Source organism: Dermochelys coriacea, chromosome 16 (assembly GCF_009764565.3).
Source record: "Dermochelys coriacea isolate rDerCor1 chromosome 16, rDerCor1.pri.v4, whole genome shotgun sequence".
Classification (NCBI taxonomy): Eukaryota; Metazoa; Chordata; order Testudines; family Dermochelyidae; genus Dermochelys; species Dermochelys coriacea.
The window spans coordinates 13,764,035-13,835,909 of NC_050083.1; the positions used below are offsets into that span (position 1 = coordinate 13,764,035).

General features: G+C 47.9%; 1 long non-coding RNA gene across 1 annotated transcript; it reads left to right on the plus strand.

Annotated features, from left to right (window-relative positions):
- The first annotated feature begins 24,102 nt into the window (after positions 1 to 24,102).
- Positions 24,103 to 37,445, plus strand: LOC122456927. The gene is made up of 3 exons (XR_006276104.1): positions 24,103 to 24,113; positions 28,974 to 28,976; positions 37,273 to 37,445. It is a non-coding gene; the product is annotated as an uncharacterized LOC122456927 (long non-coding RNA).
- Positions 37,446 to 71,875: the final 34,430 nt, after the last annotated feature.

Here is a 71,875-nt window from a genome sequence, read left to right on the forward strand (position 1 = left end):
GGCCTCAGTTTTCCCATCTGTAAAAAGGGGTTAAAACTACCTACTACCTGTCTGTTAAGAGTGCTGTGAGGCCCTCAGATGAAAGACCACCACAGTGCCCAGTGTTGCTGTTCTTCGTCTCCCTGGTGGGTTGCGTGGAGCCTCAGGTTGCCATAAGGACACCAGGGCTGAGTTTGGCCAGACCACTGGGATTGTTGCTGGGAAGAAGCTGACCTGGCCTTTGTTCTCAGGTGGCCATGGTTCTGAGCCTCCCCTGCTCTCGCCCTGCCCTGTGCCCAACACAGCACATCGGCATCAGTCCCCTTCTCCACTGCCTCTGCACACCTCCTCCCTTAGCCCCCAGTATTGCCACTGCTCCAACTGGTTCACCCGCCGCTGCGGCTGGCTAGGGGGAATTACAGGGAAATGGCTTAACACTGCCCTGGCAAATGGGGCTTTACCCTACACTCCTGGACAGCCCCCCCCCCTTTTTCAGCCCAGCCCAGCAATCACCTTGGTCGGGCTGCAAGCTCGTCTGCGTATGCTCTACTGTCTACTGCGTATTTTGCTTGCCCACTCCATGGGGTAAGTTGTGCTGGTATTTGCCTGGAGGGCTGGGGGAGGCGGAGGGTGGCTGAGAGAGACCCTAGCGCTGGAAAGAGACTAGCTCTTTGCTGGTAGGGTATTTTTTCTTTCGTTTTTTTCTCTCTTTGTTAAGCTCCCTTTCAGCTGCAATGGCAATGCCTGGGTGTTCTGAGCTGACAATAATTGCTGCAGTCTAGACAGTGTCTGGTATGAGGCACACGGAATCAAAGAGGCCCCTTCTCTCGCTGTGACTTTCACACATGCTCCCTTGGTTGGTCTCCTTCTTTCTCGCATGTTTCCTTGGTTCTCTCTCTGTTGTTTTTGTTTTTGCCCCCCTCTATCTGCCTCTCACATAGGCAGAGGACAGAATGCAGCAGTGTCTATTGCCCTCCCCCCTCTGTCTGTCTCTCCTGTGTTCCCTTCTTTTTGTCCTCTTGCACGTTCTCTCTTTCTCGTATACCCTCCTCTCTCTCTTTCCTCCACCCTTTGCTTCACATTCTTCACTCCCAAACCTAGGTGGAGAAGCTGATTCACTCTGTAGGAGGACAAGAGTAAGCGGGTCACGCTCTCCCTTTTGGAAGGGATGTAACTCTTTCTTTGCCTGCTCAATTTTCACTCTCTTTATCCTCCACTGCCTGACTCCGCTGACTTGAGCCTGAGCACAATTTGTTTCTTGGCACAATTGTCCAAAAGCTGCCAAGTCCATTATTTGCAACAGGCAGAGGCAGCACTCAGTGCACAAGACCTGGCCATTAAGCTCTCCACTCTGCCAGCTCCCTCCGGGGCTGGGTTATTCTCTCTTCCTTCAGACCAGAGGTTCCCACCTGGTATTGCTATTGGAATAAGACTGTGGGAGGAGATAGAGCCATCCAGGGACCTGCAGGGTGCCCAAAAAAATGGCAAATCATGCCCAAAGCTAATCAGCTGCAGGGGTTATATCTGTTGAATTCAAATGACTAGTGGGTTCTGTAGGTCCAGGCAAATCTTAGCACCAGGTGTATTTATCTTTGTTAGAAACACTGATGACCATGTAGCTGCATGTTCGGAGTGGCTGTGACACCCTGCCAAGTGGCCAATGAGGACCTCGTCACCACAAATATTGGGCACCCCCAGCTTAATCGGGATGGCCACCCATCCTGTATTCAAGAGACGTTCCTCATTTGGTGCCTAATGTTCCATGACCCTATCGGACAAACAAAGTATATTCCCAAGCAGCAATCGTACACAGATCATATGATGTGCCATTGTGGGGCGCTGTCCCTGAGAAATAAACTTTGCCCTGTCTTTTTTGTATCCTTATTCTTCATCTCCTTGACACATAGGTGGTTACCCAAGGCCTATTGGATACCCATCTGTGGTTCCCAGTACCTGGGATTCTACTCAGATCCCTACCTGCTCTTCTAAATGAACCTGGAGTTCCCACAGATTGCTACAGGGTGGCTCCTGATATTGGTGTCGGGCCATTGGTGTTTTACCTTTCTGGCTTCAGTGAGGATATTACAAGCTAAGTAGCAAAGATTAAGAGAGTCTATTTGCTGCCTCCCCTTCAGATGCACATGACTGCTGCAGGTTGTCTTCTTGACAGAGCCCTTGGTTAAAGAGAATAAACACTCCTGAACAGTTTGACATCCATTCCCAGACTGCAGCTGGCTCGGGACAGGACCGCTCACGCTCCAGCACGCTTGCCTCACGGCAGCACTTCCCTTCTCCAAGCCCACCCTGCATGGGCCACAGCAATCATTATGCAGCATCTTTTGGAGCTCAGTGCACAATCCCAGCCAAGCATGCAGCTCCTCTGCTAAAAAGCCTGTCATGAGCCTGCTGACTAAATGTTGATCATATACTACAAAAAGCAAATCTCTTTCTGGGGTGTATTTACTGGCGTGTCGTGTATAGGACACGAGAAGTAATTGTCCCACTCTAGTTGGCAGTGGGGAGGGCTCAAGTGAAGCACTCCATCCAATTCTGGGTGCTGCACTTTGGGAAAGATGTGGACAAATTGGAGAAAGTCCAGAGGAGAGCACCAAAAATGATAAACGATTTAGAATACCTGACCTATGAGAAGAGGTTAAAGAAACGGAGCATGTTTAGTCAAGATTGAGGGGAGACCTGAGGACAATCTTCCAATATATTAGGGGGTGTTATAAAAAGTCTAGTGATCAATTGCTCTCTGGAGCCATTAAAGGTAGGACAAGAAGTAATGAGCTTAATTTGCAACATGGGAAATTTAGGTTAGATATTAGGAGAAACTTTTGAACTCTAAGGATAGTTAAGCTCTGGAATAGGTTTCCAAGGGTAGGTGTGGAATCCCCCTTATTAAGGGTTTTTAACACCCGTCAGGGATGATCTAGGTTTACATGGTCCTGCCTCAGCACAGGAGCTTGGAGAGGTGACCTCTCAAGGTCCCTTCCAGCCCTACTATTTCTATGACTCGATCCCACATTAGGAATTGAATGTGGGGGAAACACCTCCCTAGCGTTCATATAATCCACCCTCTAAAGGTTTCACTCAGGGACTCTGTTCGTCCATTCCAGCTTTCTAGCCAATCAGAAGAACTATAATTCCCTGGCCATCCACCCGCTGACATGTTTGGGCTTTGCGCCAGGGCGCTGTGGCACACGTGACTCTCGTGAAAGGGTTAATTTGTATGAGGCAGCTGCTTGCATAAGCAGCCTACCCTGTGTCCTAGGGGCTAAGATCAGCCAGTTAGAATGTGATCCGATGAAGTAATGCTTGTAACTTGAGATCCTGCGGGGGCCAGTCGGTAGGTGGAGTTACTGTGGAACCCAATAGAACTGGAATTCGCCCTCTGCAGCCTGCTTGGGCAGTTTCAATGAAGCTCAGTGGAATTTGACTCTCTCATTCAATGCAATCAGCTGATGTTTTCCTAGCTTGACAGTGGACTTCTAATAGCCGCTGATCTCTGGCCAAAAGGCCCTTTCCCCATAAGACTCTAATGATAATTAATAGCTCTTCTATAGTGCGTTTCAGACTGACCAAAATCCTGGTACATCACGGAGACCTGCGTTGATGAACAAAACACTCCTGACTCCCAATTTAATAACATTATCTGCTGTAACAGCAGTACTTCTTCTCCTGCTCGGCCCCAGCCACTCCAATCCCTTTCTCGGGTCTCTCTTGCTTTGGATTGGGAGAGATCAATATGCTCTGTGGTCTATGGGTTGGCATGGTGTGCTAGTCCTGCCCCCAGATGCAGCGGGCAGGCATGGGCATATATTGACCCCTGGGGCTCACTCACTCACACACTGCTGTGGCTGAGTGGGGGAAGAGTATGTTGACAGAGTCCATGGTGGTTCCAGGCATCTCTGTAGCTCTGTCGCTCTAGGCTGGGAGCATGGCTGCCGAGCACATCCAGCAGAGACGCATCAGGGAGGTGGTGGCATGTGCCCGTGACCGACCCCAGAGCTCCCGGAAATGAATTGGAACATGTCGGTAACTATGGCGCTTTCCACCAGTACATTGCAAAGTGCTTGGCCAAGGGCATCAGTATAGTTATCCCCGTCATACAGGTGAGGGATGCAGAGGCCCAGGGAGGTGAAACGACTTGCCCAAGATCGCCCAGCAAGGCTGCAGCAGAACTAGGACTACAACCTAGGTCTTCTGAGTCCCAACCCAGTGCTCTGTCCACTCAACCAGTTTGCTTCCCCCACGCCCCTTGTTTCTAGGGAAACAAGGATTTGAGTGGGGTGTAATGCCCCTGGGGGCTCTCAAAGGGGGATCACACCTTCGTACAGCGAGTGTTTCCTGGACGTCTCCCTTCCCATTCATGATCATGCAGAGCATCTCGTGATGCTCTAGCCCACCATGCCATCACATAATGTCCTTTTGGCAACTGTAGCACTGGCTTATACACATTAGTCACATTAGGAAGGTATGTGATGTATTTTAATTGTAAGGCAATTTAGCAGCTGGAAACAAGGAGGAAAGCCAGCTCCATGTGACCTGCTAGTTCTCCATAGACACGGCTGGGTACTGGGAATTCTCTTTCTCAAGGGCATGGCTGGTGGGCCTTGCTCATTGCTCCGGGTCTAACTGATTGCCATGTATGGGATGATCCGGGGAGGCGGGGTTCATCTCCCTCTGCAGCATGGAGTGCGGGGTCACTTGCTACGATCACTTGATATCTCCGACCATTTCCTGCCATTGCATTGGCCTCGAGCACTGGTGCACCTCCGTCCCTCCTGTTCTCTGCCTGTGACATGCAGTAGTTTAGTGTCCTCAGGTCTGTAACACTTGGTCTAATTCTGGTTGTTGACTTTGTTTGGAGGTGGCCGGGTGGTATTTGGTGGCCTATGATATATAGGAGGTCTGATTATATGATCTGGTGGCATGGGCGGCAGGTGAACCTTCACTTCGGAGAGCTGGCCTGCTGGCCCTGTCCCTTCTGCCTGCTGGCCCCAGACACCGGAGCCCCGAAACCCAGCCCCCATAACAGGAGGAGCCCTGAGTCTCCCCCCGCCGCAACCAAAGGAACCCAGGCTCACTCCCCCAAGCCCCTCCCGGGCTAGCCCCCCCAGCCGCTGTGCTGGGCTGAGTTGAACCTCCCCCTGAGCACTGGACCGAGCCACTCCTGCCCAAGTACCCCACCTGAGCTCTGAGCGGAGCCACTCCTCCCCGGTTGAGTGCCAGGCAGAGCCGGCGGCCCCAGTGCCCGGCCAAGTTACCTCACTCCCCCACCAGACCCCCATGCCCACAGCATCCTTTCTCACTCGCCTGCCTCCGAGGAGAAGTGACGTGTCGAGCAGCAGGGACCAGAGCTGGAGATGGAGTGCAGGTAGGCACTGGCAGGCGGCAGCAGAAGGCAATAGGTGGGTGGGGCCTCGGAAGGGGCGGGGCCACCACGGCCCAGATGTCCCTTGTGGGCGGCTGCGCCAGGGAAGGCTCTACCCTTCCTGGCCGATTATACCAGCCGCCCATTTCTGGTGGTCCCTTCTTTGTCTCTGACTCTGTTACATTGATATGATTGGAGACCTCGAGCTGCGAGAGTGCAGCAAACAGCCTTGTATCCGAGACAGCTTTATAACAGACACTGTATGAAGTAAAAGAACAACAGTCCTTGACTGGATCACAGAAATAGGGCTAAAGAACCCAGCAGTGTCAGACATGACAAAATCACCCCCTAAGGCCATTGCATTACTTATACCTGTAAATACCTCTTATGAAAATCTGCCCCCGTGGCTACATTTTGAAAGGCGGGCACCTGCTGTGCCTGCAAACACCTCACTCTGCACACAAAATGGGCAACTGTGCACCTAAGATCTCACTGGCAAGTGCATTTTCCCAGTCTATGCATTGGAAAATCTGTTTCCACATGCAGCTGCAGGGTGGTGGATGGGATGGATGTGGGTGCAAATTTTGCCAGCCCAAGCAAATGTAGCTGGTAACATTTCACCACGGTGAGAGATGCAACCAGCAGCCCCTCGCTTGAATTTTTCTTGTGCTCCTCAGCCATTTCCAGAGAGCCAATCATCGCTTCTATTGGAGCCCTTGAAGTTAGAGATTGTCATCATCATGTGCTCATCCCAGATCCTAAGTGCTGAACTGAATCTCTCCTTCTATGAGCCAACGGTTGAAATGGGTGGCAGAGGACAGAGGGATGCCTAAGATATGCTAATAGTTACCTGGGATTTCATACCCACAATTCTTATTTAATGCACTTCTGGGAGCTGCTCAGATACTGTAGTGAGTAGATTTCTGGGGCATGGGCTCATCTTGCTGTTAAGGATCCCTCCTGCAAGACCCTGAATTTGTGGTTCACTGAGAGGGTATTGCAGGTGAAATCACTGGGTATTGTTTCCTTTGTGAGTTGCATAGAGTTCAGCTGGATTTACCCATGTAAACACCATGTTGTTGGCACTTTACTACAATAACTGCTTAGCTGGCAATTTGCATCTCCTTACCCAATATGCTTTGCATCCCAGTTCTGCTCTGCATGATTAGTTCTTGAGAACAGCCTGATTTACTGAATATTCTGTGCCAGGATTGTTGCTAACGGGAGAGATCCAAGATGAGAAGCTTCAGGGTGAGAGAAATCCAGTGATCAAAATGTAATAAAAACAGGGTTCTATGTGCTCTGAAAAATTCTCCATTTTGTGGGGAGCCATACAGTCCAATCAAAGATGTAAGTAAATGTAGATGGTCATAAATGTATTATTCTGCATTTCTCTGTGGTGGCTAGCACACGAAGAAGGTAACAGCATACTACTGCTGTCTTGGAATTACTCCTTCAGTTCAAGTGGCAGAGGACTAGCTGGCCATTTGGGCTAAGCCTGACCAAACAAAATAGGTCCTTCCTGGCATGTTGGTGCAATATGTGCTTGTTTCACGGGAGACATTAAACCCAAGGGCTGACAACTTACCATCATCACAGCTCTCATGGTACTTCTCCAGGAGATTAGGGAATGTTGACCCAGGTATCTAAATTGCACTGGGCTGTTCAGGGTTTTTTCTTCACTTGGTGGCCTAACCCACTGTATTGTGCAGCTGTGCAGCTCTTAAACAGCTGTCGTGTCTCGCCCCAGAGTTGCCTGCCTTTCAGAGATGGGATGCAATGATCCTTACATCTCCCCGGTCTACTTCACAAGGATTGTTGTGTGACTTCTATCTTGTAATGTGCTTTGAGATCCTTGGGGGAGGAAGTGGAAATTTTTGCAATTTTGAGTTATTTTATTTTTGTATTGCCATATCGATGGGGGCAGGAGATCTTAACATTCAATTTCCGGTAGCATGCCGTTAAAATAACCCAGTCCTAATGGGGATTCTTCACGGTGATCAGGCTGAGCTTGCTAGGAAAGTGGGATTGGGTGGGGGGTTTTCATGCGTGCTTAGAACATCTGGAGTAATCTCGGGAAAATCGGCTGCAATCGGGTTTCAGCTCTGTCCCTCCTGTCACTCCACCATGTCCTCTAGGTCTAGGGAAAATTTGAAGGGGGAAAAAAAAAAGTCTAATCAGCCCCATCTCAGGGAAAAAACCCTCTGGGGGAAGGTGTCTGAGCTACTTTTTTTTTTTTAACAGCTAAGTGTTGGGGCGGGAAGCAGAACACCGGAAGTTTATATATTCAGCACTTTGTGCACATGCTATGCAAACAGAACAGTGCATCTCTAGTTCCCAGCAGCAGCAGACAGCTCAGCTTCTTGTAAATCAGCTGCTGAGTGAAGCAGCAGTGGTCCTGGAGTTTCTAGGGGGCAAGGAGCAGGACTGGGACCTGGCAGTGCCGTGCTTTCTCTGCAGACAACTATTGAACTGGTTGGATGCTCAGGCTTGCTGTTATTGCCTTCCCTTTCCTGTTTACTTCTCCCCCACACCTCCCCCCATGTTGGGCTGCTTTAGTGTGAACTCCCAACAGAATATGGCCTCCACTGTATTTTGGTGTTTGCTAACTGAGGGAGTGGCGGGGTTATTGATGTCTCGGGGATGCAGATCTCCCTCTCCCTCTGCAGCTCTGTCAGCTGGTGGAATCACTGCTCTGCGTGCATTGGTGGGACTTGGTTCCAGGTTGCACCAGGTGTTCGCCCAGAGCCATTCCATCCCTGGGGTTAGGCAGGCCAGGCCCCTGAGGCGCTGCTGCGTTTGTGCTTGCATATAAATGAGAATGATGGGGCTGGAGAGCCCAGTGCACTCACTGCTGTTCTGAGAGCCGTTGCTGCTTTCATTGCCGAGTCCACTGCTTACTTTCCCTTGTCTTTTTGTGTTCGCATGGCAGTTAAGGCAGACCCTCCCTCCAAATGGGACCTGCCAGACGGCTTGTCTGGCTGCGGCCTGGTGCTGTCCGGTGCTCTGACTACTTGGCAACAAGGGCTGGCTTGGCGAAGGCCAGTCAGCTAAGCTAGTCCTCATTTCCCTAACATACACCCTGTGCATTGCAGGTCGTTGGCTAGGTGTGGAACGGCTCCATCCGAGCTCCAGGAAGCAAGGTTTTGAGCTTAAAGCAGGACACTGGGAGCCAGGATTCCTGGTTTCTGTCTCTGGCACTGACTTGCCCTGTAACCTGGTACAAGTCACTTTTAAAAGTATTGGTATTTGGAAAAGGTTGTTTTTAAGACTATAATGGGGCAAAGTCAACCTTGGTGACTCCAGTGGAGTGAGACCAGGGATAAATTTGGCCCAGTATTATACATATTATTATTAATTTGTATGATGGTAGCACTTAGAGGCCCTAAATGAAATCAGGGTCCTGTTGTGTTCGGTGTTGTACAGACACACAGTAAAGGGCACAGTGCCTAGCACAATGTGCCCCTAATCTCTAGGTGTTACCGCAATACAAATAAATAACAATACTTAATAAAGAGCTAATCTAAATAGACAAGCCAGACAAAGGGTTGGAGGGGAAATGGGCAAAGAGAGGGGACGTGAGTTGCCCAAGGTCACCCTGCAGCTCGGTGGCAGAGCCAGGAACAGAACCCAGGTGTCTGGAGTCCTAGTCCAATGCCTGAGATGCATAGTGATTTCCATCCATTACTAAAAATAGTTGTTCTGTGGCTCTTAATGTATCTTATGTGACCTTCTACAAAACACTGATTCGTCCAGTTCTTTCTATACATTCCTGATAAACATGGGAAATTACTGAACAAAAGCGCAGCTCAAAGGAATACTAGTAACTAAGCCTTGGTCTACACTGGGGAGGGCGGGGGCGATCAATCTAAGTTACGCAACATCAGTTACATGAATAACATAGCTGAAGTCGACGTACTTAGATCGACTTACCGTGGTGCCTTCACCACAGTGAGTTGACTGCTGCCGCTCCCCCATTGACTCTGCCTGCACCTCTCGCTGAGCTGGAGTGCAGGAGTCGATGGGACAGCGCTCGGGGGTCGATTTTATCATGTCAAGACTAGACATGATAAATCGATCCCCGCTGGATCAATTGCTACCTGCCGATCTAGCAGGTAGTGTAGACATACCCTTAGGGACTAGACTTTCTTTGCTGGCTCCACTTCCCTGCCACAGGTTGTGGGTACTGAGTTAATACCCCACCACATGACAGGAGTCACTCCACACTCTATTTGTTATTATTTTATGTGAGCTTCTTTATCACCTAAAATGAAAATCAAAATATCCAAAACTCACAGGCAAATCCTGATGTTTGACTTGGACTTTCCAAGATGCAAGTCTGAGTTCAGCTATCCACTTGTCCTACATACAGGCCTGGCTTCTCACTCTTCCTCTCTGATTCTATGATCATTGTCCCCGTGGTACCTGAGCGCCTCACAGCCAGTGCTGGATTTATCCTCACAGCTCCCCTTGAGGCAGGGCAGTGCTGATATCCCCACTGTATAGATGGGAACCTGAGGTACTTAATAGATCAAGGGTAACATTTCCAATGCGCCTATTTGATTTGGGGCCTGAAATCCCATCGACTTTAGGCTCCTAAGTTACTTAAGTGCTTTTGAAAACGTTACCCTAATTCCCATTGACAATGAAGCAAGCAGAGATACAAGAGTAGGAAAAAGCCAAAGACAGCAAGTTGATAAATTTGAGTTGGAAGTGGAGAGGGGTCCAATGGAGGTTTCAAAGAGGGGCTCGGAGCAGCGAGCAAAGAAGGTGGTTTTGGTAGCAGGGATCTGGACAGGTTGCAGAGACACAACCTGGGAATCAGGAGAGTTTGCAACGTCTAGAGGAGAGATGGCTGGAGTGTGGGCAAGGGTTATAAGGCAGAAGGACAGAGAGTACAGGAGATTTTGGAGATGTTGTACAGGAAGAAGCGATTGTGTTTGGTAATCTCCTGAATGTGGAAAAGGAGAGATATCGGAAGTCAGTGGAACCAGTAACCTTGCAAGGGAAACAAGGAAAGATCTAGAAATAACCCAACATTACTACCACGTCCAGAAAAAAATAAACAGAGGAAAAAGCCAGACAAGACTTGAACCTCTGGCTTTAACACTCACAAACAAGTCCATTAAATCGTGAGCTGTCTGGGACAGGGACCATCGCTCGCCATGTGTCTGTGCCTACCAACCCAGGAGGCTGGAGTTTCTGAACGCTGCCACATTGACTGTTAGTGTGATTATAAAAGAGGAAAAGACATGAAGTGGTGACAAGATTTGAACTTTAAAATAAACATCTTAGTATGATGTCTCTTGTCACGTATACGTTGGGTACTGTCAGTGTGCTTGGGGCTGTACAAAATGTACAGGAAAACACAGTCTCAGTAAACACCCAACCAAATCCTGAAATTCTTGCTCCATTTGTGGTAGGACCTTGTTTGGACAGATTTCCCATTGAAGGCCAGCAGGCCAGTTCCAAGGGTCACTCAGCATTTGCTCAACCCTTACTCAAGAAACCATCTCTGAAATATAATGGGAATTTGCTTAAGGGGAGAGTACATAGTGATGGTGTGACTGGAGTACCCTCATTCCTGCTGGTTAGCACTCAGACAAGCAGCTCCACTGACGGTCGTGTGAGGAAGTGCCCACTGCGGTGAGGCAGAATTGCACAGTCTAGCCATGAGTAAGGACTTCAGGATTTGACCCTGAGGCAATGGATGAAATTTTCAGTGGTGTTTAAAGGAATTGGGCACCCAACTTCCATTGATTTTCAATGAGTTGGGCATCTAAATCCCTTAGGTACTTTGGAACAACCCACTAAGAACAAGGATGACAGAGGTGATCAGTAAGGGGAACCAGACCCATCATGAAAGAAAATGCTTGGAAACAGTGAGAAGGGAGACACAGAAAAACAACTGTTCCCTGCAGTGCTGGCCAACAAGGACAAAGAAGTTACTGCCAACCCAGAGGGTATCATGAAACTCAAGAGCTTTAAGCAAAGCTCTTCTCCAGTGTCAGTTTCATTCTCCAACTTTTATTCACATGACATCTTGTATTCACACCAATGTGATTTTACCTTATGTGGGGAAAAACCGATGATATTTTATCACATAACTGTCTATGACATGACCTACTTGAAGTCATGGTAGCAACAGCTGCATGTGTGTCCTGAGACCAAGGAAAAGCTGGACGTTCAATAGATGGGATAATAGATGGTGAATAAGGAAGGGACTTCCTGTTTTGTCCACAAGGTGACTGTAGTAAAGGAAGGTGCCATCTAGCTAGCAATATGCCACAGAGCTGGTAACTTCATAATTATTTAATAGTGTATTCATTTTTTTACAATTGTGTGTTGCACTGACTGTCGCCTCCGGGGGCATTTGCAATAAAAATTAATACACAAAAGATCTCCAGAACAACAATCTGTTGTCAATGTTATAACATAACCTATTATCAAACTTTGTACTTCTAATCGGCCCTCTCATCTGAGGATTGCAAAATGAAACACAAACATTAATTAATCTTCCCAACCTACCTGCAAGTTAGGTGATATTATCCTGGAGTGGGCAAACTCTGGCACAGAGCAAGCCAGATAGCTTACAGCGAGACAGGAGGATGGCTGGGTGTAGAACACAAAAATATGACTTTCAGGCTACTGCTCCAAACGCTACACCACATGCCCCCAAAGAACGCAGAGAAGAAGAAAATCATGTGCAACTTTGGACTTCAGTCAACCACTGAAATTGAGAGTGTTTTTCATTTGTCTGCTAGGGCTGGCTGGAGAAACTGGATCCTGGATAAGGATTATTGTGTGTGGTATTCATAGACAATGGCACAGCGAGAGGTGGAATAATTTAAAATGAATATACGAATGCAGGGGCAAGAATACTATACATAAGGCCTTGAGTTAAACCATTTCCAGCAAAACCTTGAGGTCAAATCTTGAGGTTCTTCCTTCCTTTTTAATCAGCCATTGCTGAGCCAGATCCCACTGAAGTCAACGACTAAATAAATAATAACAGAATAAGGAGCTCAGGAGATGGCGCATTGTGAATAAAAATATCCCTTGATCATATGGCTTGACAATTTCTGGTCCATCCCTTCCATTCTCCATGGACCAGAGATACGATGGGAGAGCTTTGTGAAGTCAGTATGATAGCAGAGCTGTAGCATGCAGGAGCCATGAGTTAGGGGTAATGTCTTTGCAAGTCGAATGCCTGTAGTGCAATCCATGGATACGGAGAGGAAGGGGAATGGGCCTGATCTGGCAGAGCGCTGAGCCCCTCCAAAGAGGGGCAAGTGCTAGGAACATGCTCTGGCCAGTGGCTCCCATGCAGTACAGCTGAATGTCTTTTGCTGTTGAATGCAGATCCCCCACCCTCCCCCAAGTTGTACCTTGCATCAAAGCTGTGTCCATTGCGATGCATGCAGAGGGGGTCAGCTGGCATTCTCTTCACTTCAGCTCTTCCAGATAATCCATTCTGGGTCTCTCCCCCTGTCTGTGAACTCTGAGGGCCTGATTTGAACACATGGCCTTCCTCTTTTGTGGGCACAGTTTTGCACCTGCAAATAATGGCACCCACATTTTGCACCGGCTATTCACCGACAGGGAAAAATGCAGGGGCATTTACCTGCAGCTGCAAAAATGTGCAAGAACAGAGAGTGAGCTGATATCTGGTGCTAAGTCGCCAGCATCGCAGTGGTACATGGAAACCAGCAGCATTGGCATCACGTTCCAGAGCAGCATTGCTCTACGGGTTCCACAGAGAACTGCCACTAAGGATGTGCTATGCATGAGGCTATGACTGTGCACCCGTTCGGGAGGTGGAGGCAGTTCTCCCATGATCTACTGTTCGGCAGAAAAAATATCTGGGACGTTGAAGCTTGGTGAGCCAAACTCTGCTTTTGAAACTTTTGTTATGGGACAGATTCTGCTGTCAGTCACCTTGGTGTCAACCCAGCGTGAGGCCATTAGCTTTGGAGGAGTTACTCTGGTTTACATGGGACATGACTTATGTTTGGTAACTAGAAAAGGAGGACTTGTGGCACCTTAAAGACTAACAAATATATTTGAGCATAAGCTTTCGTGAGCTACAGCTCACTTAATCAGATGCATCTGATGAAGTGAGCTGTAGCTCACAAAAGCTTATGCTCAAATAAATTTTACTCTCTAAGGTGCCACAAGTACTCCTTTTCTTTTTGCGAATACAGACTAACACGGCTACTACTCTGAAACCTGTCATTATGTTTGGTAACTAATAAATGATTAAGGAGAGGGTTTGCAAAGGAGACTCTGGGAGTTGGGTACCTAAATCATATTATGAGTCAATGGCAGTTGGGCTGCTAAAGCCTATGGTCTCCTTTGGAAAATCCCACCAGCAAACTCCACTAAACTTTATGCCAAGTGTCAGCCAGAGAGAACTTGAAATGGATGGGAAAGTTTATACATCCCTTCTCCCACAAAAATTGGGTTCTTTCTTTATGTGGAAAACAGTCAATGCCCCCAACAGTCCAGCAGGGCAGTCAAGTTGTAACAGTTTTAATGAAGGAGATTTCAAAAACCAGCCAGGTAGATTTGCAGTAGCTTTGCATTGCAAAATCGTTCACTGCGAGGGAAAAGATACTTTGAAAGCTGGCCCAAAGCAGGGTGGTCTCTCTGGCAATGAATAAAACGTGGTAGGTCTGGGGGTTCTCTTGCAAAGAGCATGCTGCATCCCAAACTGCTGCTTCAGTAGCAAATCAGGCCATGACTGTAGGACCCTGCCCTGTTTCTGTGTAAAACCGATGGTGGAAAAAGTGACTGAACCTCTTCAACTGAAGCAGTGGGGCTGGGTGCTGATATCATGAGCTAGTAGATATTGGAGTAGCTGGACTTTCCTGGCACAGTGTCTTCTACCAGCATTGCAGGCATTGTTGCAAGAAGAGAAAAGGTTTGTTTCTTCAAGATCTTTGTTTAATATTCCCTAACCAAAAATTTACATTCAACTGGGGTTAAGGTGGAGGAGGATCTAGCAGTAATTAAGGGTAAAAAGCATGGTGGGGTTTTGTAACTATCTCCAAACCAAGCATCATAAACCCAGAAACTTCAGAGAGAAGGTTAAGCTTAATCGAAACCCAGCCATGTCAAGATACGGAAATGTAGCCACACACCCTCAACGCTGCCCCTCATGCAGTAGCTGTGTGGTCCTGACTAATGCATCTTAGTGTTTGTGCTTCCAGAAGGGAGAAAACTCAATTTTAAAGATGCAAGTGGAGGACGGGGTTCATTTTTTTCTATTGGTGTCACTGCAGGGCAGAGTTAAGGTTGTTTGGGTGCCTCACTTTCTCTCTCTCTCTCATAGTCATAGTCATACAGTGATAGAGTTTAAGGCCAGAAGGGACCTCCAGCTGACCTGGTTTGACCTCCTGTATATCACAGGCCACCAACACCACTCAGCACCTGCTCATCAAACCCAGCCACTGAAATTAGACCAAAGTATTACAACCCACAGCCCATCTCTCTCCCTTGGCCCACTCATCTGCTGCTGTCCCCACTCACTCCGCCTATCTGCCTGTTCCCTCCCTCCCCTTTTTCCTCTGCACCCTCCCACCCCGCCAGCTTGCAGACCCCTGGCACCCCTGGCGGGGCAGCCGCTCTCTCTTCCCGCTCTCTCAGCAGAACCAGCTGCTTGGAAGCGGGCATGGTGCTGGTTGAGTGTAACTTGATATTTTCCTGCGCGTCCCCCCGAGGGTTTTTTCCATTACACAGGCACAGCAGAATGGAGCTGCCTTCTCTCGTGCTCGCTCACCCTCCCCCGCCCGCAACCCCTGGCACTGTTTTCCAGAGGCACATTGTGCAAATGTAACCTTTCAGCAAGCCCCACCCACGTCAGGAAGCCCGGGGGTGGGGTGGGGGGGGCTTTTTTTTGCCAGGAACGCAGCCGGTTTGGAGCTGGAAGGCAGCATGTTAATCAGAGACGGCTGACAGCTAAGCACACATCCTGGGCAACAGATTTCTGCTCACGCTTGTGCTTCTGCTCCCTCGCTCTCCTCTGCTTCCATTTCTTCCTCTGTCACCATCTCCCTTTCGCTTCTCTCTTTCCATCCCTCGCTTCAGTTCCTCTGCTTCTCTCCCTCCTCCTTTTGCTGTCTGCCTGCCTGGGTTTGCTGCTCGGGCCTTTCCCCAGACACTTTCTCTTTGTAGCATTCCTCGCTGGGTGTTGCAAATTATTACCCTTCTTCCCTGGCTTCACGGGGCCAACATGCTGCGAAACGGCTGCTACAGGGCTTTGCCTGGCTGGAAGGGCACGGCAGCCTGAATCCACTGCAGCACTGGGCCTCCCCACCAGAGATGTGGTGCAGCACGGCTGGGGGGGAGGGCGGTTACTAATGCATGGAACCATGGCGATAACGGGCCAGGCATCAAAGCCGATGGGGATGGGGTACTGCAGCATGGGGGGTACCGTGCCACGGTGCTCCCTGTAGTGGGGAGTCACAGGGCATGAGGGATACCATGCCAAGGGGATACTATGAAGCCACAGCATATAGGCTTATGATGGCGTGGGTGCTCACTGCAGGTTGGAGCCTCAGCTCCTGAGGATCCTGGCCTCAGTGAGCTGCTGGAGCTGCAGCATTGCGGTGTTCCCTGCTGTAGGATGGACTCATCACCGTGACACGGGGGCTGCTGCAGAATAACACCTCCTGGGGTCACTGTATTAAGGGGTCCTTGAGTCCCAGCATTTTGCCATCACCTGTCTTTCTTTCTTTCTTTCTTTCTTTCTTTCTTTCTTTCTTTCTTTCTTTCTCTCTCTCTCTCTCTCTCTCTCTCTTTAATTCCACCTTGTTCGCTAAGAGCGTTATAACAGCAGGTGCATTGGAGTAAACTTGGTCGGGCAATAAACATGTTAGAGAGAATCCCACCCCATGGCTACTCCGTTGTCTTCCACCATGTCTTCCACCGTTGTCTTCCATTTAGCCTGATAAGTTTGCTACAAGAAAAGGAGGACTTGTGACACCTTAGAGACTAACACATTTATTTGAGCATAAGCTTTTGTGAGCTACAGCTCACTTCATCGGATGCATACAAGTTTTTTCATGAAGTTGATAGATTTCCACTCCATACGGCTAAATTCAGTGCCTTGCATAATGACAGGTTTCAGAGTAGCAGCCGTGTTAGTCTGTATTCGCGAAAAGAAAAGGAGGACTTGTGGCACCTTAGAGACTAACACATTTATTTGAGCATAAGCTCCAATGAAGTGAGTTGTAGCTCACGAAAGCTTATGCTCAAATAAATTTGTTAGTCTCTAAGGTGCCACAAGTCCTCCTTTTCTTTTTGTGAATACAGACTAACACGGCTGCTACTCTGAAGTTTGCTACAGTATCTTGTTTCCTGTAGATCCTGTAAAATCCAAACATACTGGTAGCTACATTGCTAACCAGGGCATGTACTGCCTTTTTTACACACACAGCACAGGAACCAGCAGAGGCATCACGTCTCGGGAAGGGAAAACTCCAGCCTGATAATAGCTATTGGAGACTGATTCCTTCCGTCCATTATAGTAATGAAGGCTGCTCCCTGAGCCATGCCGTGTCCATGGAAAACCCTTCATTTAGAAAAAATGGGCCAGATTCATCCCTGGTGCAACTCCAGTGGACCCCATAGTGGGCTCAAGGGTGGAGAGTCCCCTAAGAATGCAGTGGATTCCTGGGTAGGACTAGGGACCTTTGGTCTACCATATAGGGAACACCATCATGAGGTTTCCCAGCCTAGGAGCTCTGAGGTGTATTGGGGATGGGAGGTGCTGGTTTGAGATTGAAGCTGCTATTCATCGCCCTGTTGGCTAAAGCACATGGATCATACAATTGTCTAGAAGGATGTAACTGGGAGAGAGGGAAGAACTGGACTTGCTCCCATAGTTCAAACCATAAGCTGGCCTGTTTCTGAGGTTCGAAAGAGCCATTGCTGCCTGAAGTAAGGATTTATCTGTATTGGGAAGTTCTGTACTGAGTAAATGTGTTGCACTGGTGTTAGATTGGCTATTACCCTGTGCAAGTCCCATTTTGCATCAGCACAGCGTGTGTACATTAGGGGTTGGCACAGATGTAGCTACTTGTTACACCAGAGACAATTTCCATAGTTTAGACAGGACCTTAAGCACTTAAAGAAGTGGCCTGATTTTTAGGGGTGCTGAGTGGTTCATTGAAGTTGTGGGTGCTAAAATTTTTGTTAATGAGGCAGAAAAGCCAAAAAGGTTCAATACATATTTTTGCATTTGGAAAAGAGTAGGATGATGTATTTATATCACATGAGGGTGATGAGGACTTTCCAGCTCATTAACTACGGCGAATGTTAAAAAACATCTACTACTGATAAACATTTACAAGTCAGCAGGCCTGGATAGCTTGCACCTAAGAGTCCTAAAAGAGTTTGCCGAGGAGATCTCAGGCACTCTGACATGTTAATTTTTAATAAATCTTGGAGTACCAGGAAAATTCCAAAAGAGTAGAAGGGTGCTAATGTTGTGCCAATATTCAAAAAGGGCAAGTGGGAAGACCACGCTCACTAAAGGCCAATTAGCCTGACATCAGTCCTGGACAAAATAATGGAAAAGTGGGTACAGGATTCAATTGATAAACAATTAACGGATAGGAATATAATGCTGGTCAACATGGTTTTTATGGAAAATATCTTCTCAAACGAACTGGATGTCATTCTTTGTTGAGATTACGAGTTTGGTTAATAAAGGTAACTGCATTGATGTGATATGCGCTGCCTTTTGTAAGGCATTTGACTTAGTACCGCACAACATTCTGCTTGAAAAATTAGCACTATACAGTATCAATACAGCACCCGGTAAATTGATTAAGAACACTGGCAAATCTCAAAAAGTAGCTGTCAGTGGGGAATCGTCATTGAATGGTTGTGTTTCTAGTGGGGTTTCGTGGGGATTGGTAGTAGGTCATATGCTATTCAGCATTTTCATCCATGATCTAGAAGTAAACAGAAAACCACTGCTAAAATGTGTGGGTGACACACAGGATGCTGGAATGCTACATATTGAGGAACAAGGAGCGCAAGCCATGACTGCAGAGTGGGGGCAGTATCCAGTGACTCTGCAAAGGATTTAGGGGTCCTAATGGAAAGTAACTGAACATGAGCTCCCCGAGCGATGCCGTGGCAAAAAGGGCTAGTGTGATCCTTGGCCGTATAAACACGGAGGAGGGGATAGGGAGGTGATTTTACCACTGTATACCGCGTGTGAGATTGATACTGGAATACTGTGTCCAGCTCTGGGGCTCAAGTTTCAAAAAGGATGTTAAAATATGGGAGAGGGTGCAGACAAGAGCCACAAACTAAGCTTTGAGAGCTGGAGAAAATGCCTGACAGTGAGAGACTTCAAAGGTATGGCTACACAGCCTGTTTCAGCAAGCCTCCCAGCCCAGGGCCGACACGCTTGGGCTGTGTAGACATTCAAATCAAAGCCAGACAAATCAAAATGAGAAATTAGGCACAGTTTTTTAAAATGGTGAAGGTGATTAACCAGAGGAGCAAACTCCCAGGTGGATTCTTCAGGTCTTAACATCTTCAAATCAAGACTGGATGCCTTTCCTAGAAGATCAGCTTTAGTCAAAAACAAGTGATTGGGCTCAACGCAGGGGTAACTGGGGCAAATGTAATGGCTTGTGGTAGACACTAGATCAGACTAGATCATTTAATATCTCTTCTGGCTTTAAACTCTGTGAATTAGTGCTTCTGAAAATGTCTCCTTGGAGTTAGGTGCCCAGGTCTGGATTTAGGTGCCCATGTTTGAAATCGTTGACCTTATTTTTTCATTTTTGCAGCAGCATCTCTTGGTTTCCTCCTAAGTCTTTGAGCACTAAAATGCAAGGTGTGCCCTGTTTTCATGGTGTTTCTAGCTGGAAGCAGGAAGCACCGGAAATCTCAAATCTCACGAGAGAGCAAGCCATATCTAGGGAGGTTTTGTTTTTCTGCCACATTTAGTAGAATCGAGAGGCTTAGAGTGTTTTGAGGAGCAGCTGAGCTTCTGGGTGCTTACCCAAAACATACCTCTAAACTTTGTAAGGTTCGCTTGTCACAGATCATCCTATCGCATTCAAATCACCTCCAAAGCACGGTACAAGCAATGATGCAGTGCTGAGTGCCAGAGCTGGGCAAATAATGCATTTGTTGAACTTCACCTCTTCCTCTGGTTGTGAATTGTCCTTGAGCAGATGGTGATTTTCTCAAGTGCTCCATTATTCGAAACGAGTCACTGAATCAGGAATGGCTCAAACTACTCTGAGGCCCCCTACAAAGTCGTCAATTGGCCGTTCCAGCTGCCCAGCCCGGTGTTCAGTGTATGGTGTACTTCAAACAGCTCCATGGAGCTAGATGGGAAAGATTTGGGAACTATAGCTTGGGGTCAGTAGGGAATGGGCCCAAAGCTGGTATGAGAACTCTCCCTGGTTTATCTCCACAGAGTGCTCAGTCAGCATAAAGTAGCTTGTGCCCCATGGCAGGAAGTATGAGTGGTAAATGTCCCACTCTCCTTTCCACCTGTCCCTTGTGAGTTGGGTCCCCACTGACATGGGAGCCTCTTGCAGCTGCAGGTATGGCAGCGCTGAGCTCGCCCTGGTGTGACTCATTCTGGATCCATTCATTGTTCCCGGATAGATCGTTGTGAGTATCTGGTATTCAGCGTGTGAGGTCTGTTGGTATTTTTTTTATTGGTCAGGTATATCACATGGAATGTTTCTGTGTCCCTGAGTGGTGAACGTAACTCTTGGACTCAGGTTTCCAATGAGAAGAGTCGCGATCATGAATTGTAAGTTCACTTCCTGTGAACGCTCACCAATGTTTGTTTAAAATTCATGGCGGTCTGTGAACATTCTCATGCATAGGCTGGAATATTCATGGAAAAGGGATGTGAACATGACATTGGGAATTCGTTTAAACGCCAAACAAATATCCCCAGAAATCTTTTTACATCATTCATCTGGCTCTACTTTCATCAATGCCTGTGAGACAGGCAACTATTATTCCCATGTTACAGATGGGGAAACTGAGGCACAGAGTTTTTAAAATGACATGCTTGGGGTCATGCAGCAAGCCAGGTTTGGACTTGGTCATTCTCTCATGTGAATACAGTGGACCTGAGTCTCCATTGCCTGGCACTTTGTGCCCTCATTTACGCTAATGCAAAGTGGGAGCAAAGCACTGCTGTGATAACTTACACTTCCTTTGCCTCCACTAGTCATAGGGGTGTGTGACAACACAAGGTGCAAAAAAGAAAAGGTGGACTTGTGGCACCTTAGAGACTAACAAATTTATTTGAGCATAAGCTTTCATGAGCTACAGCTCACTTCATCGGAGGCTCATGAAAGCTTATGCTCAAATAAATTTGTTAGTCTCTAAGGTGCCACAAGTCCTCCTTTTCTTTTTTGCGAATACAGACTAATACGGCTGCTACTCTGAAACACGAGGTGCAGGAGCCTGGAGAATTAGGCCCTGGAACCTGCTGTATGGCCAACAGATTTCAGGATCTGTGATGTGATGTCTGTCCGCTCATCCGGACAGGCAGCCCCTGCCCCGACTATTCAAGTCCTGGATCCCACATGCCAGAACACCTGCAGTCCCAACCCTGGGCCCCCCGGGGCATACAGCCCTGGCAATGCACAGCCGGTGTGACCTCTGCTGCCTGCTTCTCTAGCCACGTCCTTTTCAGAAGGCTCACATTTGGAAATAGATCTAACAAACAGGTTACAAAAATGAAACCTCAATGTTCAAGCCTCGTTCCCCAGGGGAGACAAATACACAGCAGTACGCCGACTCCCTAATGACTCCCTAAAGTTGTGCCATGAAGTCCTTCCGTACTTTCGCGTTATGGATAAGCCCCGATAACAGAATTAATCTTTTCTCTCTCTCCCTCCTACAGCTTGTGGTTTTCCGTCTCTCTGCCCTGGGAGAGGCCAGCAGCAGGGTGGGGGGCGGCAGTGGGGAATTCAGTGTCCCCCCCAGGGTGAACTTAGCTTGGAAGGAACAGGCTGCTGTGAGCTTCTTGGAAGGCAGCTCTGTAACAGGAGCCGCTCTTGAAGCCTTGATTCCTCCCTGGCCAGGACCCCCCTGTGAGTCTGTGTGTGTGGAATGCATGGGGGGGGGACTGGGAAGGGTTAACAAAGGGTGAAATACTTTGAAAGTCGGTTTCCTCTCCTCCTCCTCCCTTCCACAGGCTAAACAAATACTCACCCGGCCCTGTTCCCCTGAGATGGTTCCCCCTCCTACCCAGCAGTCCATTGTTCCACTGGCCTTTTGTTGGCATCAGGACAAGGGGAAGGCCAGGCGGTTGTCAGTGAACAGCCTTCGCTTGGCTCTGGGACTGGTCAGGTGGCTGTTACCGAGCTTATCCATCCACCTCCAGCCGCTGCTGCAGCCCTGGGGAACGCGCCCCTCCAACCGCCTGCTAGAGCTGCCAATTTGGGGGGTGGGGTGGGTCTCCGTCTCCGCTCCAGGGCCAGCCTTGCCGTTGGGCTGCCCCATCTGCCAGAGGGGAACTGGGCCGAGAGTGGCTCTGCCTCTGGTCTCGCTGCTAGAGGTGAGAGTGGCTGTGGGAGACTGGCTCAGCCTGTGAGCCACCCGGGTGCTGGAGATCCAGCCCCAAGCGGTCCCTTGTGGGGGCTCGCGCATGAGCGATATGGTGCCTGCATGGAGATCTCTCTCCATATTCACCACTCACGTTCTCCAGGATTCTCTCCCAGGCTGGGATCACTCTGCGCCCAATTCCTCCTCTCCATGCCCTGCTCTGCCGTAGGGACTCATGGCCAGGGGCATGAGGGCAGATGGTAGACGGAAGAGGAGGGTGGGAACTCCCCAGCAAGTGAGGTAGGCCCAAGCCAAGAAGACCCAAGGTGACAGATTTGAGGCTCGGGGTCAGGCCCGTAATACACAGGCCCTGGCTGTGAAGTTCCAACCTGGATCTGAATTTAGGAAGGCGTTGGGTTTTATAGAGCTGGGATTCTGGTTCCAGCCCCTCTGCTCTGCAGTGTCCCTCAGACCTTCCATTATGTATCGTGGCCATGCTGGGGCCTCAGGCTCTCCGCATTCATTCCCAGGCCCTGTTTCTCAGCCGTCCGTGACACGACTCCTTCCAGGGCCATTGGGTTGGAATTTGGGTCAAATTCCCAGCATTTCACTGTGGGCAGATACTTGTGGCATTCGAACAAAGTGAGACGAGAAGTGTCGGGAGCTCCTGGAGCACTGCAGGGGAGGCCTGAGCTGGGGAGCAATTTCTAGCTGACACTCAGGGTATGTCTGACCGAGCTGGAAGTGTAATTCCCAGCACGTGCTAGCTCTGCTCAAGTTAGTGGGCTAAAAATAGCCGTAGGGCTGTGGCGACATCGGCTGGCCACCTGAACACATCCTCACGGGGATTGTATTGGGCGGCTAGTCTGAGCCACTGCCCGTGGCCATACTGCTATTTTTAGCGTGCTAACCCAAGCAGAGTAACGCATGTCTGTCTTCCTGGTCAAGTCTGCAGATGACCCACAAATTGGGGGAGTGGTAAATAATGAGGAGGACAGAGTGATCTGGACCCCTTGGTAAACCAGGCGCAAGCAAACAATGTGAGTGTTAATACAGCTAAATGGAAATGTGTACATCTGGGAACAAAGAATGTAGGCCACACTTACAGAATGGGGACTCTGTCCTGGGAAGTAGTGAATTCTGAAAAAGATTTGGGGGCACAGGCACCGACTTTCCAAAGTGCCAGGGGGTGCTTGACCCCTAGCTCTGCCCCAGGCTCAATCCCAACTCCACCCCTTCCTCTACCTGCCCTGTCTCTTCCTACCCCCGCTCCACCCCACCCTGCCTTTTCCAGCCCCTGCTCCACCCCCATCCCACCTCTTCCCACCAAGTTCCACTCCCTCCCCTGAGCGCATCACATCCTCGCTCCTCCCCCTCCCTCCCAGAGCCTCCAGCATGTCGTAAAACAGCTGACTGAGGTGGGAGCGGGGAGGGAGGGGAAGGCGCTGATCCATGGGGCCTGCCAGGGAGGCATTGGGGGGGTGTGGGGGGAACTTATCACCATTTTTTTCCCTGTGGGTGCTCCAGCCCTGGAGCACCCACGGAGTCGGTGCCTATGTTTGGGGATCATGGTAGATAATCAGCAAAGCATGTGACACTGTGGCCAAAAGAGCTAATGTGAGTGTGGGATGCATAAATAAGGGAATCCGGAGAAGGAGTAGAATGGTTATTTTCCTTCTCTGGTTGACGCTGGTGCAACTGCTGCTGGAATACTCTGTCCATTTTTGGTGAGCACAGTTCAAGAAGGATGTTGATAAATGGGAGAGGGTTCAGAGAAGATCCAGGAGAATGATTAAAGGATTAGGAAACAAGCCATTTCCACCAAATGCATCCGATGAAGTGAGCTGTAGCTCACTTCAAGCTTATGCTCAAATAAATTTGTTAGTCTCTAAGGTGCCACAAGTACTCCTTTTCTTTTTGCGAATACAGACTAACATGGCTGCTACTCTGAAGCCCTCTAATGACAGACTCAAAGAGCTCAATCTATTTAGCGTAACAAAGAGAAGGTTAGCGGGTGACTTGATTACAGTCTGTAAGTATCTACATGGGTAGAGTGACCAGATGTCCCACTTTTAAAGGGACAGTCCCATTTTTTGGGACTTTTTCTTATACAGGTGCCTATTACCCCCACCCCCCGTCCCATTTTTTCACAATTGCTACAGTAACCCTATACTTGGAGAACAAATATTTAATAATGGGCTCTTCCGTTTATCAGAGAAAGGTCTAACATGATCCAATGGCTGAAGTTGAAACACATTCAGATGGGAAATAAGGTGTACATTTTTAAAGGTGAGAGTAATTTAACCATTGGAGCAATTTACCGAGGGTCATGGTGGGTTCTCCATCAGTGGCAGTTTTTAAATCAAGATTGGATGTTTCTCCAAAATATCTGCTCGAGGAATTATTTCAGGGAAGTTCTGTGGCCTATGCGATGAGGAGCCTGTCAGACTAGATGTTCACCATGGTCCCTTCTGGCCTTGAACTCCATGAATATTTGAGCTGGGAATTCTACCTCCCAAGTGCAGTACCGTAAAAGAGGCTCTGAACCATTGTAAGTACCCTGTTGGTTTGATATGACCACCAAAGAGAAGTATATTTTCACCCACATGTTTCCTGTCTCCATATCAAGGCGGAGAGTTTCAATCCATTGCAGTTTAGCACAAGACCTTGACTGTGCCCAGATGGTTCTGCTACCAAGGCTCTTGGCCATTTCACCCGGGGGACGGATGGATAGCGATATGAAAATTCCCCTCCTTGTAAGGTTCCCCCAATCAGTTCTTTCACCCATTCCTCTGTGCTTCTCCACAGAGTTTTTTACCTTCTCCATGGTGGAGGAAGGAGCTTTTTCTCCATGGTGGAGGGAGGAGCTTTTCCTCCATTGTACCCCCAGGAGGGGGAGATGGTGATGCCCTATTCCCAGCATGCTCTGGGGAGATTTCATTCTCCCCAACTGAGTGTGTGAAAGGATGGCTCCTCATGAGGTGAGGGGAAAGGATCCGTATTTCTTAGAGGCAAGGAGCCCCTCCCCATGTGAATAGAGCTGGTCAGGAATTTATTGACAAAAACGGTTTTTCATCCGAAAATGCCAGTTTGTCAAAACCCCGAAACTTTTCAAGGGAATGGTCGGTTAGGACATAAATTCCTGTTTCAACAAATTGTTAAAAAAAAAAGTTTCAAAATGATTGAAATGTCCCATGTTGACATTTTCTAAATGAAAACTTTTTTGTTTTTTTGGTTCAAAATAACTTTTCATTTTGAAATCGACATTACTCTTTGGTTAAAAAAAATTAAAAGGTTGACATTGAAACAAATTTTTTTGAAGTTATCGAATCGAAGCATTGCAAATGACCCAAACTTAAAGAAAATATTTTTTTGCATGTTTGATTTGCAAAATTTTTTGAGATTTTGACTTTTTGTCCTATTTCAGGCTGGGGAAAATTGTTGGAATCTTGAAAATTTTCCCAGGATAGGAAAACCATTCCCTTCTCAGCTCTACCTGTCATCCCGTTTTCTGTAGTTGTCTCCTTTGGCCTCAGTCAGGCCAGCCCCTGAACTATAAAATCTAGTATTAAAATCCAGCTCCTTCCCACACGGCTGTTGCTGCTGGGAGAAAACTGACAATGGGGAAGGGACCCCCCAGCCAGCCTGACCCTGGTGAGCTTGAGGGAGAGTGTTTACATTTCAGGCAGTGAGGAACAAAGCTCCCTTCCCACAGATTCCCCCTGCAGCAGCCCACCCTGTGATGTAAAGAGCCCTTTTCAGTACAACAAAAGGCTCTTAGATTGCCTGATTTCCTGCTGTTATCTGTGCACATACCCTGGGCTCTCCAAGCAGAGCCTGACCATTTATCCAGAGGTGAAAAGAGGCTCAGGAAACACCCTACAGTGTTCCCACTCCCACAGCAGTTTGGAGACCAAATGGTGATGGGCTGTGGAAATGCACGCGCACGCACACAAACAAATGGGGGATTTGCGTATATACACACACACACACACACACACACACACACACACACACACACACACAATTTGCTTGTGCATGCAGTACTGCAGCATGGTCAGGGCCATATTCACCAGCTGGCCCACAGGGCTCTGACCAGTTCAGAGGTGAAAAGAGGCTCAGGAAACACCCTACGGTGTTCCCAGTCCCACAGCAGTTTGGAGACCAAATGGTGATGGGCTGTGGAAATGCATGCGCACGCACACAAACAAATGGGGGATTTGCTTATATACACACACACACACACACACGATTTGCTTGTGCATGCAGTACTGCAGCATGGTCAGGGCCATATTCACCAGCTGGCCCACAGGGCTCTGACCAGTTCAGAGGTGAAAAGAGGCTCAGGAAACACCCTACGGTGTTCCCAGTCCCACAGCAGTTTGGAGACCAAATGGTGATGGGCTGTGGAAATGCATGCGCACGCACACAAACAAATGGGGGATTTGCTTATATACACACACACACACACACACACACACACACGATTTGCTTGTGCATGCAGTACTGCAGCATGGTCAAGGCCATATTCACCAGCTGGCCCACAGGGCTCTGACCAGTTCTGGAGGTAGCCCAGTGAGTGGGTGGAGCAAGTGAGGGATGCTATGTGGGTAGCCGGCTGGCAGATGTTAAGCAGCTGTGCTGTGGCAGCCAGCCTAGGTGGTAGCCACAAGCACTTGCCAGCCTGTGGGCAGGAGGGAGGGGAGGAGTGGAGAAGGGGGCATTAGACACAACTCGGGGGTGGGGGGAAAAAGCACTCTAGCATCTTGGGAGTGAGCGCCATATGGGCGTTGATCCTGAGACACGCTGAGCACCTTCCCCACCCGCTGACGTCAGCAGAACTTGAGGGCGCAGGATCAGGCCCTCGAGCATTGCTTTGGTGGTGATCTGATGGGGTGAGCAGTTCGAATAGGGTGCTGGGGGGGAGGCTGCTCCAGCCTTGCTTATGGCACAGGTCTCTTCCAGTGCAGACCTCAGGCCCCGGGCTTGCTCTGGCATAGCTGGATTCTGATTGGCTCCTGTTTCCCTTACCTGCCCTCTTCTTCCCCTCTCCTGCACTCACGCAGAGAGGGGTCATGACTTCACTAGGATACAGCCTTCCATTTACAGCTGGGTTGGGCTCCTGATGTGTGTGTGGGGGGATGGTTATCAGGGGCTCCCCAGTCTTGTGTGCTGAACTCCGTTCCCTCCAGGCCTCTCATACCATTGGAAATCTCCAGCTGAATTACAGTGCCCCATGGATGCTGCCCCCACAACGTCGGAGGGGCAGGCAGAGGGAGGCTGGTGGGATTTGGGCTGCTGAGCATACAGCACCAGAGCAGCTGGGAGGTGCTGCAGTGGCAGCAGCAGAGAGAGGAGAGCGAGCCTCGTCACACAGACGAGAGATCAATAACTAATTTCGCTGCAGCAGCAGCTCGGGGTTCTTTCCAATAATTGTAAGCTAGCAGTTGGGAATGAGGCTCTCGCCACCGCTCCCCAGTAACCTGCACGCGATCGATCGACAACACCACTGGGGCAGCGGGAAAATTCATTTCTCTCCTTTTCTTTCCTCTCCTCCTCCACCCCGCCTCCTCCCATGTTTGCTTTTTTCCGAAAGTTCTTCTCTCCTGAGCGTAGGGTCAGCGAGTCCCAACCCTCAGGTCAGCAGATGGGATAGGAGCTCCCAAGCCACCGTCCAGCAGTGCAGAGTCCACCCTGCGTTTTTGGGGGCTGGGGGTTCTTACTTTAGATACGCATCTTATTTTGTGGTCTCTTATAGGGAGTCAGCACTTCTGGGTTTCTCTCAGGGCTGTGCCATTGAATACCTCCGGGTCCTTGGCCCCACACTGCCTCAGTTTCCCCATTAGTATGTGGATATAATAATTAGAGATGGGTCTGAATCGAAACTCTGGACTTGAGCCTCCCATCTCAAGCCTGGGTCTGAATTTCAGTACCAGTCACCTTAACGGACTGAACCAAAACCTTGGATCCGAGCTCTGGCAAACTGTGGCATGCTTGAAATCTGAATCCAAATTTTGCAGGTTTTTCCCACCTCCAGAAACAATATCTCCCTCCTTCCCAGAATGCTCCACTGTCTTTCATAAAACCTGTACTGATAAGAGCTAACGGCAATTTGCCTTCATCTCATGCGACAGGGACAAGAGAGTCTGAATTCGCTTCCAGCTGGTGGTGTGGAACAACCCCCAGAAAGTTCCTGGGGAGCTGTGGATTTGATAACATTTATAGACTTGTTGATTGGATCCTTCTGTGTCGGGTTCTCTGTTGCTTTGGGTTTTTAGCCCTTTGGCAGCACTCAGCACCTCTGACCGTGTGACCTGTTTGCAGTGTGTTCCTGGGCTGTCACAACGGCTTTGGCTTTGTTTACAATATCGATCAGCAACACCTCTCATGGGTCCATTTTTACTGAGCCTTCAGCTTTGCGCATTGCTCTGCATTAGGGCTCAGTGATAGGATCCTTTAGCTTGCTCTTCTGGCCGTTCATCCCCCAGATCTACATACCCTGGGCTGTGATTTCTCCTCCAGCTGCTTACTCCATATTCTTACAGGTCACATGATTTAGTTAGATCTTGTCTTCACTGGGTGAGCAGTGCAAACCCCTAGAGCCAGATTCCCAAAATGCTCAGCACCCACCACCAAAGCCAGATTTCCAGACACACTTGGAGATGACCACTTTTGAAAGTCCAGCTCCAGTTGTGGGTGCCAAGCTGTTGAAAATCAGACCCTGAACATTTTTGAAAATCTGGTCTTTGGTGCTGACACAATTTACACACAGCTTGCACTGGTGCAGTTTACTCCAGTTTCAAAGTGGTGCAGCTATGCTGGTGGCTAGAATCCCAGAGTAGACAACGTCTTTGCTTAAATCCCACTCATACAGACATCTTGCTAATGGCTCATGTGCTTCTTCAACCAGTTTGGTAATTCCAATTGATGCTATTTTCCTGAGCCTGAGTGCTGTACAGTAGTGTTTATTGTTCATCTAGCACCATTGATGTGCATGGCATTTACAGACATGTAAGAAGACAAGAGCTCTGCTGTATGCATATTTTTGTAGCTGTGTTGGTCGCAGGATGTTAGAGACAAGGTGGGGGAGGTACTATCTTTTATTGGACCAACTTCTGTTGGTGAGAGAGACAAGCTTTTGAGCTTACACAGAGCTGCTCTTCAAGTGTGGGAAAGGTAACAAAAGTGTCACAGCTTCATATGAGGGCAAACGGATAGTTCAGCATGAGTAGTTAGCTCATTGAAGTCAATGGGTTTTGGATCAAGCCTATAGTTTGGGCATTGTCAATGGATCTGTCACTAGAACATCTTCCATCTCCAGAACATACAGGCTGAGACTGTTGCTTAATAAGAAGGAAGGCTTGGAATCACTGGTCAAAGCTACCATTTCCCCAAGGCTTGGCTACTGGGATTTGTTTGCTGATGCTCCCGATGACAGTCACTGAAGAATGCTGCAGCCCTTGTTGTAAACTTTGTCCCTAATTTAAGATTCCCTTTCACTGGTTTCCCATGAGCTTCCATATTAATTCAACTCCACTCTAACTATGGACTCCTGCATAATTTCTAAGTGTTGTTGTTCACCTTTAAGGCATTTAATGACTGTGGTCCTCTACATGTCCTGGACCATCAAACAAGGTTGGAATCTCAGGCCATTTGGTTTGTCCAAATTACTTCTTAAAATATCTGTGACAAAGGGTCGTTAGTAACTGCTCCATGATGGCAGAACTCACTTTAGCGTCCAGTTCTCTTCATAGGAGGCAGTTCTGAACAATAAAAGAGGTCTCATCAGTGCAGGGGTCTTTTCTCTTGATTGGCCTATAAAGTGTTTGTCGTAGCTTTAGATCACTTTTAAACGTTTGATTCTCCATGATAGGCCTAATTTTCACTTGGGCTTTACATTCGCCAAGACTAAGCCAATTTCCCAGGCATCATTTTATACTTGGGCAGAATTTCCCTGGAACATTTGAGTCAAATGAGGAGAATTCACAAGGTAATTCCACTTCTTGAATCTTTTCTTGAGTCATTGTGGCAGTAGCTCTAAGGTGAATATAAAGAAATCCCCCCATTATGGTATGACTTGATACAACTCAAAATCAGCTCTACGTCTGGGGCATATGGTATGCTCATGGGATTTTGTATTTGCACAAAACCTCCAGTGAAGGAGTAGCATCACATGAATTCATAGGAATCATGATGTGTTTGCACACAATTTGCAGCAGAAAAAGGGGCTAAATTTCACAATTTTTGCACTGCAAATTGTCTGTCCAGCTCTAACGAGAACTCGGAAAGAGTTTGGGTTAGGTATCACAAACATGAAGTTATTTAATGTTTTCTGTGTTTATTAACAAAGAATGTCAGGGTTTGTGTGAAGTGTGAACCCTTTACACTGGTAAGCAGTTCTACTCACTAGTGGTTCTGTTGGAGTCAACAGAACTACTTCCGTGAGTAAGTATTCACCAGCATGAGTAAAAAGTTCACAATCCAACATTTACACAATTATCCTCTAGAACAATTTCTTGCCCTAAGCTAACGGCTTCAGGTTCGACATGCCCAGCTATGTTGGGCCAATACCTGTAGATTGCTGGTTTAACTTCTGCAATAGCTAATTGCTGAAGGAATTGAAATATGAGCTTTCATGTTTTAGTCCAGAGCATGTGTTTGTATGTTATAATCACAATGAATTACATCCCAAATCTCTCTTCATTACAAAGCCGTTTATAAACTTTGTCCACCACTGAAATGCAGCCACTTCTTGGTTGGGACACAACAGCTGTTTAAGAGCATACAGCCAAACAAGACATGAACTGAAGACAGAAGGTGCTGCCTCCAGTTGAAACTGCAGGGGGGATTGAGGCTGGCAGTTCGTAATTGCCCAAATTGGCATTTGGCCGGGGCATCAAGACTAATTATACTATACTTGTGAAAAAGGGTGGTGAGACCTAAAGACCACAGGTTTTCTGAGTCTCTGCAGGCACCTCCTGGAGCACAGCGCCCCCTAGCACTGGGCTGGGTCATTGATTCATGACTACACCGAGGGCAGAGAGCCATCTACCTGAATCCCCAGCACACCTCTTTGCTGTTTTGGTGTGGTGTTGTTTGTAGGAGTGTGAAGGTAGGTTAGTGTGTGTGTGTGACTGTGCGTATTGAGCTCTGTGTCTTTGCACGTGTGTGTGTGTGTGTGAGAATGCACTGTTAGTTTGAGTGTGTGGATATTTGTATGAACACACTAGCTGCCCTAGGAGCATGTTTGTGGCGAGCTGGATGTGCTAGAGGAGGGAGGGGTTTGCACGTTGAGGGGGAAGAGAGACTTCTCTCCTCTAGGTGTGGCTGAAGTTCAAAACTATCTGGAAGTTGCCAGTGCCTGCAAGTCTATGATTCGCACACAGGGCAATGAAGTGAAATCTTCCTTTGAAGCGAAGGGCCCTGCTCTACCCATAATCTCTGTGCAGAGCTCCCATTGATGGAGCTGCTGTTGCTTAGGCTGAGTGAATTGTGCTACTTGAATCTGATCACTAGCCCATTAGAAAGCAGATCCCCATCCTGGCCTTCTAGGTCAAAGGCTTTAAAATGTGCAGGACTTAAATGGGGACTAAAGTCCAGTAACGGGAGGGAGGCGGAGGTGCCAGATACAGAGGCAAGAAACCACCTCCATCTACTGTGCTACCCCATCTGAAACATAGCGGCCATTGATGGGAACAACCAGTCCATAACTCTGGCAACCAATGCCCATGCTTGGAGCGAGTGAGCGCTCCCATTGGCTCGCAGAACTTTCAGCCAGCTGCCCACGTCCTCCCCCATTTGCTGCCAGAGTTGTGCGCCCCCTTGCTAGCCCCCACCCCACCCACAAAGGGTCCTGGCCCAATGGAGCATGGTCCCTTGCCGTGACTGACAGCAGGAGAACACAAATCGCCCCAGTGACAGCTGCCCATGCGGCTCCTTTAAGAAACCCACCACCAGCTCCAGCAATCAGCTCAAGGTCACAGCAGGAAACCTGCAGACTTGGCAGCATGGAAAGGAGGGAGGGAAGATGAGAAAAGAGAGAGAGTTGGTTTGAGATGAGAAAGAAAGAAGGATAGTGAAAGGTCGAGCTAAGGAAGGATAATGGGGGAGGGAACAAAGGGAAGAAAGAGAGAGAGAGAGGAGGAGTGGGGAAAAAGGATGGAGATCCTGCAATGTAGGAAGCAGGTTTGGTACCAGTGTGTTACAAATATAGACAATAAACTGTTCATAGTGTAGTTCTGTCTGAGCCTTGAGACTCTGCCTGCTTCCCCTTCAGAGCCTGCACCCTTCCAGTTGAGCAGGGGGGCCTGACCCCCAGTACAGCAGTTCTTTAAACCAGAGACAGAGACCTGCATTGGCATATCTCCATCTTCTCCCCAGGCCAGATTCTGCTTCTAAACCAGGATTTAGCAAAGCACTGAAGCATGTGCCAATGTCCATAAGCACGGGCCCAGATTTTTAAAGGTACGTAGGCATTGTTCAGCATTGCAACTCCTGACCACCAGGAGCCTAAGTCTCATTTTCAAAAGGGATTTAGACATTTACGAGCCAAAACCCCATTGACTGTCATGAGATTTTGGCTCCTAAGTTTTAATTTGTAGAACTAAAATGAGTTATTTCTCTCTCTCCATTCCCTCCCTGTTTTTTTGTGGAATTTGCTCATTTCTCCAAGGAGCTAAAAAAAACCCATTAAAATTCACTCCTGACTCTAGTGAGTTGAGGTGCATTATCAATTGTATCTTTGCTGTGGATTCCATTGTGTTGCTTCATTCAGGATCCAAGTCACTTTTCAAACAGGGCTTGTGTATAGTGTCAGGAGTCCATTGCCATGACAGTGGGTGCTCAGTAGCCCACAGGAGGCAACTGATTTGCAAGCAGGCTGACAGTATTAAAAACTTGAGCCACTGGCCTCCTAATTGGCGAGCAGTCCATAGTCATCAATACACTGCTGAACTACAGTGGCCATGTGGAAGTATTTTTTAAAGTCACATTTTTTTTTCTTTCTGTAATCCTAATTTTGACATTTTGCGGGGTTGGGGTGGGGGAGAGAAATCAGGGTTCTTCAGTCTTCCTTTACTTTAATGTCTTACACAGCATCTAGCAATTGTCAACACTGAATACATAGGAACAATACTATAAAAAAAAATCCCTTCCTTTATGAGCATAGAGTCTATTCTCACTTCCATGGGAATAACTCGGGCAGAGGAGAGGGAAACCAGTGAGTTGAAAAGTTGCTGAGTTTCCTATTCATTCTTCCATTAGGTACAAGGTTTACCAAATTCCAAATAGCTCCCTGCAAAAGAAGCCAGGAGTCCCATGCTCTTAACCCAGGGATCCCCTACATTTTGGGACATCTGTAGAGAACATCTATATGGATGCCCTTTGCCACCACTCTGCTGCCTAGTCCCATGGTCTCCCACTGGACTCTGGATAGCAAGAACTGATCTCCCAGCCATGTCCCCCTCCTCATGGATTTGCCTTATGCTTTTTGAGTCCTCACGATTCCCATTTTCAAGCTTTTCTCCATAACCAAGAAGACTAGAAGCTTACTTTAAGCTGAAGTTCTCCAGCAGTAGCAGGGACTGGTGCTTTAAGAAAACATGGACTATCATGAGACTTGTGGCAAAATCACAAGTGCTGAATGTTGGCAGCACTGGGATTTGTTTGCTATAAATCTGCAGCCTTAACTTTACCATAATGAAACTTTTTGTATTTAATTTCCCACCTTTTTATTTTTTTAATGAAAAGACAACAGTACTGCCAACAGTACTGCAGCACGTTGGGATTATGCAGTTTTGTACTGTTTCCCAGGCAAGAGGTTCTTGCTGATATTCATCCTACATGTTCTCTTTCTTAATCTCATCTCTTTATTCCTAGTTCCACCTTTTTTTTTTAAATACCCTAAACGTTCCTCCCCCTCATTGGTGTCTGTACTGTTCAAAGATGTATAGACAGTAACATCCTGCTGCGAGGTGCACCAAAATAGTTATATTAACAGACCTGATTGCTTTATGGCTTGCTCCCACTGAAGTCAATGGGAGTTTTGCACTGGCTTCCACACTTACTGAGTCAGGCCCTTAATAGGCATCTGGTGAAAAGGCCTTGGCCACCAAGGAAATATACTGTGGTGAATCTGCTGAGAGGCAGATGCACTCATTTTCTATCTCCACCCCAGGGAGTGATAGATCAGTAAGAGAGGAAAGAGCAGAACCAGCCCCTTAATTTTACATCTTGGAACTAGGTAGCAGGGTGAATGAGTAAACTTTGCCTGGTAAAAAGTAACTCGGTGGTTCAATAACTGGTGTATCCCCTTATTTATTGTAACTCAATTCTTTTTGAACCATTGTGCATGAAAGGGATATTGATGCTCTCTGGCATTTTGTGGTTAAGCAAATGTTGGATAAATACAAATTTTGTTGAAAGATGTATGTCAGATGTGTAAACCAGAAGGGATTCATCTTAACAGATCTGACTTTTATTGGGTCAGTTTTCGCTTTCTTTTGATCGTTACTTGCATGGGGAGTTTATTCCTTCATTCTGGTCCTCATCCAGAGTCCACTGAAGTCTATGGGAATCTTGCAGTTGACTTCGTGGGGTTTCGATCAGGCCCTCTGGCCAAATTTTCAAAAGAGTTTTACACTCAAAATTGGGGCCAGATTTTCAACAGAGCTCAGCATGTTAGATGCACATCGGGTGCTGAGCTCCTCGGAAAAACTGGACCTCTGTGTCACCCTGGGAGCTGCAAACTTGAAAATCTGTCCCTAGATTTCCCCAGGGAAAGCCAGCTCTCAGGCTGCTTCAGGCATCTGGTCTAGCAGAGCAGATGCTCTTGGATTAGAGCTCCTGGTTCAGTTCTTGGCTCCGCTATTATTTTGCTGTGTGATCTTGGATAAATTAGTCTAACCTCTCTGTGCTTCAGTTTAGCCCTCTGTGAAATAGGCCTCATGGTATTTACCCATCTCTCAGGGGGCAGTGAGGCTAATTCATTCGTGTTTATGAAGTGCTTTGAGATTATCACCCAAAAGACATGACGTAAGAATGAAGCATGGTGGTAAAAATCTTCAAACTTGGGTGCCTAAAATTAGGTACCATGTTTAGGCACCTAAATAAGCCTCCTGCTTTTCACTGATTTCCCGGGTAGGTGTGGGTGGCGAGACCTATTGAGACATCACCCCCCCCAGATACTTTCCCAGCCCTGCAGCAGGAAACAACCCACTCTTTTGGGTCTCCTCCTGTTCCCCAGGAGAGGTATCGGCAGTGTCTCTCATGCTGATAAAAACTTTCACACCGGCAGAAACATTTGAAGTCCAACCCACCCTTGTGCCCAGTGCTGTTTCCGCCTTAAGAGGCCAATGGTATTTTAGGGTCGATATCAGTAAATCTCTCCTTGCTGAGGTGTTGGTTTCTAGGCTAGCAGTGGCGCTCTCGCTTCCCCTCTGGAGGAGATTTCCCGAGTGGAAAGTGTCTTGCGATAAATCCTGAGTCGCCTCCTGGCCTGCGCTGGCTCTATTGACACAGCTGTATATCTCACAGCTGTATCCGTAACCCCCAAGAGGAAGCTCTCTCTCTCTCTGCAGCGCGGTGCTTACAGATCAGGACTCCTGTCCAAGGTGGTAATCAATACAGGGGAAGAGCAGGCTGTCGAGATTATGGATAGCAGTGAGAGAGAGAGAGAGAGAGAGAGAGAAGAGCCCAGCCTGCGAGGCGTCTGCCCTCCCCTAACAATAAGCAGCAGGCTTGTCAGCAGAGGCTTGGAGAACACAGTCAGCACAATTTTATCTAACCTACCGTGGTGAGCCAAGGAGCTCTGCAAGTCCAGGCTCCGGGTTTGGAGTCTTTAAGAAGCAGGTTTCGTGGATGCAGTTCCTCAGACAAACGATCGGGGAGCTGGCAAGCTCTCGTGGGAGCTCTGATTGTATCTTTTTTTTTTTTTTTTTTTTGCACACATGCGCTGCATAGCTAGAGAGAGATGTCTGTCCTCCAGAAATGCGCATAGTCTAGATGATAGAGCTCCTACAGTGGTGTGCCAAGACGAGTCGTTCTTTGCTTATTCGAGTCTTACTGGGGGCTAAGGGTCAATGACATTTAGGAAAAGGACAGTATTAGAACCATTTATCCCTCCCCACTCACAAACGTGTGTGTGTGTGTCTGGAGCCCAAACTTCCACAGAGCTCATGATTGGAGCTAAAAGGCTTGGCATCCCTTTGGATTAATCTCCTAGTCATTGCCCCATGGCAGTAGTGGCTGAGATCCCCGTGGTCCTGATAAGCTGTGGCTTGCTTCTTCCCTCAGACAGGGCCTCGTCTAAAGCACATTGCAGTCAGTGGTTGATTTCAGTGGGTTATGAGCCAGGCCTATAAAGAATAAATGAAAACAGGATTCCCCCGGGAAAAGGCCCCAGCTGATGTAGGGTAATTTCCAATACCTTTTACTCCCCTTCTATGCATTTATCTTCCTCACATCTCCAAGAATAGCTACGCACATGCTAACCAAAATGGTGCCCTGAGTAGCAGTCGCCTTTTCAATTAAAGGGACGCTCCAGGGTAAAGTAGGCCAAAATTTAGGGTTGGAGCAGCAAGGGGCTTTCACAGTGACTAATATCACTCAAATGTTTTTTCTAATTTAAACAAAAATTAATAGAAGCATTACACACACACACACACACACACACACACACACACACACACACACACACACAATTTAAACACATTCCTAGTGGAAATCTAGCACTACTACAGTGCTGCATTGTCTGGGTTTCCAGTATATGAAAGGAAATTGCTTATAAATGGAAAGTGAAACTAAGTCCAAGCCAAGTGAAAAGCAAAGAAACAATTTAGGTGGTGAAAAACAAATGAGATTTTAAAAATTCTTCTCACTTTGATAATCCAAAATCATCTCATTCAGAGTGAAATCCATTGCTCTGCACAGAGCTAGCGCATGCATCCCTTATATGGTGCATAAGTCTTTGACGGCTCTCTGCACAGGGATAGATTTCAACTTATGGCTGATTCTCATTATACTAAGGCTCCTTTACACCACTCTGGCTGTATAAAGAGGGTTTAGATTTGGTGTAAATATTCTTTACTCCCACTCCAAAGTCCTTTTACATTGCCAGATCAGTGTCAAGGTGGCCTCTCTGTAAATGAGAACTGGTCTTTAAATTTTTAGTAAAGTTTTAATGTGTGTTAATAAGACTGTAAATTCCAGTGTCAACACTACACAAATGTGTGTTGCAGGAGACAAATGTTTGTGTCCTGTCTTACAATCACATTAGTTAACAGGTGTTAAAACGTCTAAAAATACAAGTGTAATCAAACCCTAATAGAAAATCAAGTGTCCTCAGTTCCTGTTGCCGGCAATGAGAGTTGCGGGGGCTATGCCGCGATGAGTAGGAGGGCCGCTGCGGTGCGCCTTGAAGCCTAGGGCGTGGGCCCGGGTGGAGCTGCCGCAGGTGCAGATCTTGGTGGTGGTAGCAAATATTCAAACGAGAACTTCGAAGCCCGAAGACGTGCAAATCGGTTGTCCGACCTGGGTATAGGGGCGAATGTCCTCAGTTAAGAACTCTAAAGTCTGGAAATGCCCGCACTCCCCCAATTCTGCCCCTGTGCATTGAGATGCAATCTTTGTTTGACCACGTACCATCTTCTCAAATAATATGGTGTGACTTCAACTCTCTACCCCCAGCTGTTTCTTCTGCAGAGGCAAGCAAACAAAATTCACAAGATGTTCCTTTCCCATGAAGGAAGCGCTGTTTTGTTTTCCCCTCGCCTTGTTCTCCAAACTGGCTGAATGGTTTAGATTCCAACTTTGCAGATGAATTCATCTGCAGGCAGAGGCCAAAGCCTGGGATATTTCAGCGCTCCAAAGTGAACATTTCAGAAGTGACTGAAAAACATTCGGTTTGTCAAGCATCAGTTGGGAGTTCGAATGGACCCAGCAGCAAGGGAGTTGCTAACAGTCAGGGAATTAGAATGGAAATTGCAGAAGTAACTTGGGGAAAAGGGCAGTATTGTCAGCTGAGAGGGGAATGGTCTGGGATGTCAAAGTCCTGGCTTCTGTTCCTGGCTCTGCCATTCACCTGCTCTGTGACACTGATCAAGTCACTTTGCCTCTCTTTCCCCTACAAGCTTGTATCTGCTTGTGAATTATTTTCGCTATATTATTTATATATATATATATATATTATTTGTATTGGCTCCTAGATCTCCTAGAGCTCCAGGCATGGGCCAGGCCACTCTTGTGCAGAACACTGTACAAACACAGAACAAACTGACGGCTGCCCTGCCCCAGAGAGCTTCCAGGCTAAGGATCAGACGAGAGCCAACAAATCAGTAGAGACAGATGAGGGAGCACAAGGTAACTATGAGACAATATTGGTTGGCAGGATGGGCCGTGCTCAGTGCCCCAGCTTCCTAGCCAGTGTCAAGTTTTTTTGTAGGCATCACGGCAAAGGGGAGTTTTAGATGTATTAGTACTTAGAAGGTAAACTCTTCACTGTGTGTATGTCCAGCACCCTGATCTTGGTTGGGATCTCTAGGTGCTAATGTAAAAGTAATAATAACTGGACTATAGCAGTCATGCCTGCTGCCGTTCTAATGAGCAATGCATATAAGGAATTCTTATTTACATTTATGGGGCTAAATTGTGGTGTTGTTTACACCTGTTGTACCATTGGAGGTTAACTGGGGATTGTGTGGCTGTAAATGAGAGCAAAATTTGACCTGTTATTTTTATGCTGACGGTGCCCCTTTAGCATAATGAAGAAGATTGTTCTGCAGTAAAGGATTGCAGGTGTTGCCCTCCTAAAATAGATATGGGGAAACAATGCAAAATACCAAGGGAGAAAGGATGGATTGTAACTCAAATCGTTAGCTTGGATTTGATTATGAAATAACCTTGAGCTACAGGTGTTAGGTCCTGGATTAACAGGGATTATTTGAAGTCAGAAGCTCAGGACAGAGACATTTTGGCAAATGCATTCTGAATCAGGTTTGCTCCACCAACGTCACCCACATAGTGATGATTCTGACCATAGAGAGCCTGAAGAAAGACTAGAAAGTCAATCTCTTACTCACTGCCACTTTACCGTGACAAATGTAACCATAGAGATCCTTTAAGAGAGGCTAGAAAGTAAACAGCCTTGTTGAGTTTGGCAGAAAATAGTTTGCTGTTTGAGGGGAGGTGAGTCAAAGAAGAAAAAATGTTCATCTATTTTTGTTTTCTTCATGAGACTTTGGTCCTGAATTGCCATATGCAAGTTTCTTCCCAGTGTGGTTATTAGTGGTGTAAGCATAGTCAAGATTTCTGTTTGTAAGACCCATCTCCACTATGAATGACCGTCGCCCTTCCCATATACATGGGCCATGGCAAGCTACTCTCTTCCCCATCAGCAACCCTCGCCTCTGTGTTTGAGCTCATTCACTGCTGTGAAGGCTGTTTATAATTATCATCGCCCTGGAAAGAAAGGATAACAAGAGGACGAGGAGAGGAGGGAGAAGAAAGGAAGAGAGTGGAGAACCAAGAACATAAAAAGGAGGAGTAAAAGGGGGGAATTGTGGAGGAGAGAGGGAAGGAAATGAAGTGGGGTTGTGGAGAAGGTGAGACAAGATGGGAAAGGGAGAAGGTGGCAGAAGAGAGAGAAAGGAGGTGTAGAGAGAGAAAGAAGCATGGAGCAGCAGGGCTGGATTATTACTCTGTTGTTATTACCAGGCACATGTAACCAATACACCACAGGAGACATTTCTGTAGTTAGCAGCTGGGTGGTTTGCAGGAAGGTCTGTGCCCAGCTGGGTACCACTGTCTGTCCTGCTGGACAAGAGCTTTTGGAGACTTGTGTCCTGAGACGTGAAGGGTCCCCACCCTCACAGCATTGTGCCCACATACCCATTCACAGTGCATACCCCTTCTGCACAGATCCTCCCCAGCTCACGTACTTAACCCTTTCACGCATCTCCTTCTCCCTCACTCCACAAGGTCAAGTATGTGCACATCCCTCCATGCACCCAACTCCCCTCTGTCCGGCCTCCCGACTGCTCCCCCCCTTCGTGGCCAGCCCACAGAGCAGGAAGCCTCCTGCCCTAGCTTGGAAAGTCACTATCTTCTGAAGACTGTGTAGGCCCCCTGCAGCATGTGAAATGAGTTTGGTGGGTCTTGATCCAGTTCCCAGTGAAAGAGCACACACCTCCCCCCACAAACCAAGAAGCATAACCACGACTGGCAATAATTGGCTCCTTGTTGGCAGGTGCTAAAGACGGAAATGGCCCTGGAGGTTGTGGTTCCCTCTCGGCCCGAGTGCCTGTCCCGCTGGCCAGGGGGACATTGGCCAAGAGGTACAGGGAAGCTGGGACTGTTGTCTCCTTGCACCCCGCTCGCTCTGTGGACGGAGGACTTCCCTTGCTGGGGCACTCTAGGGGCAGCTTTCAACGGCACTGATGCTCCCGGTCATACTCGGAACTGGAGAATGGTGGAGAGCAGAGTAGGGAATGAACCTGGGGCCTGTTACTAACCAGGGCCAGACTCCTCTCTGGTGTAAGTCCTTTGGCTTTACTTGAGTTACACCAAGCTTTACTCTGGCCCTGGGGCTCTCCGGGTCGCTGCAAAGCCGTGGCATGCACGGTGGAGAAGGAAGGTGGCCCACTCCCTGGACAAGAAAGGCCAACTGCTACAGAAGACAGAGGAGAAGTGGGATGCAGACCCTGCCGCACTCCTGCCTCCTTTAACGGGAGCCGGCCGCTTGCCCAAAGCAGGAGAAAGCGCCAAGCCCGTACGGGGCCGGGCGGCGTCTGTGGATTACAAAACGACTGGAGCAAGGATTGAGGCTTTGCTTGTGACCTAGAAAAACGAGGCTTCTTGCGCTGACTCAGTCGGGACTTGGGCCGGAGCCAAAGCATTTCTGGAGCTCAGCTTGAGTCACCAGGTGCTGTCGTAACATTCTGTCCTGCTGCTGCATAGACAGCTGGGGAACGGCCCAGCCCCTCGCTGCGTGTGTGTGGGGGGACGGGTGCTGGGGTCAGCATTCAAGGGCAGCCACTCACTTCCTGTTTGGATGAAACGAGTGGAGGGAGACAGTGAGGGTCACCTCCCTTTCCCCATCCGGGCCAGGGCTAAAGCCAGAGTAGGTGACTTGCCCGTGGACACCCACGTCTGCTAAGCACTCAGCTCTGGCAGAGGACGAATGGCAGCTCATTTCCTCCCATTTAAGCTTGGATAGAGACAGATCTTTTAATCTCACCGCTGACCTAATGTGGCTGCTGGGCTTTTTAAAAGCAATCACCAGTGGGAAGGGTGCCAGCAGAAAACGAGACTCCCCCTCAGCCCTTGACAGCTTCTCCGTAGTGTGTTGACAAAGAGAGGTGCTGGATATTTGTCTCCACTCTGGGTGCTGGAGAGTTCAGAGGTTCATGCTATAATGTTGGGGGCTCAGCTGTGAGATCTCTCAGAAAAAGGCTTAGATATTTATAGGGGACTGGACTGCATGCAGAGTGCAGCCCGGCATCACATGGCAGGGCCTGAGCTGTAAACAAGCAGGCTGGAGAGCGAAGGAATGGGTTAACCCTTTCCTAGACTGTATGCATGTCTTTTTAATCAGCGAGGTGTAGGCAGTGCAGGAGATTGTATATGTGTGTTCTGTCCCTCAATTGCAAATGCCTTATATGCGCAAATGCAAACACTGTATTATAGAGAGATTGATGGTTGACACCACATGACAAAACCTACAACAAAGGTCAAAGGTAAACTGCCCCTTTCCCTGGACAGTTGCAGCCCTTCACAGTTGGGGATGAAAGCTGAAAAGTCCAGGGTCAGTGGATGCTGCCTTAGTTGTGCCAAGGTCTTGCACATTTAAGCTTCAGTGGTGAGTTCCCTGGCTCAGACTCTGATGGCTGTGGGGGTTGAATGTTTGCAAGGCAATTGGAGCTATTTGGAAGGGACTGGAGGTGGGAGATTACGGAGTTGAGCCAGAGGATCTCTTGTTCACTCCAGTGGGCATTGGATCAGTCTCTAATTGGTCCTTTGCAAACGTATGAAATGGGCACTGAAATCAAAGGAATTGGCACCTGCACATCTCAGGGCTGAGCTTGGCCAAGGATTTCTGCCCCAAGGAGCTTCCAGGCTAGCTCACTGGGACCCAGTGAAAATGGCAAGGGTAGGAGAAGAACCTGGAGAGACAAATGAGAAGATGGGGACTGGCGGGATTGGCAGGTACTTTGCCAAGAGCATGCCAGTATTGGGATCTGTATTTTTTGTGATATTCTTTGATTCATTGTTTCCTGCAAGTTTTTCTTGGATTGTCATTTCTTGACGTAACTTGCTGTAATTGATCAAACTGTTTGGTGACCCTTGAGAGAAGAATCTGGGAGAAGAACGAAAAGGAGACGATAGTGGCAGAGCACAGCTTTAACATAGCCTTGCAGCCAGATTTACACCTCCTGCAGATCTGTTGGCTCAGATGGCCCCTTAATGAAGCATAAATCAATGCAAAATTTGGTCTCTATGTTTCAAGATTTCTCTGCCCTTTATACTTCTGTGGGGCTTGATCCTGAGTGGCCTCCACTCCTGCATTCGCTGAGAGTCGAGGGTGCTGAGCTGCAAAGAGTTTTGTCAGATTTTGCAGGAAAGGGACAAATTCAGCACTCTGGATCGGAGAGCAAGAGAGTCAGCTCCTAAAGCACAGAGCATAAGGCAGTGAGAGGGGAGAGTGGAAGAAAGAAGAGTGCATTAGTGTGGGGTGGTTAATCTAGGCTGCAATACAGTTCCATAAACCTGTGGTTTCAAGTAAACTTTGGACTGCTTTGCACAGCACGGCGAGCCTGGACCCTGGGTAGCTGCAGAGTTCTGTCATCTCAGGGACCCAGCATGTCTTCATGTTAATCACCCCCTTTGCCGCTTCCAACCTGCACATACTAATTCAGTCAGCCCTCTCTTTCAAGCCCTGATGAAGAGGGCGGGTGCTAGGACCAAGGGAAGCTTTCAGGACTCATGTTTAAACTTCTCAGCTGAGGCTTTCAGCTGTGTTCCTTCTTGGGAGCCAGGAGTCTGCCAGACTCGATTCCAGTCCAGGTTTTCCTCCCCCTTTCTCCTCTAAAATGCAATCCTGAAAGAGTCCTCTACCTGTCTAACTTGAGTGCACTGCAGACTCCTTCTGCAAACCCTGCTCACCTGGGACAGTGGCAGAGAAATCCCAGGCTGGATTCTGTGCCCAATCTGGAGTGGATTGTGCCTACGCCCCTTGCTGGGAACCATGGAAACTGCTTAGCAAACACACTGTAGCCTTGTAAGCCATGTCTGAGGGCATAGATGGGAAACTGTCAGAACCGTTAAGCAGCGGACAGGAAAGCAGTTCTCAATTCCTCTGTATCAGACAGATTTCCCTTTTAGGAGAGGGTAGGGAGGATTTGGCAGTTTGTGATTTATAGGATATAAAAGGAAGGGATGAGAACACCGCAGAATATAAGAACAAATGAGTGTGTGTTTCTTTCTCTTGCCTGTTACCTGAGATAGGGTGCTCCACTGGGTGAGCACAGGACCGGGAGCCAGGACTCCTGAGTACTAGCCCCCAGTTTTGCCACTGACTTGCTGTGAAGCCAGCAGAGCTACGTTTTCAAACATGGCTACTCATTTTGAGCACTCAGGTTTTTGGGGCACTCCGCTTGAGACACCTGGGGCCTAATTTTTAGAAGCTGCCCAGCTGCCCTACCACCAGTTAAAGTCAAGGAGAGCTGAGGTTGCTTTGAAAATCAGTCCCAATGTGCCTCAAGTTGAGCACCTGAAAACAGGGGCATCCAAAATGTAAAAGTGTTCGAAAATGTAAGTCTACCCTTTCTGGACCTCAGTTTCCCAATCTGAGCTGGCCCCCGAATCCAGAGGATGCAAAAGTGGCTTCAAGTCACCTTCCCTCTCCCTCTTGCCTTCTAACCTAGGTTGCACTTCCTGAAGCACAGCTCAGCATGGGCAGGAAGTGACAGACAAACACGCTAAATAGCCACAATAACCACACACACACACGCATGCACACAGAGCCAACAATGAAACATACCCCACAATGGGTCATGTACCAGACAATGAGAAAACAGACACACATACACACCAAACAATGAGACATACCAAACAATCCGTTAACACAGACAGACACCAAACAATGAGAGAGACAAAACAATGGGAGAACGCACACACTAGACAATGGCAGAACACAGACATACCAAACAATGAGATTCACATAATATACCGAGCAATATCAGAACACACCAACACTCCAGACATGAGAGAGAGAGAGAGACGCACACACACACAAACCCCTAACATTGGGAGAACATGCAGGCTAAGCAATGAGAGAGACACACACTGAGGCCATTGTTGTATTTTTATGTGTTCTGTGCGATAGTCTCATGAGTTGCACATCTCATTAATGGGAGACCTGCACATAAGTTGCAATACACTGGCATCCCCCTTGTCTCCTGGTGCGCGCGCACACATACACACACACACACACAGGGAAAGACAATGTCATGCTCACTGCTCCCTCTCTCCACGCCCTGGTATTTGCCCCTGGAAGCGGAGAACAGGTTGAGCAAGTCTGACTGAACCTGGGAGCTGAAATGCCAGGTGCAGCTACTCCTCCACCCTCCTTCCCCTGGCCTCTGCCTCGCGGAGAATGAGACTGCTGAGGCCGTAGGGGAGGCGGCATAACCAGCTTTTAGTTATCACCAGGTTACTCCTTGCTCTGGTATGTTACTGCTCCTGCGGGGAGAAGATTCTTCAGGGAAAAAAAGGAATGAAATCGCCCAGGGCCCAATCCTGTGAGGTGCTGAACCTTCCTCAACCTCCGCTGAACTCGGACACAAGGTGCTCAGTAGCTCCCAGAGTTAGGCCTGTGTCATTGTAACCCTTGAGAGCTGGAGCGCTCTGAGCAATGGATTGTCTCACAGATATGGTGTGCTTAGAAATAGATATGTCCCTAATAACAAGGCATGGTACTTATGGTAACGTCTTCCAACCAAGGATCTGTAACTGCTCTGCTAACGTTAATTAATGAAGACTTACAACCCCACTGTGTGGCAGAGAAATATTTATGGTGGGGAAACTGAGGCACGTAGTGGCTAAGACTTGCATATTCTGAGGGGCCCAGCACTCTCAGTTGGGCCCAGATTTTCAGACGAGTTCAACTCCTATTTAGGCACCTGAATAAATTGCCAGATTTTCAGAAGAGTTCAGTACTTTGTGTCCTGGGCTCTGTTGCCAATCTGGCCCAAGGTCACATAGCAAACCATTGACAGAGCTTTGAATAACATCCTAAAGTTCTTGCTCCAACTTCCCTGCTGTAACCACTAGACAACATGGCCTAACTCTAAGATCACCTCCTCCTAACCCTCTCCGTAGCCACTGTGACCAAACCTGCTCTCTTTGCAGTTAAATTTTTGCGATAATCATTTGGAGGAAAAACATGCCTGGGTTGTTTTAACTGTGTAAAATTGCCCGTTTAACAATCATTTGCTTGGGTTGGTTCCCTAAACATTACATTAAGGAGAAGTTGATCTTTAGCGGTTTGGTTAATATAATGGAATTTTAATTTAGTTAGTTGAGTTCTTTTAATAATGTGAACTTGTTAAGCGTTTTGCATAGTTATACTCCTGAGTAATATTTATCAAACAGAAAGCCCAATTAATCAAATATGGCAGCTTTTATAATTCAGAGTATTTTGTATTCTCTCTCTCTCTCTCTCTCTCTCTCTCTCTCTCCTATGAACCCTCCTCTGCATTTCTTCCTCCTCCCTCTCTTTCCCTTTCAGTCTCTCCACATTCCTCCACCATTCTGATCTCCCTCGCTGTATATCGGCTTTGTGCCATTTAAGTCAATGGAGCAGTTCAAGTCAATGGAGCTATGCTAATTTACATCAGCTGAGGGTCTGGTCCATAGTTGTTGGCCTTCCGGAGACCAAATGTAGGACATGCAGGTTGTCAGGTAAAGAGCTAGTGTATTTTCTAAGAGTGATTGGGGAGGAAATGGGTTTGTCTCTATTGGTACTGTGGTCACACCCGAAGACCCTAATTTGGGATTCGAGCCCCTTTGTACTCGGGGCTGGCCATCCACTTCCGGTGGGAAAGTGCCTGGGGCAAAAGCAGAATCCTCACTCCACATTGACAGTACTGCCCTTCAGCAGGCATGAGTCAACCATAATAAATGATGGACAGGCTTCGATTTGTGTTTATAGATATTCGGCAACCAGGGGGGCAACTGCATGGACCCGCAAGATGGGTTTGCCTGAGGTTTGCGAAGGTGGTAGGATGGGAGCTTGCTAAACTTTAGTCTGAAATAGATCCAAGTGGGTCTGTATCCGACGTCGCTGTGAATTTACTGTGTGACAGGAGGAAATACTTTAATGCTGCATCACCGTGACTGTTAGTATGATGCCTTCCCCTTTAAATATCTGTTTCTTGTAAAGAGACCTGATCTAATTTAAGAATTATGGGACCAACCCTGTGAGGAGCTGCATCTCATTTAAACCACTGAGGGTACTCAACACCACACAGGGAGGGCACAATGTCTTACAGGTTTGGTCCACTAGAAGTTAATGGGTTTTTGTAATTGACTGGTGAAAGCAGGATGAGGCCCTATATCTCTGTAGATATATAGATATATACATACACACTCACACATATGACTCCTCAGATTTTAAAAGTCAGGGAGAAATACAAAAACTAAAATTTCTTTTTACCATGTCACTCAGCGTTTTACCACGAGTCTCATGGTGTATGGTAGGTTTGTTAAAGTCCCAGCTCCTGGAGTCATGTGAATACAGCAGAATCTCAGCTTTCAATTAAAAAAAACAACCCCAAACAGTAGGTTTCTAGTCCTTGTGATCATGGAAGAAAGCTAAAAACACAAACTGTAAAGTCCTCAAAACCAGAAGGAAAATAAAAAGAACCCAACATTTTACTTTTTCAAATCTCTTGCTTTTTAAGCTTCCACTAGCAAAACTATCCAAGGCTAACAACAAATGTCAGCAGACTCTGTGCTGAATACAGAGCACGGCTTCTACACCAGCACTGAGCAGGGATTGTCCTTGGCTGGGCTTGCCATTAAATCTCACTAAGATGCAAAGGGTTTTACTGTTCTCTCAACAGACAAACAGTGTAACTCTGTGTCAGTCATTGCTGTCAATGGAGCTGTGCCAAACTGCATTAGCTGAGGATCAGTTGCACCCATTGCCACAAAAGTAATGTTCATGGAGACCAGGGAACGAGGAATGATCCCACCGGCTGATTCTGAGGAGCCCCTGATCAGCCTGGTCATGACTGATTAGCAATACAATATTTTGTAAATCAGATGCCCCTTTTAATGGGGCATTGTAACTAACTATGGCAGTATCAGTGCGTCCCTAGCAGCTGTCTAGGAAAAGGAACAACACTTACGCACCTGTCTGGATATTAACCATTACTCTGATAGTCCCTGCTCCAGCTATGTTCCCAGGTTGGAGTATGTATGATTGCTGGTTTCCTTTTCCAGAATGTCTAACAAAGCATTGGGCCAGATGCTCAGCTGGTGTAAACTGATGTACCTCCATTGCAGTCAATGGCGCTAAGCCAATTTAAACTAGCTGAGTTACTGACCTGTTTGTTAATATAACAAAATCTTTGAATCTTTAAGTATATTAGGAGCAGGAAGCCTGTGAAAGAATCAGTGCGTCCACTGGATCACCAAAGGAATAAAGAGCAGCAATTAAGGATGATAAGGACATTGCTGAGATGCTAAATGATTTCTTTGTATAAACCCTCACTGTTAAAGATGCTGGAGAAGTACTTACCCTGGCCCTGCTCTTTCCTGGTAATAATGGTGAGGTACAATAAGAGACTGAGGTATCAGAGGAAGAATCTGCTGCAGCAAATTGATCATTTAAACTGCAGTAAGTTGCCAGGCTGTGATGGTCCATCCAAGAATTCTAAAGGATCTTAAGTATGAAGTAGCTGAGTTGCTAACAGAATATGCAGTCTCTCATTTAAAAAGTCACTGTTCCAGAGGATTGGAGGGTAGCAAATGCTGAACCTATATTTAAAAAAGGCTCAAGGGTGATCTGGACCAGTAAGCCATATATCTGTACCTGGCAAATTGGTAATGAAGCAACAATTAAAAATCGGAACAGCTAAAACTGAACACCTAGGTATGATAGCCTCTAACCAGCACCATTTCTGCAAAGGAAAACTGTGTCTTTCTTATCTCTTAGAATTCTTTGGAAATGTCCATAAAGTAGTGAATAAAGGAGAACTAGTTGAACTAATGTATTTAGACTTCCAAAAGGCCTTCGACAACGTCCTTACACAAGAGGCTACTCAAGAAGTTAAGTAGGTCTGGAGTGAGAGTCAAAGTATTCTCATGGAGCAAAACTTTGCTAGGATGTAGCAATCAAAAAGTAGGATTAAATGATCAATTTTCATAATGGAAAAGGGGTACTCATGGCGTGCCTCAAGGATCCATATTAGGTTCCATGTTGTTAATATATTTATTAATGAACTGCAAAGTAGGGTGAGCAGAGAGAGCAAAATTTGCAGATGTGAGGAAGTTATTTAGGTAGGTCAGGATCAGAGAGGAATGTGAGGAACTTCAGAGAGACCTAAAGAAGCTAAGTGAGTGGGCAATACAGTGGCAAAGGAAATTCAAAGTAGATAAATGCAAAGTAATGCACATTGGAGGGAAAATTTTAAATGACTCCTACACCTTAGAGAGTTCTAAATTAACTGAATCAACCCAGGAAAGGGACCTGGTTATCGCTGTAGACAGCTCCATGGAGACCCCTGCTCAACAAGCAGCTGCAGTCAGAAAAGCTAACATAAGGAATGGAATGGTAAATAACACATAGACTGTTGTAATGCCTCTCTATAAATCAGTGGTGCAGCCTCCTCTGGGAGACTGCATGCTGCACTGGGCACCCCACCACAGAAAGGATATTGCAGAATTAATGTGGGTTCAGGGAAGGGCTATGAGAACGATTAGAGGCCTGGAAAAGTTCTCCTCTGAAGTGAAATTGAAAAGATTGGGATCGTTACCTTACAAAGGAGACAAATAAGAGGGGCGATGATCAAAAAATGAATGGTCTAAAGAAGGTAGGTCAGGAGCTTCTGTTCAGCCTGTCTCATAACACAAGAATAAATGGACGTTCAATAAGAACGTAAGAAAGTCATACTGAGTCAGACCAGTGTCCATCTAGCCCAGTGTCCTGTCTTCTGACAGTGCCAGGTGCTTCAGAAGGAAAGAACAGAACAGCACAATTATCGAGTGAACCATCATCCCCTGTCATCCAGTCCTAGCTTCTGGCAGTCGGAGGTTTAGGGACACCCAGAGTATGGCATTGCATCTCTGACCATCTTGACTAATAGCCATTGACGGACCTATCCTCCATGAACTTATCTAATTCTTTTTTGAACTCAGTTATACTTTTTGGCCTTCACCACATTCCTTGGCAACTGTGAGTTGTATGACAAAAAATTTCCTTCTGTTTGTTTTCATCCTGCTGCCTATTGATTTAATTGGGTGGTCCCTGGTTCTTTTGTTATGTGAAGGGGTGAATAACACTTCCCTATTCATCTTCTCCACACCAGGCATGATTTTATAGATCTCTATCATATACCCCCTTAGTTTTCTCTTTTCTAAGATGAACAGTGCCAGACTTTTTAATTTCTCCTCATATGGAAGCTGTTCCATACCCCTAATCATTTTTGTTGCCCTTTTGTATACATTTTCCAATTCTAATATATCTTTGTAGAGATGTGGCACCAGAACTGCCCGCAGAATTTGAGGTGTGAGAGTACCATGGATTTATATAGCAACATGTTACTGTCTATCCTTTTCCGAATGGTTCCTAACATTCTGGCAGCTTTTTTGGCTGCTGCTGCACATTCAACAGTTGTTTTCAGAGAACTATCCGTGATGACCCCAAGATTGCTTTCTTGAGTGGTAACAGCTAATTTAAACCCCATCATTTTGTATGTAGAGTTGGGATTATGTTTCCAATGTGCATTACTTTGCACTTATCAACAATTAATTTCATCTGCCATTTTGTTGCCCATTCACCCAGATTAGCGAGATCCCTTTGTAGCTCTTCACAGTCAGCTTTGAAATGAAAAGATGGCAAATTCAAAAGCAATACAATGAAATACTTTTTCACACAACACATAATTAGATGTGGAACTCCCTGCCACAAGAGGTTGCTGAGACCAAGGACTTAAGATTTAAAAAATGTTTGGACATAATTAATGATAACTAATTTTGTGGAAGGGATATTAAACCTTATGTGTCAGAGCTGAAGCCAGTCTCTGACTGTTAGAGACCAGGATAAGACCTAACATGAGGAAAGATTATCCCATATCTGCTACTGCAGGGTTCTGCCACCATCCTCCGAAACATTATCTGGTGCTGGCCACTGTCAGAGACAGGTTACTGAGCTAGATGGACTTTGGATCTGATCCTGTCTGGCAATCCGTATGTTCCTCTATCAGTGAGGCTTTCGGGTTTTTTTGGCAGATTTTGTTCCTGCATGAAGATGATATGGCTCAGAAAGAAAATACCAGATTTATTATTTTGCAAATTTGCTGCAGGCTTTTATTAAATCACAAGTGGCAGAACCATGAGTCAGGTCATGGCTAGGGAGTAGAAATATAACAAAAAGCCAGTGGTTTTTTTCACTTGATGAAGGCCCTTTTTCAGTCAAAATGTCAACACTTTTTGCCGTGCTGCCTATGGTTATGTAAGAGAAAGTTAAGTAATGTCTGCATGAGTCTTAACAAGTTGATCTTCAAGAGGAGGGGTCTGTGTGCTCAGGAATTCAAATAAAACATACATTTTCAGTTACCTTTTGTTGATGGCAAGGATGGCCTTACGGTTAAGGGACTGGCTGGGGACTGAAACACTGGGTTTGGCTCTCCTAAAAGCTTCTTAGGTGAAGTGGGGCAAGCAACTTAGGCTGGGATTTTCCAAAAAGCGTGAGAGAGTTTCAGTGTGAGTTGGGCATATTACTATCTTAGTCTCCGAAAATCCCAGCATTCCTCTCTTTGTGCCTAAGTTTCCCATATGCATGATAATTCTGAGTTGTCTGTTTGGATTGTAAGCTCTGTGGGGCAGGGATTCTTTCTTGTTTTGTTTCTATAGCACCTACCACAATGGAGCCTCTAGGTGCTACTATGATATAAATAACAACAGAGAGCAAATTATAAAATCAATTGTTGTTCATTTAGGTTAACTTGTGCTGGCCTTTCTCTGATTCTTCTAACATTTTTAATAACTGTTGGGATGCAATTGTGATGTTTCCAGCCTTAAAAGTAAATCATTTATTTAGAGGGCTGGATAAGCCATAAGTGACTGAGCCAGATACCGTTGCTGACTTTAAACAAGGGCGGAGTGACATTATGACCATTTGGATATATTCTAGCTAAACAAGCTAAGGTAAGAGGGGCAATCAGCTCTCCCAGTTCAGGGCACAAGCTGATGGCTTACAGGGGACAGGTGGTAATGCTGGCCCCTCCGGCATGTGCAACATTAGAGAATTAGTAGCAGTCCAAGGGAAGAGTGAGTGCCTTCATATGAGACATCATGAGATGGGCCATGATGATACTTGATAATCTGATCCATTATGGCAAATCCTGTGTTCCTAGTGAGATGACTGGCAAATATCAAAACATGCAGATAGTTCAGAGGCCTAAGCCTGAGATCGTCATTTGGTGTTTCCTCAGGTCAATCTCCCATTGACTTCAGAGTTTGGCCAGAGTATGTTCTGAGAGACAAATTCCGTTCCCATTTCCCAGTGTAACATCTGGAGTAACTCTGATCAGGATGATCATTCTGTATTTGTATTACTTTAGGACCAGGACCCCACTGGGCCAGGCACTGTACAAACCAGAAATATACTGGAGCCTCTGAGAGCAGAATGTATGAGGAAGCCAAACAAGAGAAATCATTCTTTTCCTTTTCATTCCTGGGAACTATTTTCCTGGCATAGTGATATGTAGACCATTTCTATTTCAGAGCAGGGACTGTCTTCCTATCTGTCTGTCCAGAACCCAGCACTTTGGGGCCACTGGATGTTACTGCAGTTTAGATATGAAATAATCATCTGCAGACCACCAACATTTTGGATCAAATTATTTTTATTTCTGTTAATATTAATCTACAATATTTTGATGGAGTTCCAGGTTTGAAAGCACTGCTGAAAAGACCATCCGTCCCCTCACCATCCCATGCTGAAGGCTAACACACTCCCTGTGCCAGGACCTCACAGGTCAATATTTCTACTCATGGGACCAGATTTTCAAAAGTTCTCAGCTCCCATTTACGCAAAGAAGGGCCAGACTTTCAAAACTGCTCAGCACCAAGCGCTCACAAGGCGTGCCATGCTCTTTGGAGAATCTGGCCCCCAGAGGTGGGTGCTAGGACCTTGTCAAAATTCCAGCCACATTGAACCATTCCTTTAGGGCCTAACATTTTGTTACATTTTAATGAAATGGAATCTTGGTCTCTTGGAGGCTCCTGTTACTTGGAATGTCTCATTGTCAGATTCCCAGAATCTCTCCTTCCCCTGAAACTGGGAGCGTAACCCCCTGGGGTCGTACTTTGCTCCTGTCTGCATCTCTTTTAGTGCCTCGTGTCCTCCAGGGCCGGGTCTGCCTCTTCTACCTCTGTGTAACATGCATGTGACTGAGTGTGGGGTATGGCTCTCTAGGGTCTGACCTGCAGAGGGGATAGGAAACCTACTTCTAATGATAGATAAAGGTCAGCTTGGGAGCTGAAGGAACAGGATTCTCGTGCTGTCTCCTCTTGTGGCAGTGATTTATATAACAACAATGTCTATTGCCTGCGGCACATCTGGACATATGGCTGCTGATGCCTTGGGGGTGACCTCCAGTCTCCCACATGGGGCAGTTACAGGGAAAGGAGAGGGGTGGATCGGTGGCTCTCCATATTGCCACAACATCAGGTGAAGCAGCAGCTTCTCCTTTGACCCCCACATCACGCTTTGATTTCAAGCAGATTGGTGTAGATCTCCTCCACTTAGATCCCCAAAACATCTCTTCCCCTATCCCTTTCACCGCTTGCGTTGTTCTTTTCCCTGTTAAGGTTCATTTCTTTCCAACTCCCTATCAACACCCTCTCCTTCTTCTTCTTGCCTGCAACCTTATCCCCGTCCCACACCACTCAGCGTCGGACACTGGAAGGAGGTGGGTGTGCTTGGGGTTGAGGAAAGCACAGCTGGGAACCAGAAACCAGAGAGGTGGCTGCAAAGTTCATCCCCAGTTGATGTGCCCAGCACAATAAGCCATTTGGCCTTGTCCCAGTCCTCTGGGTTCAGCTGGTGAGTGGGGGGCGTGGTGCTTATCCTTTGATGTTTGCCTCATTGTCTTCTTAGCTCCTTTGGAGTGGGGATGAGCAGCCTTTCTCTCCTTTAACATCAAAGGGCTGGTTGCCTTGAGTGAGATCCGGTTGCTGGAAGAGGGAGGTGATGTGATCTGTGAGGGGAGACAAGTTTCAGCGGATTCCCTTTCATCCCGCGATGCTTTGACGTGTCAGATACCTCTGGAGCCCTGGCAAGTTCAAGCACATTGGCCACTAAGCTTAGCAGTAATATTCCTATGGTAAGTGCTCCTACACTGCCTGCTAGTGACACTAAGGGTGCCCAGAAAGCAGAGATGGGGCTATCGTTGTGCAAGTATTTCAGTATGGCACAGTGCTGGCTCTCATGACTGGCCCCTTGCGCCATCCCAGAGACAGAGATGGGCCTGCTCAGAATCCTGCATCCAAACATTCCTTGACTCTGCGGGTGGTCAGATCCGTACTTGGCCCTGGACTCTACCTCTACACAGATTGGATCAAAGGCCGGGATCCAGGTAGCCCTGGGCTTTGGGGAGGTTCAGCTCCACCTCCTTACTACATGATTCAGGCGCATCTGGACTCACACCGATCAGCAGCACCTTACGTAACCAGTGACTAAGGCTGAATTCACATTGCCTCCCCTTAGGAGTGCTGTAATGGTCCCCCAATGAAACCTGTTGCAGAAGGATGGCGTTCATTGCCATCCAAGAGGGATGTCACAGCAGTTCCATTAAAGCAAGAGCACTGAGCCTCATTCCTCACATTCAAAGATGCTCCAGAGACAGAATGCTGATTCCTACTACTAAGTACAGTCGTCACCCCAGGTATTGCACGAAGAAAGCAGAGATCTCACCGTCACCCAATCGGTGCTGCCACAGGAACCCCATTGGGAAAGATCAGGCTTGGGAAAGGATAACAGAGTGGTATGGAAGAACCCATGCACCAAATCTGTCTCTAGCCATGGTGACACTCCCTCAATTTTCTATGCATCAAATTCTCCCCAATTTATCAAAATGAAGGTTTATGGATTTCCTGGCCCAACAGGAGATGGCTGCTTAGTTGGGGGATTGGATTGATTGGGGGGATGGGGGAGATGGAGAGTCTTCCAGCAGTTAAAATCTAATCCAGGTTTGCTGTGGCCAAAAGGTCTTGTATCTCTTATATCTCTTCAGGTGCCCATGAGAACAAGTTGGGGACTCAGTCCAGTTCTTAGCAGACAGGTCTCTACATAATAAAAGCCACCATAGCAGTTGAGACTGGTTAGCTCATTGCTGGCAGTCACAGCAGAGGCTCTGGGTAGGCTGGACCATAAGGAGTCACCTGCTCACTCTTGCCTAGAAGAAGACCCTTGAGAACACCTGCTCTGTGCATTTGCAGCAAGCTCAACCTAAGCTCTCTTGGTTTCTGTAGCTGGATGGGAATATTGCCACAGCTTCCAGCTGTTTGGGGGGTGTGTGTGTGTGTGTGTGTGTGTGTGTGTTTGGAAGGGGGATTGCTGGATTAAATACAGACGTGAATAGGGCACATTCTTTTGGGGTAATTTATATGGAGATTAAAATCACTTTATTTTACTCTGCCCCTACATTGTCACTTTGCCACATGCTGCAGCGTACTGACCAAGCAAAACTGCATCACAGAAGCTGTTGGGGGTGAGCTCAGGTTTGGGCTGTTGGGGATTGAGGGTGACTGGACATTTCTGCTAAAAGTACCAGCAGTGAAACAGTTAATAAGGCTGACATTTAATCTGTCATCATTAGATTTCAGAAGCCACAGCCCAGTTTGACAATGGAGCAGGTCATACCTGTCTCAGAACTATTGCTTCAGGCTGTCTTCAAACTCAGGCAGACATTGTATTGGTTCATGCTCAGGTCACATTGGAAAGGTTTTCTTTGCAACTAGGAAGGCTAGAAGCCTTTTTTTTTTTTTAAATGAAAGATTTGATTCTGGAGCCATAGGGATGGATTCAACAGATAATTTTGTAGTCAGCATATACAGTCCTCTGTAGGTAAGGTAAGGCATGCGGGTGGCAGGGGAAGGTAGTACTGTCTTTGCTTGCATAGCACTGGTTATGGCACCTGTTTCTGTCAATTCACCTAGAGATACGATGGCTGCCAACTTCCCCATAGTTGTGTGTATTCCGGAAGATTTAGCTGGATGGCAAATGTCGGGATATGGGAATCTGTGTGTAATTCAAGGGGACAAATGAAGAGAAAGAGGTCCCTTGGTCCCAGTTAAGGAATGGAGACCAAGGGAAATATGGAAACATGATTTTATTTTTAATTTTAAAGCATGTTCTGTTGAGCTAATAATAATCAAAAGGAAGATCAAGGGGGGAATCTGCAAGCTAGATTTACTGTCAGTTCAATTAACCCCCCCAAATCCACAGTAAAGCAGCATTAAGGGTCTAATTTAAAACCATAGAGCCCAAGAAATTGAGAATTAAGGAGGACGCTCCATCAGTAAGCTCCCCACTCTTCCTGGGGATCCAAGGACTCTCCAGGCTGTGGGGTTCCTACTGACCCAACCAGGACAGTAGGGGTGGAGCAGCAGCTCTCCTAAAGCTCTTTGCATAAAATTTCCTGGTGTTTGATTTTTAAAAATCTTCCACAAGAATGGAAAAATGCTTTTGAGCATGGATGGGGTGGATCTGTCCAACTGCTGGGCAGGCAGAATGAGGCAGAAGCTCTCGGGGTCCGTCTACGCTGCAATAAAAATCCCATCACACCGAGTCACAGAGCATGGCTCAGCTGACTTGGACTCATGGGCTGTTGGGCTAAAAATAGCAATGTCAACATTTGGGCTCAGACTGGAACCTGGGCTCTTAGATCCCTCCCTGCTCCCAGAGTCTCAGAGCCCAGGTTCCCGACCGACCCCAAATGTCAACACTGCAATTTTATATCCCCCACAGCCCGAGCCCCACAAGCTTGAGTCAGCTGACCCGAGTCAGCCATGGCCATGCCATGGGTCTTTGATTGCAATGTAGACATACCCTAATTCAGGGGTAGTCAATAGGCGGACTGTGGGCCCAATCTGGACTGCCAGATGCTTTTGAACAGACTGCGAAATCTTTTTATTTACTTATTATTATCATTTTTAAATTATTTTCTCTGGAATCTGGACCTTGACTATACCTTGGCCAAGAAATTTGGACTTTGACAGAAAATAATTAACTACCCCGGCCTAAGTGTTGGTCTGACTCTGTTATTGAAATCAACGGGAAGTTTACCCTTAGGGCCAGTTGAAATATTTTTGTCAAAATAATGTTTTTAAGCAAAACGATGTGGGTTTTGGTTTTCTAGCACTGGGAGAGATTTCCTGCACAACGTTTTCCTCCTTTGGCTTTTCGTTGAAAAGATCCAAACATTTACTTGGGGAAATTTTGCGGGGGTGGGGGGGAGAGGAGGGAGTTTTGAAATCTCCTGCAAACTAACTGGCCTTTTTCAGCCAGCTCTTTTTACCATAGACAACAGGTAGGCCAGGGCAGAACACTTCGGAAAACCCCACCTTTGCTCCACAGGATCCCAGCAGCAGAACATGATGTGTCCAGGGTATTAAGATAACTGAGTGTTGCCAAGATGTACCATGCCGATTCTGCTCCTGTGACCCATGACACACTCCGTGGCCCTGATGCGTGGCCAGTCAGCAGCATGAACCATTTCAATGTAATGTGCAACATCTAGTGAGGAGGAGCATGGTGGGAAGCAGGTACTAGGAGTGCCCTCCTCTGGGACTGTGTCTTTCATGTCTAAGGGTGCAGCTGAAAACTGAGTCTAAGGAGTTTGGGGGAGAGGGGGGGGTTCCTCGCAACAAAAGAGAGATTGTCTGGGAGGATCAGTGAAGAAATTGCGGCACTCCCACCCAGTGAGGGTGTGGTGTAGGGGCTAGATGGTAGCATGGTCCTCCGGACAGACCACGGGACTAGGAGTTAGCAGACCTGGATTCTGTTCTTGGCTCTGCCTCTGCCCTTGGGCAAGTCTCTTTTCTACCGATACTTACCCTCCGTTGTAAAGTGAGTTGAGAACTACGGAGCCAAATACTATTATTGGACAGTTTTATTCTCTGCTCTAAAAAGAAAAGGAGTAATTGTGGCACCTTAGAGACTAACAAATTTATGCTCAAATAAATTTGTTAGTCTCTAAGGTGCCACAAGTACTCCTTTTCTTTTTGCGAATACAGACTAACACGGCTGCTACTCTGAAACCGATTCTCTGCTCTGTCACTGACCCACAATATGTACTTGGGCAGACGACCTGTCTGATTACATCCCTGAACTCCAGCTTCCCCGTGAGGTGAAATGCCGTTATTAATATTGACCTACATCATAGGGATGTTGTGACAATTAATTCATGGCTCGCAAATGCTGGGTGACTATTAGACCAAAGGCACTGTACAAATGCAAAGCGTTCTCATTATAATAGTGGGAGTCCTGCCTATTTGTGGGCTTTGGGATCAAGCCCCATAAATAATTTTCTTTGAATGCAGGCCTAACATGGTCGGTGATGTTAATAATTAATAGTGCTGGGCCAGGGCCATGAGTGGGATCTAGAGCTGAGGGGGCCAGGTCGCGTGTGCTTCATTTCAAGGTATTCTGGGGTTGGTCCCTTTGCATCCATGTGATTAGTTTGTGATCTTTTTTCAATTGGCTTTGAAACCAGGGATCACAGTGGGAGGTTTTCAAAAGCACAGTTGGGAGCAGCGCCCAGGTCCCACTGCTCTTTGCATCTGTACAAGCCGCCACTCCCCCCCCCCCGTAATTATGAACAATGCTGGCCTGCACTGCCAAAGATGAAGAAGGCCCCATCCTCAGCAACTCTGGAAAAGGGGGCTCTAGTAACTTGACGGGAGCTGCACACTTCTCCTCCCCGAGGATATACGTGGACCACCCCTGACAAACTTAATCCTGCCTCAATGTAGGAGGCTGGACTACATGACCTCTTAGGTCCCTTCCAGCCCTACCTTTCTATGGGAGTGCTCAGTGAGCCAAAGACCCTGCAGTGCGACAGGCCCCTGAGCAGGATTTGGAAGGAACGAGAGATCCTTGGCCTTTCTTGTCCCCTTCTCTTGTGCCCCTGGCTTGGGGGCGTCTTATTTCTGTCTCAATTGTTATATCAAGTCCATAATAATGATTCTGCCTTACAGTGCCTCTCATCCCAACATACTTCCCAATCAGCACTATAAAATTTCCCAGTAGAAAGGGAGCATCAGTGGAATTCGACCCACAGGGCAGGAAATACTCTGCACAAGTGGAATTTTAAAGGGCCAGGAAATTATCCACATGCAGTGCCGCTAAAATGAAGCCACCTCTGTGGAGGAGGTCAGCAGCCAGCCGGCGTGGTGGTGAAGGTGGTAGAAGGAACTATTGTTGCTTCAGACAAAGCATAGGTCCTCAGCATCTAAGGGTCACCCCAAACACGTCCCCCACACAAAATGAAGTCCATGGATTGCATGCCTGAGGATGATGAAGGGACCTTGCTGTGATTGGAACTTGGGTTTACAGTGAATCTGAGTGTTTAGTGCACTAAGCCACCCCCTCTAGTTACCATGGTTCTTTGCAATAGTTCACAACATTGCTGGGAGTGGCAGGAGCAGAGAGCAAACCAACCGAGGCAGGCAATAAAGAGACCTTTGAACTGGGAATTCTGCTGAATGGGGGCTGGGAATCCACCTCCACCCCAAATTCTCACTGAGATCAGGCTGGCGTTAGAACATAAATGTGGGAGACCAGAGTTTCCACCTCATCCCCTTTCTGTCCTCCCCCAAAGGTAGGACAGGAGATCAGACAGGTGAGAGATATCAGTGCTCAGAGGCCTGGCCTGACCTCCCTGCTCTTCCCGCTCTGTCCAACAAGGTACTGAGTGGGGCAGGCAGGAGGTGCCCAGTGGGTCTTCAGCTGCCCTGGAGCTCTGGCTCTCTGCAGCATTGCCTGCAAGCTGCCTGTAGCCCAGCCGGCGTTCACATCACATTTTCCCATGAAGCCCTCTGAAAGGAGCTTGGCTCCCGTCCAGCCATTAGAAATGGAAATGCACCATCTCCCGGAAAGAGCCTGCCAGCCGGGCTTTTATGTCTGACTCTGCCCGCACCATCAGGGGACTCACTCCAGCGTTCGACAGCAGGTCTTCCAGTGATGCAGAAACCCAGCCCAGTGGGCTCCTCCACCCCATCCCTCTAGCCCATCTGTTCCAGTGGCCACTCCCGGATCCATCCCATTCAGAAGACCTGGAGTCTGCATTTGTCTCCCCAGTGACTGATTGGCTTGGAGGTAGCCACAACCCCCCAAGGCTGCTGCTCAGCCTGCAGTCTCCTGAGTCACCATGCCTAGCAATGGGGCAGCCTCTCCGCTGCTTGGCCAGTGACCAAGCCCTGCCTTGCTCCATGTGCAGATGGTTTCGCTGTCCGGGGAATGAGGAGGAAGGCTAGAACCAGTCCATGTGTGAGAAGACTGGGGTGGTAGGGTGGGAAAATGTGGGTGTGGGATGATTTTATACCACTGAGGATTCCTGTCCTTCACCTGTCTCCTCCTACTGTGACAAAGAAAGGTGGAAAGTGACCTGGGATGAGGGAACCTTGTGGTATTCAAGGCTTGGTGAACCTCAAGCTGGTTAGAGTGTCTACTTCTCAGGGAGGGAGTATTTGTTCTGTGTTTGTGCAATGCCTAGCACAGTGGAGCCCTGAGCCGCGACAGGGGCTCGTAGGTGCTCCCACAATGCAAATAATTAATAATCTTGCGCGTTCCCCATCCTTGTAATTTAAGCTCCAGATGGAGCCAAGCAGCAGGAGGAGACTTGGACTGGGATCCCGATTCCGCTGAGGCTAGGAGTGCTCATTTTACATTCCCATTGAGGTCACTCTAGCGAGAGGCTCGGCATTCGGATCAGGATCCCAACTTCCCCAGGTCTCAGCAGTGGTTGGATCTAGTGCTCTGGGTTTGGTCCTACTGGAAACTTGTTGCTTTTCAAGGGTGGGGGGGGGTTCCGTCTTTTAAAAACCTACTTTTGTTGTAGGTCAAGGGCAGCGGTGATTCCAGGCAGGAAACACTGCACAAGTCCCCCCGAGTTGGAGTGGGGCAAAGGGGCTGTCTTGTATGAACTATGTAGGGGGAAAGTCTGTTTCCAGTGGACTTAATCTCTGCTCTTCTCCTTGCTCCCCAAATCTCTGTGTCTGTTTTTCCATGTGGCTCATGATCTGCCATTTCTCACCCTGTTGTTCTTGACATTGGCGCTTCTCTCTGTCCCCTTCTCCACTCCCTCATTTCTCTCTGTAGCGGAAGGGGAACTCAATGGCGCTGGAGTTTGGGACAGAGCTACCGTGTGGGAATGGACTTGAAATTGGGCAGAACAAATCCTCCTCTCCTTGAAAGTAGTCTAGGGATTGCAGGGGTGCTGGGGCATTCTTAGCTCAAGGGAGCAGGTGGCTTTTGGAGCGGGTAGGCGGTATTCATCCAAATTTGGGTATTCTGCTTACCTCTGTGCCCCCACAGCAGAACTCAGAAGAAGGTAGCCAGGCAAGGGCAGGCTCCTGGGGGGACAGACCTTGCTGTCCTGCTTGGGTGTTGGGCACAGTCCTTGCACATGCAGCTCAACATGGAAAGGTTGCCAGTGAGACACCAGCTCCCCCAGCTTCCTCTGCTGGCAGAGGAGCAAGGCAGAGAGGGGGCTGGAGTGTTTGCACAGTGCACTCCCTTGCTGAATGCACCAGAGAGGGGTGCAAAGCACAGTCCCTGACTAACACATTGGGGAGGGGAGGGAGAATCCTCCCCCCCATCCCACCCCCCCGCCAGGGGTCCAAAGCTCAGCAGCTCTCCAGGAGTCAGGCTGCCTTAAGCTCAGGAGCAGGATTCCTGCTTTCCTCTGCGGATTTTGGGCCGGGCTGGCCAGTCCCTTTGACCTCCAGAGCTGCTGTGCAAATGCAGCCTGCAGAGCTGATTGCTATGAGCATGCTAGTCCTCAGCTGCATAAGCCTAGCATAGCTTCCTGCCAGAGCCAGCAGCCTCCGGCTGGAAGGAGACAGGCTGGGAGATGTTGCCTCTGGGATCCGGTAGGACTGGCTGCACCCTGACTGACCCGGGCGGGAGATTAAATCCCCAGCCCTGTCCCTTCAGCACCCCGGGCAGGGTGAGCGAAGAGTGCATGGGATAAAGCTACGAAAGGGGTGGAGGTGCTGAGATGCAGTGGCGGGGGAGAGACCCAGCTCTCCAGAGTAGCTCCTGTTTGCAGAGTGCTTTGAGATCCTCTGGCTAAAGGCGCTGGAGATTGGCCCTGGGGATTTTCTTAGTGCTGTCCTGTAAACGAAGGGATGGGGTGCAGGGGAGCAGATGGGGGGCTGGGAACTGGACCCATTCTCCCCGCTGCACTGTGTCCCAAGGTTCGTTCGTGACTCAGTTTCCAGCACTGTTGCAACCCTGGCAGGATTCCCCCCCACACACACTTATTTATTTAACTTTTAAAGCCCCTCCTCTTCCCTTGCAGGGGACGTGGAGGTAGAGGGGACGAGAGGGGCCAGCCTGGTATTATCACCGGCAGCATTGGGGCTGGGGGGCGGGAGGGGGACAGTTCTCAACCCATTAGCAAGAAGGTGCGGAAGTTTAGCCCAGCTTCAATGTAGGGGGGAAAAACCCAAGGCTCATCAAAGGAAAGCCAACACTGCCCCCGTGTGCCAGTGCAGGGGTACTGCAGGAGCCAGCAGAGGCTACCTGCGCTCTGGTGGTTCCGTGGCGGGGGTCGGGGTTCTGCTGGAAGTGGCAGTGTTAGGGGGTCCGTCTGAGGGCCCAGTTGTGCAGCTGCTGTCCGGTGGGAAGAGGCAGACTGGCTAACGGGGCTATGCAGTGGTGCTGGGTAGGGCATTAGCCTGTCACCTCTTGGGAGCTCTGCATTCAAATTCTGCCGCTGGTCGCCCTCCTGTTCGTTGGATGGTCTGGTCTCAGGCCCCGTTTGCCCATGTCACTAAAGCACCAGACAGTTCTCCGGATGCTGGAGGGAGTCCAGGGCCGGCAGCAGCAGCAGGGAATGCTGCAGGTCGTGACTGAGGGGCCTTGGCAAAGCTAATAACACTCGGTGATAGGAACGTTGCCGCTGTGACTGGCCTGCAGAGATCCCTCAGAGGAACGGTGTGTCTGGGAGCCCAGGACAGGCGCAGCATGGGGCTGCTGCAGAGCCGGAGCGGGGTGAATTGGCAGAGCTGCAGGGTGGGGGAGTCTAGCTGCTGCGTTAGTCCTTCACTTTCAGTTATTCCTCTTACCCAGCCCCACCTCACTGTGTGTCCCTGCGATGTCTGGCCAGAAAGGGCCCATTGGCTCCATGCATTGCAGGGGTAAATGGGTGCAACTGCACCCACGTCGGGGAGAGTCCCCTTTCCATGTCAGTGGGGAACCAGGCTCATTATAGACACTTACTGCTCTGCTGGGGAGAGCTCTGGACTTGGGTACTTTACTGGGCCCCCCCTCACACACACACATTTGCAGGCCTAGTTGGAAGACTCACAAGCCCACGCTCTTTGACTCCCCAGTGCCCAGCAGGGGCCATTCTGGACTTCCCCTGTGGAGAATGTCTGACCCCGTGCCCCTGAATTCGGGTCAGAGCTGGTGGGGGTGGCGCTACCTCATGGGTATTGGTGGTAGGAGTCTAGAGATGACTGTGACTGATAACACCGGGTGCCAGGCCCATGTATGCTCGGTGCAATGCAGTCCATGGACACACACATCAGCAGCATGCCAAAGGCAGTGGCCACATCCCCGCTCCCGATATTCCAAGTGCCGTGCCACCTGCCTTCCCCCCTGTTTGCCTGGTGCGGCAGGGCAGGCCAAGCCCCATGCCCCTGCAGGCTAGGTGCAGTGCTTGCATGTCAGCACCCCTGCGACACCACGCACAACAGCCAAATGTCAGCTCCTTGAATGCCGGTTGCAGCAGCCATATGCCACCCTCCCTCTCATGAGCAGTAGCTCATGCCAGGCCTCCATATACCAGCCCTAGAATCAAATGACAGCAGCTCCTTTATGCTAGATGTGGCAGCTCTATGCCCTCCCCTCGTATGCCAGTTGCAGCAGCTACATGCCAGGCTCTTGAATGCTAGACACAGGGATTGCACAGCAGCACCTCCTTCCTGACAGGTGTGACAGCGATCCGCCAGTCCTGTTGGTGTGCCAACGTGCACTTGACCCTCATGCTGCTTGGACATACTGGTGAGCCCCGGAGAAAGGACACTAGCCATGGGCAGTCAGTCCAGGAACATGGTAGCCCCCACGGTACACAAATCCCCATAGAGTTTAGATGACACTGTGATTGTTAATGAAATAGCAGCTGACTGTATGGTTTATTTGTAAGGCTCAGCCTTTGTAAATGCAGAGGGTGCGCACAAGCCACTCAGATGCACATGTATACACACCCACTCTCTCTCTCTGCATGCAAGTGTGTGTGTGTGTGCATGCACACACTCACACTTCATCCAGATGCATATATGCATGGACACACACGCCTTCCTGATGCATGTACACACTCACTCGTACACACTTGATTTATACATTCACCCAGATGTATACCAGGATGTAGAGAGAGAGATCCAGGCGTGTGCGCGCGCGCGCACACACACACACTCTCTCTCTCTCCTACGCAGACAGTAGTAAAGAGGCGCACACACACTCTCTCTCTCTCTCTCTCTCTCTCTCTCTCTCCTAAGCAGACAGAGGTAAAGACACACACACACACACACTCTCCCCCCCCCCCAAGCAGACAGAGGTAAAGACACACACACACACTCACTCTCTCTCTCTCTCCTAAGCAGACAGAAATAAAGAGCAGCAGTGGAATCTCTCTGGGTTGTGTTACTCCCCTTGGGTGTGTTTTATCGGTCTCTCGCTAAGCGTCTCACAGCGTCCGTGCCATCCTTCTGGCAAGGGCTGCTCTGCAGGGTGAGCGATTGTTCCTTCCAGTGGGCTGTCTCCAGCCTGGCCCTTTGGTTCCAGGACTGGGAGTTGTGATGTTTCTGGTGCTAGGAAGGCGGTTGTTAGCGGACAGCTGCGGAGTCCTGTCCTGTGCTTGGCAGGGCTCTAGAGAACTTTCCTAGGCTCTGTCCTTCACCCTGCCCCAAGCCCCTTGCCCGCACAGCCGCCTGCCACTCAGGTTGCCTGGTAGCTGGAGTCAGCAGTGAGTTGGAGGCTTAGGCATGGTTGTGTTGGGCGGCTGTGCGGAGCCAGTGCTCTGGAGCCCTGCGGGGTTTGGTTCCCTCCTGCGTCTGCAGAGAAGGGAAGTTGAAAGGTACCAGGGCCCACGTCCCTCGGGGCTCAGCCCCACCCTGTCACAACAACTGACTTCCGGCTCTGGCAGATGCAAGGCTGTGCTTCCCCACTGGACCTCGGCAGTGCAGGGCCTGCTCCTGCTCCCACCAAAGACTGGGGCTATCTTGCCATTGAGTTTGGTGATTTTAGCCCAGGGTGTCCTCCCTCTCTCTCATCCCCACAAGCAGAGCTGAAAGGGCTGTTGCTAGGGTTGGAGGGCCTGGTGTCGGGTTTTCAATCAGGAAGTCCTGTTGAAAAGGAGACCTGATGATGTCCGGTCAGGTCTACTGACTGGACACCCTATGTCCGGTTACTGTGGGTGGGGGAGGAAGGGAGGCACCAGGTCATCACCAGCGCCAGCCCCTGTTTCTGATCACACTCACATCAGTGTAAACCAAGAATAACTCCACCCTTAAACCCAGGGTAAGATCAGAATCAGGCAGAGCTGCTGTCCCAGGTCTCCAACAGCATCACCCTGCTGCGCTCCCAGTGCTCCGCCAAATCTGGTCTGTCAGTTGCACATCCAGGAAGCTATTCATGCTCCCCAGTGTCAGTTTCATCCTCTTGTTTTTACACCCCCGCATGGCATCCTAAGCAACCCTCCTCCCCACACCCCACATGGCGGTTTTCATCCTACAGACATTTGCAGGCACTTACCAGGCCCCAGGGCAGCCGAGGTTTAGCCAAGCTCTGTATGTTTAATTCTTTGGATCTTTTCTGCGCCAGTTTGCCCTGCTCGTCTCTGAAGTTCCTCCAGTTCAGCTGGATCTTAGGTGGCCAGAGCTGAGCAGAGCATTCCAGGGGCAATCTTACTCCAGCTCAGTAAAGAGACTAACTCCTCCATGCTCCATCAGGAGATACCTTGGTGTTAGCAGCCCAGAATGATGGTGGCTTTGATTGTGTTGCTGCATCACACTGCAAGTTGTTATCTGTATTGTAGTGGTGCCTAAGTGCCCCAGTCCTGGACTCATTGCACGAGGTGCTGTACAAACATAGAACGAAAAGACAATCCCTGCCCCAGTGAGCTTATGATTAGGCTTGGCAGGGTCAGATTTTGATTGGTAAATGTCGGTAAACGTTGATTTTACCGTATACACACCAACGAAAAAATATATCCATCAATGAAACCAAAATTTACAGATATGGAAAGTAAGAAAAATGCGGCTTGAGAACTTATAGAAGTTTTGATTTAAGGATATTTACTTTGTCTATTTTGACGTGCCATTGACAATTTGTGTTTTAACAGTTATAGAGCTTCAACTTTGTACAGCTCTGTGTCTACCATCATTACATAATTATTTTCTGACTCTCCCCTTGTCCGACCCCCATAATTTCCCGCAACTGTGAAAATGTAAAGCGATAAAATCAGAAAAAATGCTTAATTTTGCGCAACTGTGAAAATTTAAAACAATTAAAAGTGCTTAAAAATAAATGTTGATATCATCTGCCAAAATTATAAAAAAGTAACTATCAAATTCTGCCAAGCCCACTTAAAATCTTAGAATCTTGCAAGAGGTAATAGATGGAGACAGACACCCAGAGGGGGAGCACAGGGAAACATTTGTTGGACATGATGGGCAGTGATTCCAGCCTGCCAGCTGCCTTTCTGTTAAGTTTTTTGTAGGCATCCTGGCAAAGGAAAGTTGTAAGGGGGGATTTGCTGGATAGAGAGGTGGCTTTGCAGATGTTTATAGGGAGCTCCTCCCAAGCGTGGGGGCAGCTTGGGAGAAATCATGCCAATGCTTGTTTGACAAGGTAATAAGTGGGTGACAGAGGCTGGTCAGTGGCCGATCAGCAGGAGTCGACATCTTGACAGCGTATGACATTCATACCTAGTTCATTGTCCAGTATGACCCTAAGGTTGCTGTCACTGTTACGGCTCTGCAAGGGTCTCCTTCCTATTAAATAGCAGTGATTTTAGCTTCTGTTGTCCAGTCTAGCTCTGCCCATATTTCTAACCTCTCTAGCTCCCTTTGCATTATGTCTCTGTTCTTGCTTCTTTTCTCATCACTCCGCAATTTGAGATCCTTTCCCAGTTCAGTTACTGTGCTATTGACCCCAGTTCCAGTGTTTCAATGAAGATTTCAAACAAGACCAGCCCAATACTGACCCCCACCGCCCCCCACTGGCCATCTGCCCACAGCACATTGCATTGCCATTTATCATCAGCAATGGCCTAGTGGGTAGAGCACTGGCTTGGGACTTAGGAGACCTGGGCTATATTCCTGGATCTGCCACTGGCCTGGTGGGTGACCATGGGCAAGTCACTTCACTGCCCTGGACCTCAGTTTCTCCATCCGTAAAATGGGGATAATGATACTAATCTTTTTTGTAAAGTGCTTTAAGATTTACTGATGAAAAGTGCTATATCAGAGCTAGGTATTACAGTACTATTGTTATTACAGCCTTTCAGGTAGTTTTCAGTCACCGAGACAGTGTGTAAAAGCTAATTTGAACTAATTTTTTCCACATAAGGTTTAGTGAGACACTATGTCAAATGCCAAATTTACTATGTCTGCTATTTTTGTGATTCAATCAGTAAAAATTACATTGCTCCATCTTGCCCATCCAGTCTCTAACAGTGGCCCATAAAGAGCTTCAGGGTCCCCCTCAACGATCTGCACTGTTTAATATATTCATGAATGATCTTACCTAGCTATTACCACCCAAGAAAGATCTTGGAGTCACCATGTTTAGGTGGTTTAGGGTTCTGTCTAAAGCCATTGATGTATCTATCTTCCATGAACTTATCTAGTTCTTTTTTGAACCTAGTTATATTTTTGGCCTTCACAACATCCCATGGCAATGAGTTCCACAAGTTAGTTGTGCACTGTGTGAAAAAGTACTTCCTCTTGTTTGCATTAAACCTGCTGCCTATTAATTTCATCAGGTGCATCCTGGTTTTTGTATTGTGGGAAAGGGTAAATAACACTTTTTCCCCACACCATTTATGATTTTATAGTCCTTGATCATATCACCCCTTAATAGTCTCTTTTCTAAGGTAAACAGCCATAATCTTTTTAGTCTCTCCTTGTATAGAAGCCATTCCATATCCTTGGTCACCTTTGTTACCCTTCTCTGAATCTTTTCCTGTTCCACTATATCCTTTCAGATATGGGACAACCAGGACTGTACACTGTATTCAAGATGTGGGTGCACTATGGATTTATATAGTGGCATTATGATGTTTTCTGTCTTATTTTCTATCCTAATAGTTTCTAACATACCTTTAACCTTTTTGACTGCTGCTGTGCATTCAGTGGGAAGTTTTCAGAGAACTATACAAGATCTTTCTTGGGTGGTAATAGCTAATTTAGAGCCCATCATTATATATGTATAGTTGGGATGATTTTTCCAATGTGCATTACTTTGCACTTATCTATGTTGAATTTTGTCTGCCATTTTGTTGCCCAGTCCTCACTTTTGAGAGATCCCGTTGTAACTCCTTGCAGTCTGCTTTGGACTACCTTGAATAATTGTGTACAGATTACAAACTTTGCCACTACACTGTTCACCCCCTCTTCCAGATCATTCATGAATATATTAAACAGTGCAGATCGTTGAGGGGGACCCTGCTGTTCTTCTCTCTCCATTGTGAAAACTGATCATTTATTCCTACCTTTGTTTCCTTTATTTCAACTAGTTACTGATCCATGAGAGGATCTTCCCTCTTTATCCCATGGCTACTTAGTTTCCTTAAGAGCCTTTGGTGAGGGACCTTGTCAAAGCCTTTCTGAAAGTCCAAGTACACTCTATCAACTGGATCACCCTTATCCACATGCTTGTTGATTCCCTAAAAGAATTCTTATAGACTGGTGAGGCATGATTTCCCTTTACCAAAGCTGTGTGACTCTTCCCCAACAAATCATGTTTATCTATGTGTCTGATAATTCCTTTCTTTAGTATAGTTTCTACCAGTTTGCCCAGTACTGAAGTTAGGCTTACCAACCTGTAGTTACCAGGATCTCCTCTGGAGCCCTTTTTAAAAACCAGCATTACATTAGCTACCTTCCAGTCATTTGGTACAGAAGCTGATTTCAGTGATAGGTTACATACCACAGTTAATAGTTCTGCAATTTCATATTTGAGATCCTTCAGAACTCCGAATATACCTGGCATGATTTGTTCATTAGAAACCCATTTTGTTATCCACTAGATGTGCTTACAGATTTCTTTTCTCTTAATATTTGGTCCCTGAAAGTTTGAAATTAGACTTAAAAGATGATAATTGCCAGAATCATTCTGTTTTCCTATTTTGAAGCTTGGTACCACATTTGTTTTTCTCCAACACCCTGTTACCTCCTCAGTTCCCTGCTTCAGAGAAAAGTGCAAGAATCCAGAGGTGGGAAGTTATGGATTAACCTGTCCATGAAGGAATTTTCTTCCTAATCCTCTCAGTTAGAGATGTGAAAATGTGCTTATGTGTTTGTGTGGGGAGTGCAACTGTGTGTGCTTGCAGAAGGGCATGTGAGTATGTTTATATATATATATTGAACATATGAACAATTTAAAGCATATTTTCTCATTCCTTAGAGATGGGATCTAGAGGTTTCGGCCTAACATTTCCCCCACAAGTCTGGCTCTGAATCCAGATTTTATGGCTCTGGATGCCAATACCCCTGAACTTTGGAATCCTGGACCATAACTTAGTGGACAAAGCTTTTCCTGTGTTTACTGAGCCTGTGTCTGGGGTGACTGACTCCACCTTGGTATGTTGTGGGTTGTTGTCCTTATTTTGGGGATCGCAAGCTGTGCTGCTTTTATCAGCAGTGGACCCTGCAGGGAATGGCCCTGGGCCTGCTGGTGTTTCCCCACACCACACTCTGGTTTGCACATGGCCACAAGGGCCTTTCTGTTTTGGTGCAAAACAAGCATTTTTGGAGTGTACCCTTGCTGATGAAAAAATAAAATGATGTACTTTTTTTCTAAAAAAAAAAAAAAAAAAAGACACACCCTATGGAACACTGAGGCTGAAGTGCTGATTTCCTATTGGTTACTGAACCTGCCAGTGATTCCTAGGGAGAGATGAATACTGGTAACAGAACCCTGTATCCACGGGAACATGTGACTGAAACTTCCAGCAGGAGGTAATTTCTTTGATTTTTTAATCATTTGATTTATTTCCCTGGAATGACCACTCAATGACTGGCAGGGAGGGAGGATGGTCAGGGCTCAAGCCTGGCATCTGGAAGACCCGAGTTCAATTCCCTGCCCATGTGGGACCTAGGGTGTTGTCTCTTAGGTGCCTAAGTCCCAGGTTTAGGCTCCACCGTGATCCACAAAACTGTTGCAGGCGCCTGCATTCCTGCCTCTAGACAGGTGCGCTGCTACCTCCTTCTGAGTGTCTGGACACCTGGCTTCTGCCCCAGCTAGGGGACGATAGGCAGGGCCCAGGCTGATAAGTGTGCTCAGAGGCTGCCTGCCAGATCGGGTCCCATTCAAAATCTGGCTAGAGATGGCACCTACCTTTTCAGTTTCAGCCAAGTGGTTACTGTGCTCATTTGGGATGTGGGAGGTTCAATTCCTCCCCTCTGCCTGAGGGGGAGAAAGGGTTTGAACAGGGATCTCCCCCCTTTCAGGAAAGCTAGGGGATATTCTGATGTGGGGCTCTCTGTCTTTCCCGTTGAAGCTGCTTCACTGGGGATAACGAGTGATTGGAGCAGGCGGACTGGACCCTGGGTCTCCCGCCTGCCGGGTGGCTGCCCTCACCACCAGGCTCGAGTCATTCTCTCTCTCGTTCTCTGGCCCAGTGACTGTTCTACTGATAAATACGTACATGGTCATGGAGGAGGGGAGAGCTTTAACCACTGGCCACCTCCCGTGTAGAACAAGGCAGGTGCCTAACTCATTCCCACAAGAAACTACTTAGGCTCCTAAACTGCCTGACTCCCGGAGATGGGTTCCCATTCCTGGATTGCTAAGCATAGATAGGCACCTCCCTGCCACATCCTCTTGGGAGCCTTCCTCCAGGAGATGGGCAAGGCTTAGGGCACACCCCTCTCATCAGCATCTCCCCAGAGCTAGTGAAGGCGGCTCCCCACTCAGCTAAGGTGACCAGATGTCCCAATAAAATCGGGACCGTCCCGATTTTTAGGTCTTTGTCTTGCGTCCCAACTGATGCACGGTCGGGATGCCATTTGTCCCGCTATTGCAGCTTTGGCTGCTCCGGTGTGGTTTTATTTATTTATTTACTTTTATTTTGCTTCGGCAGCTCTGGCCGCTTTTTTTTTTTTCCCCCTTCCCCCATGTGTCCTGATATTTTCTCCGTTAAATCTGGTCATCCTACCACCTAGCAGGCGGGCTTTTGTTGATCATGTTCTAAGGCTTCCCTCCCCATACATTATACAGGGCACCTAGGTGCTGAACTCAGGCTTTGTGAATCACAGTTCCTGGGATTTTCTGGGCTCCTAAAATCAGGCACTGCCATGCTCAGCACAGCAACACCTCAATCCCTTTGTGAATCTGGGCCTTGGTCTCTCTGCCTCCGTTCCCCAACGGTGCAATGACCCTCCCCTACCTCACAGGGACCGTGTGAGCTGCTCAGATACATGGCCTTTATTACCACAGCAAGTACCTGTGATAGAATGATGGCTCACCCTGGGCCATCGCTCACCTACCTGGTAGATAAGCCTCCCTACTAGTCAATATTGGAAAAAAAACAAGCACCCCAAGCAGCTTTACAGAATCGCAATATGTGAAAATGACCCGATGTGGCATTGTGGGGCTCCATTAGAAATGTCAGCCTGGACAGGGAATCCTCTGCCTGTTGACGCTATTACTGAAATGCAGCCACCTCTGGGAATGAAGCTGTCTTTGGTGCTGCCTCCCCTACCTGTCAGTGACCTGGCTCCAGCCCTCCAGCAGGGGCAGGCGCATACCAGGTGTTAAGCATGTTCTAAGTATACCTGTGGGATCGAGCCCAGCTTGTGAGACAGGTGTTCCCCTGCCTGCTTCGAGAATCCTGCTTCAGGGCTCTGGGGTTTGGCCTGAGTCTAAGCTGCTCAATTCCTGTCCATACTCAATTCTGCAAGTGGAGAGACTGGGCCCAGAGCTGGGACATGGGGTGATGCGACTTGCCCGAGGTCACGCCGTCGGTGGCAGAGCGAAGGGCAGAAGCCAGCCCCTCCAGGCCCCATACCCCCTGCTCCAGGATACCACCCCTCCTAAGAACAGGAAGTTTGCCCTGGTTTTTCCCTTCCTCGCCCTCATTGTTCCTCGGTGTGCACGCATTGGCCGCCACTCTCCACCCCAGAGCCAGCTGCGTTTCGGCGGGGCTGTACAGAGAGAGACCCCGGGGCCCGATGAGCTTTGCTAGCGTGGGCAGCGCCAGCCGAAGGTCGGCAGATCGGATCCTC